The following is a 72,089-nucleotide window of genomic DNA, read 5'->3' on the forward strand; positions in this document are numbered from 1 at the left end:
GACCCTGGGACCTACCTACGGGATCAAGATAGGTAAGTATCAGTATCTGTGTAATGTATGTATTAAAGTTTTATTTTTCTTATGTGTCAGTGTGTGTTTATTTCACTATTTTTTTTACTGTGGAACTACAAGTGCCAGCGGGCCCTTTAATGCCCCGCAGGCTGGGACTTGTGGTTCTCCAGCTTGCGGGGGAGGCTTGCTGGGACTCATAGTTCCACAGTTTAAAACAATAGTTTTTACATCAATTTTTAGACACTGAATCAGCCCGGTGGCCACCGCACAGGGCCACTGGGGAAAGCACCAGGCTTCAGCCTGTTCAGGTAAGTCCTGGAAGACTCATTTTGTCCCCCGTATTTTGGGAACCAGCCCCGGACCTGGAGCCTGGGGCTGGTTGTTAAAAATCAGGGAACCCCTATTTGTCGGGTTCCCTGATTTTTAATTACCGCCCCCGTCAGCCTGGTGCTGGTTGCGGCTGTGGGGGGGACCCCACGCCGATTTATTTATTTATTTATTTAATTTTCTCTTTCTTTTACACCTTGCAGCCTGCACGGATCTGTGTGATCCGTGCAGACTGGCTCCACAAATTCTTATTAGCGGCCGTATACTGTATACGGCCGTTAATACGAATTTATACGCCATCGAAGGGTTACGTATTTGACTGCTTTGTAAATCCCCCTCCGGAACACGACTTGGCATACGACTTATGCAGTCGTAGCCATTTGTATTAAGAATACGAATGCAACTTTTTGCATTTGTATTCTTAGTAAATTTCCCCCTACATATTTATATAATAAATCCAAATAACTTGGGCAGTGCGGATGGTGTAATGGTTAGCATTACTGCCTCACAGCACTGAGGTCATGGGTTCAATTCCCACTCTCTAACTGTGTGGAGTTTGTATATTCTCCCCGTGCTTGCATGGGTTTCCTCCCACAATCCAAAAATATACTGGTAGGTTAATTGGCTCCTTACAAAATTAACCCTAGAATGTCTGTGTGTGCATGTGGTAGGGAATATAGATTGTAAGCTCCACTGGGGCAGGGACTGATGTGAATGTTCAAATATTCTCTGTAAAGCGCTGCGGAATATGTATGTGCTAATGTAAATAAATAAACAATGTGTAAAAAATTAATAAAATATCATATTTCCTATATAAGGTAACATTACCAGTCATTATGAGAAATGAAGATGTTTGCTTGTCAATTTTCACACTATTTTGACAAATTCACTCGGCACTCAAAGGGTTAACCCGCAATTGAATTCTCTTAAAGCATATAATCAGAAGTTTATTTAAACAGGAGCTTGCACCATGTCATTATAAAACGAGGCAGCGTTAAAGAAAAGTATATTTATAATAACATCACAACGTCGCATAGGGTAATGTTCTTGTAAGAGCGCGCCGAGGTGATTGGAAGACGGAGGAAGAGGATTTATTTATTTATTATTTATTTGTAGTTTCTTATATAGCCAGCAGATTCCGTTGCGCTTTACAATTGTAAACAGAGATAAAACAAACTGGGTAACAACAGACAGACTTGGAGGTAGGAGGGGAGATCACAGCTGATCTGCAGTGATCGCTAAAGAGATGCCGTGCGCCTGCTCTCTTTAGTGGGAGGAAGTCGGGGGCTGCCCTGTCACTATGGGAGCGTTGAGCATGGCCCTGAAAATGATGAAACGGGGGTTGCAGCACTAGACCACACCCCTTCAACAGAGGCCATGCCCACCGCCTCTTAGCCCCACCCCTTTTTCGGGTTGATCCAATGATCCATACCGGATGCCTGATAAAGCGACAAACATTCACCCAAACTCCTTCCCCGTACATGTACTGTAAGTTCCACCTCATCAGAATTCAGGACTCAACAGAAATTGAGGCTTTTGTAGGGCGGCAGGTACCGTACAACAATCTCAATCGATAATTTGGGGGGCACAATGGTCACATGTTTGTATTTCATTTCTTTGTAAAAATGTCTCCAACAATAGAGTATCTTACATACGGTAGAGCACGCCGGCGCTTTCCCTCCACAGCACAATGACATTTGTGTGATTCACTTTTCTGCAACCTGCGTGTATCCCCAGGGTGCGGGCTGTAAGCATATTTAATCCTGAGCCTTCTATGAGAACACATTCGTTATGCCATGCTGGTGGGGATGTCGCCAATCAGCCTGTCAATTAAGTTCTATTGACTGAACATTTCTTGGTTTTTCACTCATTGCCTCACAATTCCAAGGCAACAAATTTGCCCACGAGGGGACAAGAAAACGATACGCCATAAATTATTCAGCTCGTGCGCTCAGAAAATGGATTCAAACAAATATTCATTTAACTAGTGGGAAAATAAAGCTATTCATTTTCCTACTTAACTGTACTGCTGACAGCTCTACAAGGTGTGCAGGCTAAATACAGCGGGAGACAGGGGTATACATATACAGTGCGCCGTGTGCTGGCTGAGAGGCGCCTGATACCGCGCAGTGCGGTAGCACAGTGGTTGGCATGGCTGTCTCCTGGTACTGGGGTCAGTGGTTCAATTCTGCCCAAGGCACTATCTGTTTTGCCCCGTTGTCCCCTTGCAGGGTCTCTGAATACTTACTGGTAGGTTAGCGTTTCCGTGATACAGAACTAAGATTGGGAGCTCCAATGGTTCAGGTATAGTGGATTGACGATGTCTAGATCGACAATGAGGTGGTCAACCACTAACGGTCGAACGCGTCTAGTTAGACGCCTAAAATGGTCGGCAGGGTCTCTAGATCAACAGTAACAGAGGATCGACACAAGCAAAACGGGAACTTGGTCGACAGTGACAAGGTCAACACCAGTTTTTTTACTTTTTGGAGTCTATATTGACACAGATCAACATTAGTGAACCACGTCTCCTCGTCATGTCGACCTTTTGGCTGTGGTTCCCATTGTCAACCTAATGCTTGTGTCGACTTTCCAACTCTTTCAACCTTAGTCATGTTTACCTATTTCAGGTGTCGACGTACCCCACTAGCCTTTCGTTTTGTTCTACAAAAGGTTGTTCCGCCCAGAGTAACAATCAGATGACAGATGTTATTTGAAGCCGTCACCTAATTGGATGTGATAGGAAACACCCCCTATTCCCTGCTTATAGAACTTACAGTACTGCTCCAGTCCCCCGTCTCCAGCCGTGGACTTGGTTGTAAATGTGGACTTTATAACGGTGAATAAATCTTGCTGAGTGCATGAGCCGTAAAATCCCAAACGTTGCGTACAAAAGCTTCCTTAAATGTTATTGATGTGCCAGGGGAACCTGGTCTGTGCCCTGATTTTGGAAGGTTCTTTAGCATAACACCGGCTGTTTCAAAAAATATGTGTTCATTTCAGTCCCAGCCTGGAACATGTTTAGAATTGAAGATTGGGAAGAAGGCAATGAAAGGCGCCGATAGCAGGTGGCGTGAAGGGATGTTTTATTTATCTTATATTATTTTCCTCTGCAGTATGTCTTGGGATAAGATTGGGAGCAGACTTCCTTTTTTTTTTTGCTCATGAAAAAAACAATATCTGGGTAGGAAAGATGAGTAAAGGTCTTTATAATTTATTTCCCGTCTGCACGCAGCGTGAAATACTGTTCAGTGAATACTGGCAATAAGGTTTTTCATTATCACTTACGTTAACTACATATATCTGAGCTTGCAACAACATAAATTCCACCGAGGGTAACGCGCTTCCAAACTAACCTTCAGCTAATGGGAAGCAGGGAATCAGCTGCGTTCCCGGATCTGCCCTCTGTAAATCTAACTATATGATATTAATAATAATAATAATAGTAATCATTTTATTTATATACTCTTTCTCCAAGAGGGCTCAAGCCGCTTAACGGATAGAATGAATGTAATACAGTACAGGAACAATGAAGTACAGAAAAACTTTTCATAAAGAATACTTAAGGGAATCAAGGAAATGCGTGAGTAAACAGGAAAGTCTTGAGTCTGTTTTTGAAGGATTCTAGAGCGGGGTCCTCTCGAACTGTGCGGGGAAGTGCATTCATAAAGTGAAGAGCGGAATAGAGTACCAGACAGTCAGCTCCTAACTGGCATTCCCAGACACCACTGTGGCATGAGAGTTAGGTGTTTCCTCGTCTTATTATTCACACCCCATTCCGACTATTTAATATGAAATATAAATGATAATATCAATTAATAATTTTCTATTTAAGGGGATATTGACCAATGCTTGGTAAAAGATAAAATGGTGAGAAATAAAGTATACCAATTAATTATTAGCACCTTGTTTAAACACAAGTAACATGAAAATTAGGATTAATTGATTGGTTAGTACTTTATCACTCACAAATGTATCTCTCTCTCCGAGCTTTGATAAGTAGCCCCCTTATTAATGCCTGCAGGTCTGTGTTGTAATACTCCAGGCTTCTCCTTTATATGTCAACTGAAATCCCCAGGTCACAAGTAGATAGGTGGGCTATACTTTTAATCTATAGATTTTTACCAGAATGCAGCAATCATTTTAATAGCAATGATTTGTCATACGGTTACTGTTATTTAAAAAAAAATCATCTCATCATTAGAACATGTAATAGTGCACTTTTATAAATGACTTTTGTCGAAATATATATTATTTGCTGATAGTAATCAATCATTATAAACGTTATATAATTTTCATGATAATCCGTCCATGTGGTGGCAATAATTTATTGTACAATTTTACACATTTCTTTTCAATTCACATCCACCATTCATAATAAAATGACAAATTGTAGTTATTAACTTTGTTGGTGCCCTCTGGTGGAAAATTTAGCATTATAGAATGACAGTACGGTTATTTCTAGCTATCTACTTGTGAGATGGGGAAATCAGAGGAAATACATCAATGCACATTTACAGTGAACAGTGTGAGCTGTCATGGCCCCTCCCCTTCCTATAGCCCCTCCCCTTCTTATCGGCCCTCCCCTTTCTATTCACTACAATAGAATTTGTCAGATATCAGATACAGACCTCTAGATATATAGTTTAGATCAGACGCACCCAGGAACCCCCACTCTGGAAAAAGGTCAAAATGGAACAAGTCGACATAGACAAAAGGTTGCGACAAGTAATTAGTCGACATGGAAAGTGATGACAGGGTTGTCGTCAATTTTTTTAAATTATTGTGTGACTATGGCCGGGATGTATCAACGCTTAGCGGTGCGCTGACATCCCGTTTTCGAGTCTGCATTGTGTTCGCGTGATGTATGACCAAAGTTTTGCATTGTTGATTTAAAAAAAACTCCGCCGGTGTGAAGTATCGCGGAGTTTCCGGCGCGGCAGTCCTTCTTCTTGTTTTCTATGTAGCTGATGCGCTGTGGAATGTATTAACATTCGCAGCGCTCATCTTAGCCCTGGTATTATTCGCCAAGTATTTCAGGCGGTATACACTGCTGTGCCATTCTAGAAAATAAAACTGTAAGGTAATTGCAATGTTTTGTTCCTATTATATTAGGGTCTATTAGGGTATATTAGAGGTAAAAGTGTCTTGTGGGATGCATTTTTCCAGTATCTTGGAGGCAATTTTGGAGTTGTGTGGTTGTTGTGATGGGATGGTTATGAAAGTGGAGCGTGGTGTCAGGCACATTAGGGTGAGGTGAGAACATCAGGGCAAGGTACGTGGCTCATTCGGGCACATTGGGGTGAGGTGTGTGCCAAATTACGGATGGGTAAATGGACATGTTAGTGTGGGGTTTAATGCAAATTAGGGCGAGGTGTCAGGCTTCTTACGAACAGCAATTTCGGGCGAGGTCTGAGGCTTGGGAGGGGAAAGGAATATTAGGGCGAGGAGAAAGCAAGACACATCTGCGCATATCAGAAAACAAGAAGCCGTCATTGCGCATGCGCAAAACAAAGACAAAAAAAACGAAAACAATCCGGCGGAGGGCAGAGTTTGCACAGCCCATTAGAAAAGATAACAAAATAATACATAACGCGGACAGTTCCGCAAAACGGACGCGAAACAAGCCCGAAAAAAAAAAGGTAACTTTATAGATGCGAATATTGATACATCCCGGCCAATGTCCATGGACATTGTCCATCTGTCGACATGGACCCCAAAAAGTGTAAGGGGTACACTCGCATGGCTTACCATGCTGTATCATTCCCAATCATTGTCCAGGAGGACCATAAAGCATGGAAATGCCCAAAGAAAGAATGAAATTGTAAAAAATGTCAACTTTGTTCCCGTCGACCTATTACTGTCAATCAAGACACTGGAGTTATAGGGTCTAATTCAGGTTGGCTCATCAAGCAGCGGCCGTTTGCTGCCTAAGCCGCCCCTAGGTCAAACGTCCGAAATCCCCCCCCGCCGACCCCCCCCCCTCGCTGAATCCCCTCGGTACAATGAGAGAGGATGTGTACACGAACACATGCAGCTGAAGGGGGGAGAGAAGGGGGTTGCCGACCATCTAATCATTTCTATCGCCTTCGGTAATAAAAGTCAGTCTAAACTGTCCGCCGAAGAGGGGGCGGGCGCTGATGTCATGTGATAAAATGCTGGGCAATCCCCTGCTTCGGGGTGGTGTCTGAGACCCACCAGCCCCCCTCCCTCCCCTACCCATATGTACATGTGCAGACCCCCCACCATCGGAACGGGTCCAAATCCGCTCCGTCTGATCACTAATGAATCACCCCCATAGTCCCATTACAGCCCAGTGATGTCCCTTCAGTCACAAGAGAAATGTGCACGACTCTGAATAGCGCATAGCTGCTTTCCCTCGGTTCTGGAGCCGCAAAGTGCGAAAACACAACAGAAATGCTCTGCAAACAGGTGCACGCTCCGCACCAGCCCCTTCAGGTACTCTACTGATAGAGGTCTAGGGTACAGCGCCCTGAGATCATTCAGAGTTGCACTGAAATTAGCACCAACTGCGTTCCCACTGTGGCCAATGGCGAGGAGGTGGCTAATGAGAAATGGGAGCAAGAGATACAGGTGACAGAACCCATGTCATCCCATGATGGAAAACTGCAGGTACTGAAGATGAAAATGGGATTTCTAGAATAATTGCCTCGTTATAATACCATGATGTGAGATACTACAAAATCTGTTAGATGAAGCAGCTTCTTCTGGAGTGGCAAAGAATTCAATTAAGAAAATGTATTACTTGTACAAATGTGATGTAAGTAGGTAAATATTGGTACAGATGCAACATAAGTGGGTACTTGGGTGAACTTCCGGGTACGGCGCTCACCAAACTATCTAAAATAAACTAAATTAACTCTATGCCAACGTAGATAGTTCATACTCCTACTAACCACGTTGGCATAGAGTAGATTTTAGATAGCGTGGCGAGCCCGCAGCGTGGGCGAGCATAGCGATCCCCGCAAGGGGACTCAGACGCACGGCCGCCGTGAAACTAAACAAGTACCCATAAGTGGGAGAATAAAACACACAGGTCCATTCAGGCTCAATAGGAAGGGCAGAGGGGAGGAGGGGTGGGCTTTCGGTGGGGTGGCACTGCCCTTTTAGCTAGGCTGCGAGTATACTCATGAATCAGGCCCATAGATGGCCCCCTGACCTAGACATTGTCTGTGAGGTATACCACACCCGAATTAGGGGTAAATGTACTAAGATGTTCTATTGAAGTTGGGATGTTGCCCATAACAACCAATCCGATTGGGGCACCCCTTGACTGATTTGGGACACATGCGGACACCCCTGGTCTGATACGGGACACATGGGGCCACCCATGGAATTATACAGCACACAGAGTTCACAAAATATGGAACGGAGATTGTCAAACACAAAACGCATATACAGTATGGATGAGCCGATTGCAAACTCAGCTTCTATTGACAATTGCGCCACATGTGTTTGTAGCCACGAGACTGGCGACATTCCACGTTCCATGTGCCACGTTTTTTGCGTTTTGGGTTTTTGGGTTCTGATTACCTTCAGGTTTTGGGTTCTAATGGGTTTTGCCAAAACAGCCCCTAAACATTTTGGGTTCTGATTTTTTAAGAAAAGTATAAAAAACGCTTATATCACAGAATTTAGTTTTATTTTTTTGCTCCTACACTATTATTAACCTCAATAACATTATTCTCCACTCATTTCCAGTCTATTCTGAACACCTCAAAATAATGTTTTTAGGCCAAATGGTTGCACCGAGGTAGCTGGATGACTATGATAAGCGGTACAAACACTGGGCGGCACAAACACTGGATTGATACGGCACACTTGGCAGCACCCCATGAATTATATGGGAGACTTAGCTCAACCCTGGAATTATACTGCACACATGCGGGCACCCCTGGACTGATACGGGACACATGGGGACACCCCTGGAATTATACGGCACACATGCGGGCAACCCTGGACTGATACAAGACACATGCTGGCACCCCTGGACCGATATGGGACACACGTGGGCACTTCTTGACTGATATGAGACACAAGTGGGCACCCCTGGACTGATATGGGACATATGCGGGCACACCTGGTCTTACATAGGACACATGCGGGCACCCTTGGAATTATATGGCACAAATGCAGGCACCCCTGGACTGATACAAGACACATGTGGGCACCCCTGGACTGATATGGGACACATGTGGGCACCCATGGAATTATACGGCACACATAGAGGCACCCCTTGACTCATATGGGACACATGCGGGCACCCCTGGACTGATGTGGGACACATGCGGGCACCCCTGGTCTGATACGGGACACATGGGGCCACCCATGGAATTATACAGTACACATAGGGGCACCCATGGAATTATATGGCACACATGCGGGCACCCCTGGACTAATACGGGACACGGGGTAGCACAGCTGGACTGATATGGCACACTTAACACCCCTTGCAGGTAAAAAACCAAAACACCTTTTTTATACGGGACACTGGACAGCAAAGATGGACTAATACGGGGCACTGGGCAGCACAGCTGGACTGATACAGGGCAGTCCTGCAGTCTCCCATATGAGACCTCCCCCTCTGCAGACAGCACTGACACATGGAATGAATGAAGATGGCGCCGGAGCTGGGACTTAAATAGAGATCCGATCTTGCGAGAATCCGATGCGGGATGATGACTTGTGGTGTAGTTTTGGACTCCGAAATTTACTCCGAACTTCGAACTCCTCAGATCCGGCCTTGGATTAGGTAAATTTTGGGGGGTCAGACCTCTAGGATCCGAACCCGCTCATCTCTAATATCTAGTATATACATTCAGCTGAGCTTTGCCAGTTCTGTCACAGAGAAGCAAACCTATTACTAATCACCTATGTTATTGCATTGTCGCCCAAACCCTCCTAGGCTTATGGTTTGGTATCTCCAGGAGACTCAACAAAAGGACCTTCTCTGTATTAATCTGCAGCCAAGCTGTGTAGAGGTCACTGTGAAGGACGGTGAGAGTCACACTGACTCTCATATCATAACCAGGGCAGACAGAGCAGCAGAAGATTCAATTAAGATCTTACCGGGTTTTAATTGGCAGCTGCAATATTGTGAGATAGCATCAAGCTGCACCAATTACTGACATGTGAATCTATTTCTGACATGTGTATAGTATCTATAACTGACATGTACACCTGTTACTGACATGTGTATAGTACCTATTACTGACATGTGCACCTATTACTGACATGTGTATAGTACCTATTACTGACATGTGCATCTATTATTGGCACGTGTATAGTACCTATTTCTGACATGTGCAGTGGCGTAGCTAGAAATTTTTCACTCTCCCCCCCCCCCCCCCCCTGCAAAAACAAAAAAAAATCCTGCCCCCACCCCCAAAGAAGGGGAGAGACAATGGACTACGGGCGCTGCTGGCTGAGCTGACAGGCAACCCAGGCAGCAGTGATCGCTGAGCTGGTCCCGCTCTGTGCATATCTAATGAGCGTGGACCCAGCGCAGTGCATATGTAATGAGTGGAACCCACTCATTACATATGCACGGGGTGGGGACCCGCTCTTATTCAATATGCATTGCACTGGGTCATTAGATACGTACAGGGCGGGACCAGCTCAGCACTCACTGCTGCCTGGGTCACCTGTCAGTTCAGCCAGCGGCGCACACCACAAGCCCCGCTGGCGCTGTTCCCCCAAGCCGCCACAGGGTCTGCCACATATGTAGCTATGCCACTGGACGTGTGGCATCTATTACTGACGTGCACCTATTAATTGATTTATTATTTATTAACAGTTTCTTATATAGTGCGCACATATTCCACAGCGCTTTACAGAGAATATTTCGGTACTCTTTACTTAGAAGGGCGCCCATCTCGGCCATCTCGGGCATTGAATGCACTAAAAAATCAGGTGCGATGCGACAGACGAGATGCCCGAGATTTCCCATAGGGAACAATGTTAAATGTCTCAATTGACCCGATTTTCCTGTTCAATGCCTCAATTGACCCAATTTTTCCATAGGAAACAATGTTAAATGGGCCACAGAGGCCAAATAGGCACCCTGAAGTGAATAATGGCCACCCGAATTGTTAACGCCACCCCACGATCAACGTCAACCCGAAGCGTGGCGAGCGCAGCGAGCCCGCGAGGGGCGGCGGTACGCATCCTACGACCTTTTCATACCCCCACTATCCACGTCGGCGTGGAGTTGAGAATAGAAAGTGTGGCGAGCGCAGCGAGCCACCGAGCCCGAAGCGTGGCGAGCGCAGCGAGCCCCGCGAGGGGACGCGGATACCTTCACAGGTATCCGCGTCCCCTCGCGGGCTTCACAGCTGTCCGCGTACCCTCGCGGGGCTCGCTGCGCTCGCCACGCTTCGGGCTCGCTGCGCTCGCCACACTTTCTATTCTTAACTCCACGCCGACGTGGATAGTGGGGGTATGAAAAGGTCGTAGGACGCGTACCGCCGCCCCTCGCGGGCTCGCTGCGCTCACCACGCATCGGGTTGACGTTGATCGTGGGGTGGCGTTAACAATTCGGGTGGCCATTATACACTTCAGGGTGCCTATTTGGCCTCTGTGGCCCATTTAACATTGTTTCCTATGGAAAAATCGGGTCAATTGAGGCATTGAACAGGAAAATTGGGTCAATTGAGACATTTAACATTGTTCCCTATGGGAAATCTCGGGCATCTCGTCGGTTGATCGCACCCGATTTTTTAGTGCATTCAATGCCCGAGATGCCCGAGATTTTTTACTAACGATGCCCACGATCAAAATCGTGGGCGCCCTTCTAAGTAAAGAGTACCAATATTTCTTACATTTGCTTACAATCTATATTCCCTACCACATGTGCATGCACACACACAAACATTCTGGGTGACATTTAATAGGATGCGAGTTTTGGTAACATTTCAAAATCGCACCTTATCGCACCGTATCGTACTTTTTCAAATTGCATTTTTTTTTCTCCAAAACCGATTATTCAATAGGATGCAGTAATGTGCCCAAAAAGTGCGGTGAAGTGCGAAGAGGTGCGATGTGGTGCGAATTTATGACACAGTAATGTGCGATTTCTGGATTTTCTGACCAACAGGAATGCGAAGGTAGTAAGGAGCATGGAGAGGAGGAATGTCAGGGAGTGGAGGCATGTCTGGGAGTTCAGGTGGCAGAGGCAGCAGGGGCCAGTCACAGCCAGCACAATCAGAGGAGCCAGGGGGAGAGGCAGCAGAGGCACACTAAGATCCAGCAGTGTGAGAGGGAAAGGCAGCACTTTGCCAGCCAGCATGGCCACAACAAGGCCTGGGAGGACCCCGGAGGAGCAGGCACAGCAGGAGGTGGTGGAGGACCCTCTTTCCTCCGCATCTCATCCACTTACACAGGAGGACCTGTTCAGTACACAGACCTAGGAGGAGCTGCAGAAGGGTCACATGTCTGATGTCGACTGGCCTGAGGTGGAGGAAGATGGAGGTGAGGAGGAGGAGGGTGATGCTGCCCTGGAGGAGGGGGACATGGCTGCAGAGGAGGTTGAGGAGGAGCCATAAAGTAACTGCATCCAAAGTGGCCATAAGGTGCGTTTCTCCTATGAGGAAAACACGGCCCTTGTCCCGCATCATAGTGCCCGTATTTGACAGGCTGCTGGGGAAGCACAACAGGACCACTGCGCAGAGGAAGAGGGCCATGTGTGAATCCATCACTGGCGCAGTCCATGCCATAAGCAGCCACAAAAGAAGCGTAAGAAATGTCAAGAAGCGTTTTAATAACATCAAAAGGCTACTCAAAGCCAAGATGGCCACCAAAATTAAAGAGGCCAACTGCACTGGAGGAGGCAACACCTAACCCATGACATATACATCCTATGAGAGGCAACTCAAAAGAATAATCCCACCAGAGGTCCTTCCTGGGCTCCTCGTGGCCGACACCGATAGGCCAGCAACGCCACCCCAAGCTGGTAAGTGTTCACACATTTCATGTACATTGCAATGTTTTATAACTGTAATGCTCTCTTGTAATGTTTGCAGAACAAAAGTGCTGCTGTGGAATTACATATCCCAGCAAGGTTAATTTATGTAAATGTAATGGTCATAAATTGCCATTGTTTGTGATGCTGGGTCATGTAGTTCCACACCTGCTGGTACTGGTCAAATGCCTACCAAATTATGTTACAGGGTTAATTTGTTTAGGCCCCAAACATAGGGCCTTATTCTAGTTCACTCTTTCTGACAAAATCCTTCTTAGATGGACAAACCATGTGCACTGCAGGGGGGCAGATGTAAAATGTGCAGAGAATTAGATTTGGGTGAGTTATTTTATTTCTGTGCAGTGTAAACACTGGCTGCTTTATTTTTACACTGCAATATAGATCTCACTTTGAAGTAAAACCCCACCCAAATCTAATTCTCTCTGCTCAAGTTACATCTGCCCCACCTGCAGTGCACATGGTTTTGTCCATCTAAGAAGGATTTTGTCAGAAAGAGTGAACTAGAATAAGGCCCATAGTTTTTAAAGTTGTTTTTAACTTTTCTAAAACCACAAGATATTGGCCACAAATAATTGGTCAACATGACCCATGTGTGCCCAGGAAAAAAAATAAAAAACCTGTTATGATGCATGCTGGAATGAAATGCTGTCATCCAATATTTGTAGCGGCTGTCCACCATTTTGTTTGCAGATCGTCATTGCCGAAGTGCTCACGCACCACACACAGGCTGACGCATATGTCCTGATGCAGAGGCTGCAGGTAAGCAAAATGAATGCAAAACCATTACACATACAGTACACACACCCATATACCATGCACAATAGGCTACACTACAATCTACTCCTGCACCCTACTGTAAACCAAATATAGGTTCAATGTCAACTACATTTTTAAATAACTTTATGAAGCATGTTTAAATATTATTACATGCTCATTGAACCAATGTAATATTGGCTAATGCCAAACAAAATAGCACATTACAGTGCTGCCAGATATGCTGGCGAAGCCATTGACTCATTGAGACCCACTACATACCAACGGATATTAATTTAATGTGAAACACACATCAGACAAATTAAAAATCATAGCATTCATTTTTTTGCAGGGGTACATGTGTTACTAGGGATGCCAATCCCGGGGCATTTTTTCAATCCCGGGATTGGCATCCCTAATACAGTTCTGATCAGGGGCTGGCTAGCAACTTTCAGCCTTGGGGGCAACACAAGCAAGTGGCCCATCACCATCGCCATCATTTCACCACCCTACCCTCTTCCCTCTAGTATGCAGCAAGGATTAAACAATCCTTCCCCACCACACACATACACCAGAAATGGGGACAGTACGTGCCGGAGGCGCATTGCAAAAATGTACACTATAATGCCCACTACACATAATGCCACACACCGTAATGCCTATTACACATAATGCCAATGCCGTAATGCCCATTACACATAATGCCAACGTCCTAATGCCCATTACCCATAATGCCAACGTCCTAATGCCCATTACACATAATGCCAACATCGTAATGCCCATTACACATAATGCCAACGCCGTAATGCCCATTACACATAATGCCAACGTCGTAATGCCCATTACACATAATGCCAATGCCGCAATGCCCATTACACATAATGCCAACGCCGCAATGCCCATTACACATAATGCCAACACCGCAATGCCCATTACACAATGCCAATGCCGCAATGCCCATTACACAATGCCAATGCCGCAATGCCCATTACACAATGCCAACACCGCAATGCCCAGTACACATAATGCCAATACCATAATGCCCAGTACACATAATGCCAATACCATAATACCCATTAAGAATAATAATATCTATTACATATTATACTATCTAACTGCTCCTTACCTACATGCTCATTATCAGAGGAATGTCACTTGTTGCCAGGGGTTACATGCTTCTTGCCAGGGGTTTCATTTCTGCCATGGGGAGTGATATTTCTTGCCAGGGGGGAGCCAGGGTACATGCACGTTGCCAATGAGTTCCATTTAAATAGCTCGCCAGCGCTACCCGAATCTGCACTTCCGGGTAGCGCTGGCAGCGCTGTTCTCTAAGTTCTGACAGACACTAGAGGTATGGCAGTACCTCTAGTGTCTGTCTCCTCTACGGCGACGGCCATTTTTGTAGAGGCCGTTGCTACTCACATTTATGCGGCCGGAGTTTGCTGAACAGGGAGGCGGCCGGCGGCTGCGGTGGGGACGGCTGTGGCAGCGTGTGCAAGAAGCACACAGCCGGCCCAGCCACTAAATAGTCAGACCGACCTGGGGGGCATGTGGCACCCTGCCCCCCGGCCCAGCCTGCCTCTGGTTCTGCTCCACACATATGCAGCACAGCATACCCACCCCCACACTGGCCGACCCGCACATTTACTTACATTAGCGGGTGGCCGGCTGGGAGTGGGTTCGGAGGTGCATGGTGCCTTCAGGCTCGTGTACCTCCTTCTTAGCAGGCAGGCCGGAGAACGAAGAGGCAGGGCAGGCCGGGAAAGAAGGCGGGCGGGCAGAGGCAGGTGGGCGTGCGATGGAGACTGGAAGGGGGCGGGCACAGGAGAAGGCTGCATCAGAGTGGGCGGTGTGGCCTGCGCAGTGTGACCTCTACTGTCACGCTACGCAGGCCGCAGGGGTCAGGATTCGGGAGCCGGGCAGCGTCTGAGCGACTGTGTATGCGCAGTCTAATCCCGAAATCCCGGGATTGGATACTCCAATCCCGGGATTGACTTTTTGAGGCCAAATCCTGGGATCCCGTTGATCCCGATCCCGGGATTGGCCACCCTATGTGTTACTGACCAGTACCCATTGTTACCACAAGTCACCTTAAATGCAATATGACACATACTGCACAATTATTGTGGTATACTTACCCATTTCTCATTTTCAACAGGATCATCACAACTAGTTGTGCAACCAACAGAAACAACAGAGATGATGGAAGAAGAAACAGAAATTATTCTTCATCCAGTAGAAACCTTCTCACCTGAGGAAGAAAACACAGCGACAACTGTGACTCAAAGGCCGTCAACTATGGTGACACCACAGTAAACCACACCCACCCAAGCACCCCACACACCATCTACAGAAGATGAGGTAGCACGCTCATTACATACATTTAACACAAACAAATAGAATTCCTGGAAATGCAAAGCCATCAAATGGGCAATTTGCAAGGATACCTGAGAAATATATTTCAGCAACTTAAAAAAATGGTAAGTGTGGGCACACAAGTAAGAATGGCTACCACCCCGGACACACGTCTGGACAAAATCAGCAAGGCTCCACGGGTCCAAAACAATAATGTTGCCATCCTAAATGAGAGTGTACATGGTCAAACACAAGCAATATCAGCACAAACTAATGTCTTGGTTGCCCTGCAGACACAATTAAATAATCAATAATTAAATTTATTAGGTGCAGCTACATCCACAATTAGCAGTGTGTCAAGTACACCACTGAGTGACTCACGCACTTCACCCCCACGTAGGAGTGTGCGAACCAGGGGTCGCCTGGGGTCAGGGACAAAGGGGGGATGTGCGTGTACACAGGTTCCAAAAAAATAATTGTTACTTTTGCAAATGTGTATTTTTGTTATACTACAGTTATGTAAAGCATAATGTTTTTTTAAAAATGTATGGAGCAGTAATTGCACAAAACAAGCAATTTTTACATTAGTAAAGAAAAGATGTTCCTTTACAGTAAAATGTGTCTGTGGTTTTTGCCATCATAATGATTTGGGTACTTAAACAAAAATACTGCAATCCACTATGGTACTGTGCAGTGAGGGTGTTTAAATATTTTGGTGTTTTAGGTCATTTTCAAAATTGCCATACAGCATTGTAAAAATGTACTTACCAGCATGTCATCACCAAGGGATACCTCAGGTTAAGCAGGTTCTTTCATTGGGCTCTGACTACTCACCTAAATATTGGTGATAATGTATGGCAAATGATTTATGGAATGTAAACACACTTTTAAAGGTACATGGTAGGATAGTTAAGAAATGCAATTACCTGAGAAATAGCGCATTATGATCTCCCTACGCATCAGACCCCCCCTCCGCGTACCCCATAACTACCATAGGTTGGGTAGCTTCAGCTTCCTGCGTGACTGCTACATTGCCATCCTCCACATAACGTGGTTGGGAAAGGGTAATGTTATGTAACATGCAGCAAGCCCGGACAATCATCTCCTGCTTTTGCTGTGTCTCCTCGACAATTTTGACACCTACTTCTGAACTGATGCTGATTTTAGTTCTACCAGCTATACCCCTATTCATACTGTATTTTTCAACACACCCTGTACGTTACCTTGTAATTTGTTTTTTGTTTGCTATGTACGGCACTGCGGACACTTTGCGGCGCCTTATAAATAAACGTACTACTACTACTGGGTGGTAAAGCAGTATACCTGATGATCTGTCCAAACACCTGAAATGACTTTTCAGCACCCCGAAGGTGCGTTCCACGACATTGCTTATAGCGGTGCTGTGCAGGGCCTTGCGGGGAACGCAGAGATGTCATGAGCAACAGAAGACACCCATATCCTGAGTCACCTTAAAAGAAAAGATGAGGTCAGTACAGTACAGTATATGGTATATGGTAACATATGTGCAATTGTCTTACATGAGCAAGGGGGACAACACCAATATTCAAAGAAGTCTGGTAAAAGAGAGGGACTGATTACACCTATATATTGGACATATCAGAAGAGACTACACACTACAGTGCCACTTTAGAGTATAACAAACATGCACTATAGTACAGGGTACACTTACTGTTGGTAATTAGTGGATTTACAAACAAGCATACCCATATTTTAGATTTATTTGTGGGTATACTTTACACACTATTCACACACTACACAGGAGTGCAATAGATGTTTAGTATGTAAATGAACACATAATAGCAATATACATAGTGGGCAATAATTTACATAAATTAAAATCTACTTACCAAATAGCCAGCCCACCGGCATTTGATGGTCCTGGAATCGGGACAGAGGGCTGAGTGATGCAGAATATAGGCATCATGGCAGTTCCCTTGGTAGCCTGCACTTTTCTCTTCCTCCCACTCTACTACCTCTCCTCTTGACCCTATACCCTCGCAAATAAGTAAATCTCTGTCTCCTGTGCTCATCCTAATCTTAACTAATATCTGTAACCTCTCTTTCTCTACTGGTGTCTTTCTTTCATTGTTCAAACATGCAGTTATTACTCTGAAAAAACTGAATTCTGATCCAAGCTCTCTCTCAAACTACCGTCCCATTTCTCAACTTCCATGCACCTCCAAACTACTTGAAAGACTTGCCTACACTCGCCTTACACACTTTCTTAACTCGTACAACTTAATGGACCCGCATCAGTCTGGCTTTCGTGCCCAACACTCCACAGAGACAGCACTGACTAAAGTTGTGAATGATCTGGTCACTGCTAAGTCTAAAGGCCACTATTCACTACTAATTCTTCTAGTTCTCTCTGCTGCTTTTGACACTGTTGACCAGACACTTCTCATACAAACATTACATTCCATAGGTCTTAAAGACACAGCCCTCTCTTGGTCCTCATCCTACCTATCTAACCGCTCCTTTAGTGTTCATTTCTCTGATTCTACCTCCTCTTCACTACCTCTTTCAGTTGGAGTACCTCAGGGTTCAGTTTTAGGTCCTCTGCTTTTCTTAATCTATACCTCATCTCTTGGCAAACTAATCAGCTCCTTTGGATTTCAGTATCATCTGTATGTGGATGATACTCAGCTCTACCTATCCTCCCCAGACCTGTCCCCATCTGTATTGAGCCGTGTCTCTGAATGCCTTTCTGCTGTTTCATCCTGGATGTCATCTCGCCACCTCAAACATAATATCTCAAAGACAGAATTAATTATATTTCTGCCAATAAATAGTAGTTACCAACCTGATATCTCTATTGCTGTTGAGAAGATGACAATCACTCCTACCTCTCAAGCTCGCTGCCTAGGTGTTATCCTTGACTCAGAACTTTCCTTTGTACCCCACATTCAATCTGTCTCAAAATCATGCCACATGCACCTAAAAAACATATTTAAAATTCACCTTACACAAAACACTGCAAAAACTCTAATCCATGCTCTCATCATCTCATGCATTGATTATTGCAATAGTCTCCTTATTGGCCTTCCCCAATACAGACTCCCACCACTACAGTCCATTATGAATGCAGCTGCAAGGCTAATCTTCCTAGCCAGACGTTGATCGTCTGCAAAGCTACTCTGTCAGTCACTTCATTGGTTACCTGTATTCTACCGTATTCAATACATAATTATTTTACTTACACACAAAGCCATAAACCAAACTAAACCAACATACATATCTTCTCTTATCTCAAAATATCATCCAACGGTCTCTATGGTCCTCCCAAGATCTGCGTCTCTCATCCACACTCATTACTCGCTCCCATTCCCGACTGCAGGACTTTCTTCGGGCTGCACCCACTCTGTGGAATGCCCTCCCAAGCACAATAAGACTCTCCTCCAGTCTTCAAACCTATAAGCGTTCCCTAAAAACTCATCTCTTCAGGCAAGCTTATCAAATTCCAGAACCAGTCATAGAACCTTGCATTCTGGTGGAATCGATGCAATAAAGAATACAGTATCTATCCTTATGTATCAATGCCTATTTCCCTATAGATTGTAAGCTTGCGAGCAGGGCCCTCCTACATTTTCACTGTCTGTAAATACCCTGTTTGTTCTATAACTGTCTCCTTTGTAAAGCGCAACGGAATAGGCTGCGCTATATAAGAAACTGTCTTTAAAAAATAAATTAGCCTGCAACCACATTGAGTATTTTGAGATTGGCATCACATACCACCTGCATGTTCAGAGAGTGAGGCCCATGCCGATTGACTTAACGTGTCCCCTCACGTGCGGTGCCCAAACCCCAATGTGGCTGCAATCTATGGCTCCCAGCACATTTGGGAATGCTGAGAGCCAATAGAAAGCCACCTTAAGGTCCTTCCACTCGAATTCACAACGTGGGAATCTGATATATGTGCGCCAGTAACACTTGAGTGAAATGTTTAGAGAAAGTGGCTTGTGAGACCCCCAACGACCATGAGGTCACAGCCTTAGTGGAGCGTATGGCAAAGAAGTAGAGGACACACATTAATTTCTGAAGCCCAGACACTGCATAGTTGGCAACCCCATAAGGTTCCAAATCATCTCTCACCTGCTCATATAAGTTCAAAAGGTTATTGCAGTTCAGCTGAAAAATCCCCACAACCTGTTGATCAGAGAGGGAGTCCAGGTTCAGCCTAGCACGGTACCTACGTGAAGCATGCAGTACTCGGGGTACCTTGATCTGGCGCGCAGCAGCCTCCCTCCTCCTCCTGCGCAGCTCCTCCAAAAGACCAAAGTCACAAACAGCAAACTCCACACCACTCTGCACAATCTCCATCTCTGAAACCCTCACAGGTGTCCTTAATGATGTTTGGGCATATGTAGGGGAGTTTATGAATAAAATTGTGGACACCTGTGTGAAAATTAACCATTTCTGCATTTGACCAAAGTTTCTTTTGGGTCAATTCACCCATCAGAACCTGGTCTGCATCATTGGCGATTTTTAGACACTTTTGAAATGCGAATTCCTTTAAATAAGCAATTTGTATACTTTTCAATGCAAAAACATCTTAATGTGAAAAAACTAAAAATTTAAACCGGCAAGTGAAAAAGTGTGAGTTATCGCACAAAATGTGTGATTTATGTGACTTAGCGCACCCTATTAAGTAAGCGGTTTCGCCAAAAAGTGCGAAAAGGAATTTTTTGCCTAAATATCGCACAAGTTCAACTTTCGCATCCTATTAAATGTCACCCTCTAAGTTTAATTTTGTTGGGAGCCAATTTCAATATTTATGCAAAGACTTGTTTCTCAGTTCTTTCCAAGGTTATTGCAAAGACTGATTATTTATGATTTGTGACTGCTCATCAAAGAAGTATTTGATTCAAGTTCATGTCATTTATATATAAGTTTTTTCATTAAATCTGCTCATTTCACACTTACATCTTCTGGTCAATCATCTATTCCTGTGCACCCCACGGTACCATCTAATCCACCACCTGTGACATCCTAGTGCCTCACATACCTTGCATACGTGTATGGGGGCCTTAAGTTGCACCTACTAGAAATATTCTGCTAGGGTAATATATATCTGCATATGGTCATGCTATTGATGCATGGAATAATTTTTAAGCAGCATATATACTGTATATGTTTTTGAGTTCTTTTTTTTACTAGAAACAGATGGAGCTAGCGCCTGGGCTCGCCAGAATGCCCCCGCTGGCAAGATGGTGCCCCATCTGACTGGGGTGCGGGACGCGTACTACGCTTCAAGGAGATGGGCGGGGTTAGGAGGGGAGGTGGGATCGAGCATCGGGGAGTGGCGGGAGCTCCGTTGTAAGGTGATGCGCATGCGTCTTGTGCGTGTTCATCCTCTGCTGGCGGGAACTGGTGGTTCGTGATCTGACTGCCAGACCCCCATTACAAGAGAGTGGCTCCATCTGTATACACTAGTTTAGTCTATTCCATCCAGGACTGGGCTTGCTCAGAGTCAGCTTGACACAACGGGAAGCAGTGGAATGGGCAGCTCTGACTTTGCTGCCCTACCACAATTGGAGCTCCCAGCTAAGCTCTGATCGGCCGGCAGCATATAGAGCTGAGCTGGCAGCAGAAGCATTGGAGTGGGGAGCAGTGACTGAGACTTTTGGACAGTGAGGTAATGTGTGGCATAATGTGTAAGGGGCATTATTGTGTAGCATCATGTGCATCATGGAATTACTAATGTAAGGCATAATGTGTGAGTGACATTACTCTGTGGCATATTTGTAAAAGGGCATAACTAATGTGTGGCATAATAGGTAAGGAGCACTACTGTGTGGAATTATGTGTACAAGATGTACTATTGCATGGTATAATGTGAATAAGGGTTACTAATGTGAGATGTAACATGGATAAGGTAAAGGGCAAATACTGCAAGGTGTAAAGTCAATAAGCTACAGCACTGTGTGGTGTAATTTGAATTGTGGGTAATATTGTGTGGCCACGCTCCTTCCCAGCAAAACCACACCACTTGGCACACACTGTTTCTATTTAGAATATTGGGGGTGACAATTATGGAAGCCAATCCAGGGCCATTTTTTTCAATCCCGTTGAATGAAAAACGCTCAATCCCGGAATTCTCGGGATCTCAGGATCCCGGGATCCTGTGATTGGCTTCCCTAATTAAAAAAATGCCCCGGCCACCCTGCATATTTACTTACATGTGCGGGTGTGGCTGGGTGCCCCTAAGCAGCTGGGCAGCCCCTGGCTCCCCTCGTTGCACTATATTTATTCAGTGATCACCGGCTGTCCCCACTGCCCCCCCTCTCCCCCACCTGTAGGACACTGAGACCTGCAGGTGGGCCAGTGACCCAGTGTTTATTTAGAGGGCCAGTTGGGAGGTATGAAAATGTCTAACTGCGGCTCTTAGGATTAGGATTGCTATAGGTGAGGGTGATGGGTGTTGTGGCTGCTGCTGTGATCTGTGCTGCTGGGTGCTGTACTCGGAGAGGGGTGCTGTGTCAGAACTAGCACTAGTGCTAGTAGACACCAGCCAGAATTTTGCCTATGGCATCATATTGGTAAAAGCAGTCTCTGTTCCTGCCCATGCACAATGTCGACATTTCAACAGTTAAATGTCAACATAATGACTGCGACCCCCTATAATGCTTCTTGTACTAAAGGACATCATTATATTTCATAGAACCAGTGGATGACAATAAATTATCCACAGTTTATAGATAGCTAGGCCCGAGGACCAGCGGACAGCTTTGTGCTCCAGTAATCTCCACCGTCTGCAGTCACCGACGGACTATAGCAATAATTATATATTCGTTGGAGGAAGCTGTCTACTTGCATAGGTAATTTCTATGTAAATTAGCTCGTTAAAAAGCCTTCTACATGTGATTGTGGATGAAATCCGAGATTCGCATTCTCTTACTAAGTAGCTCTGTGATTCTAATCACAGTCCTGCTGTATGAATACTTCTTATTAACTCTTTCATGCCCAGCCCAGAGCGACCAAGGCACAATGCTATGTTAGGTAGAGGCAGTGGTGTGGAGCGAATGGGGCACACAGGGGCAGGAGATGGACATAACTAACCACATTGTTCAGTGCCCCTTAAGGCCCCCATCCACTAGTGTCATTTGGGCCCTTTATATCTGATTCCGAGGATCGCACGCTATATATCACTTGCAAAAGGACCGCAGCACAGCCTCTCTCTCCAGCTCAGCACACACTGCTTAGTGCCGAGTGCTGATCTGGGGAGAGAGACAGCTGCAGCGGCATCCTGTCCTCTATCTCCCTCTGTGTGTCCAATGATGATCCCTCACCCTGCATCCCGCACAAATTGCAGTTATTTTTTCAGGGGGTGTGGCCCTGCCCCTCCCGAAGGCCCACCTGATAAACCAGATATTTATCTGCTAAGATTGGATATGATAAATAACCCAAACCAAATTTATTTACTTTATTACCTTTAAATATAACGGCAACGCTGAAATGATTGCACACCCACACAACCTTGTTATAAAAGGTATGACAATGCTTTACTTAAAGAATAGCTTCATTACAGATATTTGCAAATGCAGACTAACACAAGAAACATAAAATTGATTAGCTAATACTTAAACAGTAATTCTAAATCAAATCAAAATGGACACCTTTCAAGGACAGTGATCAGCCATGATTAAACCTCCTTCATAATTACCTCCAGCCCCCCCGTGCTTGCTGGTTCTTCCTCAACTGCCTTTTCCTCCTTCTATCACTCTGATATTTAAACCTTTATCACATTAATTAATTAATTACTCATAAGCATTGAGTCTTATTGGAAAGCTCTGCTTTCAATCATGATGTCATAATTAACCCAACACCCAACTTCAGTGGCCTTGTGGGTCTACGCATGTGTGGCCTTGTTCCCATCTTATTCAGTTTGTGGAGTCTAGGTGTCTGTCCTTGTTCTATTATACTGCCAACATCACATTCTTAAGCTTCTAAAACCAAAAACAATTCTTATAAGAAATCACTCTTACAGCACTGTTCTGAATGATCAGCCATTTTGTAATATTTATGCAAGTCATGGTTCAACAAAATGGCTGCTGCTTCTAACATATTATAACTGTTTAGCGCAAAGGGAAGGCCTCATACGCAGTGAATAGTACAGTGTGCAACAAGCTAAAGTCATCTGCAGCAATAATAGCGGCAGTCAGGAAAACAGAATATAATAAAAGCATAGATTTATTGATTAGTTGATTTTCTGTATTATCAGTCCATCCTCAACTTTTTTCATATCTCCGAAAAAAAGTTCATATCTCTCGTACTGTGCATCATTTGTTTCTCTCTTAATACATCGGAAAACCTTCTTGAAGCATTTCACTAGTATACAGAAAAATCAATAATATTATCTTGGCAAAAACATCAAACTTCTTAAAGCATATATAACATTGACTTATGCGAACCAGTTATTGGGGTTCAACCAAATAAACCAACTGTAGGGAATCACATCACTCACACCTGTTCAATAAACTAATTTTTTCAACCCAAATAATTTAATTCAACTTTCCTTTTAATGTCACCATCAGTTTTGTACCATATTTTAATTATTTTCACAAATTCAAATACAATTTTATAAACTTGGGATAATGTAAATAAGTGTGTTTCTCTAATATACCATGTGTTACTTTCAAATCTTCATGTTGAATCACCACTGTATTAATTAGTAAAAGTAAAATTTTATTACAATAGATCTTGTTTGTAACCATTTAGAAACCTTAAGTGTGTAAATATAATATAATCCTTGTGGTAATGTCCATATCTTAAGAGACAGTATGTTTGAGAAAACATCATAAGAAACAATTCAATGAGTACTCTTTTTTATCTAGATTTTATACTAGCACACCCAACTCTGTCACAAAACTACATGTTTTGTTGTACTTCAAAATATCTCCTGTTATTACACTCTTTACCAATTTTAAACCTAGGGAGAGTCAGTAACCTTATAAGATTCACTTGTGTAAATCCTACATAGAAAATGAAGTGTTGTTTGATTTGACTGCAAATATAAGTAGCCATTAACCCAACATTACCGGAGTGATACCGTAGATGACAATATAACCAACAATCAGTTTACCTTATTGTTCTTTCTATCAGCTCATGATGAGCGTCTTAAAAAAGAAATGTCAGTTTGCATATAGATATTATGTTTGCACCATTGTTACCATCCTTATTTAGAATGCCTCTTCTTTACTGATACCTCAACTAGATGTATTCTATCAATAGTTCTAGTGTGGGCGTTCTCAGTTACTTTTATGTTATTACTCATATATTTATTTTAAACCTTCTAATTAGTTTAACATATTGGCCATCAGTATTTTATTACCATCCTCTGATGCATACCGAAACCTGGGAGCATCAGTAGTATGATGTATATGTGTGTCTGTTATGATTATTACTATACTTGTGGGATTAAAATTAAAAGCAGAAGTAGAATACACCACCATGACTCTAGTAATACCTCTTTGATAACTATACACACTGTCCTTGCCAGCAACCAATCCCTGGTAACCCTTATTCACTATAAAAATATGAAAACTTAGAAAAACAAAAATGACTTCTTCAGTTAGCGAGTGTATGGGAAACTTAGTCACTCATGGGGATCATTGTTTTACACCTTGTCCACAACCCGCAGGGACACCACTAAGGGTATCCCCCGATTCCGTGGACCTCTTCTTGCCCACAACCCGCAGGGACACCACTAAGGATGCCCCCCGATTCCGTGGATCTTGTCTTGGTCTGTGTGGGGGCCCTGGGCAGGCCCATCATCCAATAAGTTTATTAAGTTAGAGTCACAGTCACAATATTTATCTGCATCAGTTTCTATTTCTTTCAACTGATATCACCACCAGGTCGGAAACCTTCTTGCAGTGAGACGTATTAATTCAATTGGTTTGTTTCACAGGGACGGGTCTTGCCTTTGATCTATGAGACTTTTAATTGTAAGAATTTTCTCACCATTGCATAGTCTCCAGGCTGGACCTTATAACAACATCCCTTCATAAGCTTGTTTGCTTTTCTGGCAAAGTATTTAGATGATGTGAGAATTAGAGTGACAAGTCTGCTGTTGGATGTTGAATAGGGATTGATGGTCTCCCAAAAAAATGTATATATCAATTAAAATAATGATCTTATAAGGGGACAGGTTCAGTGGCTGCTGAGGAGTAGTGTGAATGTCATACAAAACCAAAGACAAAACTTCAAGTCAACTCATGGTAATTTCCACACCCACCCTAAATAATGTGTTCTCAATGTGCATTTGTTAACATGTTCAATTTTGACTAAAACCTTTTAGTGCGTGGTGAGTGCAACCAAATTTTCATACCCATATATTGACTTATTCCTTAGAATACCTTTCCTGTCAAATATGTACCTCTATGATTTTTTTTTTTTTTTTTTTTAATACCATATACCTTATGGGATAACATATCTGAACACAAATTTCTCCAAAAATTTCTTTGCTGTAAAGGATGCTGTACATGGGACAGCTGGGATGTTCCTTATAATCAAGATAACATATCAGATACCATTTAAATATAATGACAATTTTATATGCATGTAAATTCCAAAAAAATATTTTTAACCTTAGGAATGGACCTTGGTAGGGCGGATGTGAGATGGTTCTATAGGAATAATTTTCCTGAGTTCATTCTTCTGCAGATGCGTTTGGGCCTCTGCATAAGATGAAATCAACATACATGCCCTCTCTCTCCTTACATGGGTCATCCCATGGGCAGCTTCCGCATATGCCAGGAGGAGGGGTTTGGGGAGCTACTGATCTGCCCCCACCATCTTTACATAGGCCATTAGCCTTTTGACTGCATCCATTCATCATCCATTGGCACATTCCTTTTAAATACACAACTCTTGATGTTTTATGAGATTCTGCTGGTCAATTGTAAAAACATTAAATTGTATAGTGGTGTGATTCACAACAGTGGCCATCTTATTTTTGTTACCAAGTGAAACAAGATCACTTTATAACATGTGAGCTTGACACTTAACAACTACTGCCTTTGCAGGGAGTTGCACAGCCTCAATGAGCTCCTTTACTTGCTGTAAACGATGGAAAATGAGGATCTCTAAATCCAATACTACCGCATATCCCGTATATGGCCATCCTGAGTCTCCTTGTTGGTGACAACTACAATCTTTGTAGATGGCAGTGGCGTGTCAGAGATATCAGGTCTAATTGGAGAAATTTTGCTTTAAATATTCCTCACAATCATGTTCTAAATCCTGCATCTCATCCATCCTCTGGGACTCCCGGGTCCCACCAGGTAGCAGAGTAGCAGGATTTAGCGTATCACACCTGACAATAGTCAGGTCATGTGGCGCTGGGAGCAAAAGTTCCCAACGAGAGAACCATGCACTGGAAATGTGTCTTGTCCGTGAAGAGTTCAGTAAGAAAGCAACCGCATGAGGAACACATAATGTCAGTGGGTGTTGTAGTACAATGTCCTCTACTTTCTGCACTAAGGCCGCGGCAGCCGCCACGGCTCTTAAGCATGTCGGTAATGCAGCTGCCACTTGGTCAAGTGCGCAGCTGTAATACCCAATCGGTCTATGTGAACCCCCATGTATATGTGTTCAAACTCCCAAGGCCTCTGCTTGTTGTTCATTACAGTAAAGACAGGTATATAATAAATCTAATATATCCAGTGCTATGGTTTCTGTCAGTGCGTGTCTCAGAGCCTCAAATGAAGCAATGATGTCAGTATATTGTACTTTGTCAGCTCTGTGTCAGTTAGATTTAGTAGTAGTAATAGAAAAGGTGTCAGTAAGAGAATCCTGTAAAGAATTTAAACACATCATTAGATCATAAACATATTGAATCAGCATTGTGGTAGCAATCATGCAACTCATTGTGGGACATAGTGGGGCTGTCCATAAAACTTTGGCTTAATTGAGTCCACGTATATTGGACTGTGCTGTAAATAAATGTAGTAAGTACTGACTATCTGCTATGTGAAAGTAAGAGATATGCAGATCATAAACCAATGACTAGATGACTGTAATACTTCCATAACTGTAAAGTGAATTGATTTACACTAAAAAAATAATAAGAATAATCACATTGGGCAGATAACCTGCAATAACGGAGTGTTGCAACTACTATAGGTATTAGATAATATGCTTTGTTGTAAAATCGGAAAAAAACTATTTCTTGTGGTCCATAGATGTTCAGAAACTTGTGACAGGATGAGTAGTTGAAAACTCATCAAAATACTAATTGCTAATGCCCTATGAGCATCACTCGTATCCTCTAACCCCGTGAGGGTCCTCATATCGGTTAGTGCCTTCTGACAGCAGTCTCTCATGGATTCCTGTTAATAATACACAATTTCTTCCAAACCACTCTGAGAAAAAAATAATCATTAAATCATTACAAATATTTGAGAGAATATCATGATTAGTTGTGCAGCAAATACGATTACTAATGGCAGTACCCAGTAGTGCTGCACCTAATTGTGACCTCCATTCCTTATTTGTGGGCTCATATGCATGACCAATGGATCTAGTAAAGTGGCAACATGCAATCAGATAAATCAGTAAGCATAAAAATGCAACTCAATATGCATCTTATAATAATCACTACAAAATCTGTATTTTTAAATAAGGGCTCTAATAAGGATTCTGCAGAGGTACCTGCAGACTCAATATTTTTTCTAAATAATTTCTAGTGGCTCAGTAATAATAATAATAATAATAATAATAATAATATTTTTTTTTTAAACACTTGCTTTTTCTGTGCAAAATGAAATGCATCAATTTGTAAATTAATCTTTTCTCTGGAATGGTCACACCTCTATTAGCTGGTATTTAATTTAAATAAAACAAGCAAAAGCAATAGCATTATTAAGCTCAGACATCATATTAGCATTTGTCATTTGGGAGAAAAAAAAATGGCAGTTTTTAAACAGATGTTGACAAAACAACATTATCACTTGAGGGAAGCAATGGGGAGGGGGCTGGAGGTCATCCTTGGGTATGGCTGATCACTGTCCCATACAAACATTGCAATAACTTTAATCTATTCATTGTGCTTTTTCAAAAGGGTAAACAATATCTTCAATTCTAAAATCTTTCATGTCCTTGTTATGGAAAACAGTTCTGTAACACTCCTTGGATATTTCACATCATTTAGGAATAAAACTTTACTCTCTTATCAATCTCATTAACCATTTCCTGCCTTTAATCTCCTACAGAGTTATTTCTGATGTTACTCTCACCTCATCACTGAAAAAAACTTCTTCCCTTCTGCTTTTTCAAAAATAAACAAAAAAAATTCAAAATTATTCTTTTTTTTCCCCATTTTTTTTTCTTTTTCTCCCTAAGGCTCTAAAAGAAATATCACCTCTCCTCACTTCTCACTGAACAGAATTAACCCCTCAGTGGGACAGTACAATCTTTCCAAACATATGTGGGTTAGTGGGATATACTATCTCAATTCTTGAAGCTTTCACCACCTGTCACCAGACCATTGCGCGTTCACTCTCATCAAATAATCATTACCTCACAGGTGCATCATCATCGCCAATTCCAACTAACTATGACCAGCACAGTATTTTCTATTCCTTCTCACTTGCTCACACTAGTCACATACTCAGAGAACTTTCTGTGATCCCATACAAATGCTTAAAAAGGTGTTACCTCTTTCAAAGACAAAAATGTAAATAAAATAAATGAAAAATGTCCCCAAAAAACCTAACCTTGCGTTATATGTCACCCAAATGTTATCATACCTACGCTGCGTTATATGTCACCCAAATGTTATCATACCTACGCATCCCACGTGTCCCACCCCCACCCTGTCTTCTTTTGTTATGTTTCCCCATATATTCTACCTTGTACGTAGGTGGCAGATACCCCCTGTGAATCTCGCTACCGGTCAGCACTCTTCACAGGAAAAAATCAACTTGTCAAATCATAAAAAATTATATGCAATATGTCATTCTTTGTTACCATATCTGCACATTGTCTAAGCGATCATTACACGATTAGATCACTATCTCCCCTGGTTATCTAGCTAACTGTGGCCACAGTATTAACCCCTTAAGATACTCTATCAATTTAGTACCCTCCCCCTTTCAAAACAAACAAAATTAAATTAACACAGATCAAAAACAAAACAAAAATTGGCTTAAAGAAAACCCCACAGCCTTGAGTCAGTTATCACTGATTACCTTCCATTCATAAGAATAAAAATAAACCCAGGATTTATCTGCGCATTACTCAAGGTATATCTGATTCAATATATGTATCCAGATTAAGCAAATAGGCAATAGAAATTGCCAACAGAAAACACGGTCTAATATGTCAATATGAACCTTTAAGAATAGATGTTATATTGGACTTATATCTCATCGATATATATATCACTTTTCTTATTCAAAATGTATTACTCATTAAATGAAAAGAAAAAAAAAAAAACAGTGAATTCACATGATCATTTCCTGTTTCTTCACCTAACATGGACAACTCCTTATCTCGCATTACATCAACTGAATCCATCACTTTAGAGTTTCCAACTCACAGCTGCTTTGTTTAATAAACCAAAAAAAAATTAAATCAAAAACCCATAGCAGAAAAACATCAGTCCTACATTACGGACTTCATCTCCGCAAGACAAGAGATGAAAAAAACTTTACAATGAGATAAACTCGATCTTACTTTCTTTGTTATAAACAATATTCCAATTAACTTTATTTATTCTGGTGGTAAAAATGAACTGTTACTTGGCTTACAATATTAGCGTATACTCATTTAAACTCTGTATTTTAACGGACCTCTGTCTATGGATATAAAGAAATTAGCTCAAACTGTTATTGTAATCCGACTGCTTGCTAGCTCTAACAATGCAGCGTATATTTAATTATTTATTAACATTTTCTTATATAAACCATATACAGTAGACAATCCGGAGGTTTCCAAACAATACAGATTATGGATAAATCATGCATTCCATTTCTTCCACATGTTGCTGGCCAGTCAACCAGAAAGAGACGTAAATGCACAATCTCCTCTACCTATCTCTAATCACCAAATTATAAGCACGGGAAAACCTACAACAAATATATGCAACTTCTTTAAAATTTATAGATTGGACAAACAAAGAAACTCTAATTATCAAAACAACCGCTACAGATTAGTTACTTCAGCAATATCCTCAGCAGACAATATACATCAAACAATCCAACCGCGGTCAAAAAATAAAAACAAACAACAAAAAAAAAACTGTCATTTAAAGAATATTTTTTTTTTAAAAAGTAGAAAATTTATTGCCAGCATAACCTTTATACCAATATGCTTGCTATAGTCTGCATGCTTTGCAAATAAACCAAAGAAATACTCTTCCTGACCCAAGCAATGTTGTTTACAACTTCTTGCCAAGTTTCTCGCTGCTCTCCTTATCTATTCTCTGACACAGAGAAGAAATGGGCGATGCGGGGGGGTTTAGCAAGCTGACAGTCTGCAAAATGCAGCATTGTCTTTCCATGCCTTAAATTACGATCTATTTGTTTTATAATTAAAGATCGAAGTTGCTTCAAGTAATATTGGATTATCACACTTTAACAGATGTTGAGAAAGATAATGGTACACGAAATGCACCGACTTTACAATTTTTTTCTACACATTTTTTTTTTTTTATTTATTTTTTTTTAAATAGCTAATTTTTTTTTTTTTTCCAAACTTTGATTTTCTCAACTGATAAAATGTGAAAACCAACATCATTGGATCTCGCTGGGGCCTCCAACTGATAAACCAGATATTTATCTGCTAAGATTGGATATGATAAATAACCCAAACCAAATTTATTTACTTTATTACCTTTAAATATAACGGCAACGCTGAAATGATTGCACACCCACACAACCTTGTTATAAAAGGTATGACAATGCTTTACTTAAAGAATAGCTTCATTACAGATATTTGCAAATGCAGACTAACACAAGAAACATAAAATTGATTAGCTAATACTTAAACAGTAATTCTAAATCAAATCAAAATGGACACCTTTCAAGGACAGTGATCAGCCATGATTAAACCTCCTTCATAATTACCTCCAGCCCCCCCGTGCTTGCTGGTTCTTCCTCAACTGCCTTTTCCTCCTTCTATCACTCTGATATTTAAACCTTTATCACATTAATTAATTACTCATAAGCATTGAGTCTTATTGGAAAGCTCTGCTTTCAATCATGATGTCATAATTAACCCAACACCCAACTTCAGTGGCCTTGTGGGTCTACGCATGTGTGGCCTTGTTCCCATCTTATTCAGTTTGTGGAGTCTAGGTGTCTGTCCTTGTTCTATTATACTGCCAACATCACATTCTTAAGCTTCTAAAACCAAAAACAATTCTTATAAGAAATCACTCTTACAGCACTGTTCTGAATGATCAGCCATTTTGTAATATTTATGCAAGTCATGGTTCAACAAAATGGCTGCTGCTTCTAACATATTATAACTGTTTAGCGCAAAGGGAAGGCCTCATACGCAGTGAATAGTACAGTGTGCAACAAGCTAAAGTCATCTGCAGCAATAATAGCGGCAGTCAGGAAAACAGAATATAATAAAAGCATAGATTTATTGATTAGTTGATTTTCTGTATTATCACACCCCATCCCCAGCCTAACGCTAACCTGGCCCTCATATTTACAATCGAGGTGCCAGCAGTTGAGATTCTGGTGTTCTATCCTCTTCTTCAGTGTTGGCATTCTGGAGCCGGTGTTCTGCCGCTAGTTGGGAAGCTGGTGCCGTTGTTCTGACTGCTGGCATCCTGACTACCAATATGATGACTGCATCCTGTTGTTAATATGGGCAAATAAATTGTGTAACATGAAAGTTAGTTCATCCTCACTGATCCAAAATAACTTTTTATTGGCCCCCGTCCATCACGTGTGTGATTGTGGCAATGGACAGTTGGTGTGTGGTTATATCAGCGAGGAGCGATGAGGTCAGTGGCTGGTGACGCAATAGCTACTATTGGAAGCAGATATGCACACACATATATGATTTCGTAGTGTGTTTCGACTTAAAAAAGGGTTAGAATAACACAAAAAGCCCCCTGAGAATGGCGGTAAGTGGATTCGCAGGGACAGAGTGTGCGGATTGTCATAAATAAGCCCGTTATGTACTGAACGCCCACGTGTTCTTTTGAGAATATGTTATTTCACTGTTCCGTCTGACCTGCAAATATTTTGCCGCGCAAATACACATTAACGGGGAGCGGCGCATCCAGTGCGAGATCTTAAGGACACAGAAGCGAAATGCTGTTCGGCAGAGTCCTTGCAAATGCCAGGAACATGTCAGCGTTGATGATACATTCTGAGAAGAGACACATCAATCGCTTGTTTAATGTCACACGCCGCTGCGACTGATCTACTCCGAGTCTCCCGGAACCCAGAGAAATGTGACCGGTATTACAAATAGATATAAGTCTCAGTCTTCTTCCTAAGCTCTAAATAAAAAGACAAAACGTAAAACATGAATGCAGAAGTCCAATAAGTCACCTGTGCGGATATGAAATCGCTCAGCGATGGGCTGCAGGATGCAAGTTTACTGCACTTAGACATGAAATGGTAAATCTGTCCCCGTCATTCATTCCTGTGTTTATTAATATCCAATAAATGTCTTCGACATTAAATAACTTCACTCAGCTGCTATGAAACCATTCAAAGTGAAAATAAGGACAGTTCATATCACATCCCATCAGGGACGCCATCAGGGGTGGATTGCCATGGTTTATGGCCGATGTTGAATACTTTTGCCCTTGCTATGGGAGAAGCAGATGATTTTCCTACATGGCACAGGAAAGGCGGTTTCTTTTTGTTTTTCACAAGGTGCTGGGACATGAGGTATAGCTCCGCCCCAACAACCATGAAGCCCCGCCCCATTTTCTGATTGGCCCATGGGCCAATCAATCAAAGATAATGAATGACCATTGATAGCATAAACTATCGATTTGTATCCATCACATCGTTTATGACTATCGATAGCTGGTTGCAGTATCACCATTGATGACGACTGCACCGATGGCTATCCCTAGGGATAGCCAGAACGTTGATCCTTGGCCTAGACAGATAGGGATCCTGGGGCGCCTCTTCAACTGCAGACAAGTATATATCTGTATATAAAAGTTCTTAACAAAATGTCTGCCAATAGGGAGGAGACAAAACAGCCAACAATATGGACTAATGAATTTAGGAACACAAGCATCACGTTTTATACTACTGATCTGGACTATTGGCTATTCGATTTCTGCTGAACAGGAGTGTGCATCGGAATCGAATTGGGATCGAAAGGTTAAAATCATGTTTAATCTCCACTCGATGTCTATGTGATCCCAATTCGATTTTGACTATATAGTCAAAATCGAATGGCAAATTGTACCGTATGTACACACCATGCGGTGTACAGTATATACTGTATATCGGTGAAAGCCACCCACTGAGGCCAATTTTTTGCACAATTTTTTTGTTGGTACTTGTGTAGTTTCACGGCGCCAGATAAAATATCGCATGCGATGTGATGTGATTGCACCCGATTTTCATGGAAAATGGGACCTTTTCATACCCCCCCTATCCAACTTTGCATGAAGTTAATTCTCTATAGTGTGGCGAGCGTAGTGAGCCCCGCGAGGGGCAGCGGATTAGTTTACATGTATTGCGCGTCCCTTGCGGCGCACAATACATGTAACGTCATCCGCGGCCCCCCTGCGGGGCTTGCTACGCTCGCCAGGCTTCGGGCTCAGTGGCTCGCTGCGCTTGCCACACTATATAAAATCACCTCCATGCGTAGTTGGATAGTGGGGGTATGAAAATGTTCCATGAAAATCGTGTGCGATCCCATCGCATCGCATGCGACATTTTATCTGGTGCCGTAAAACTACCTTTTTGTACCTTTTTGTTTTACTGGTTTATATTTTATGCAGCAATATATGCTCCACCCCATTCTGTAGCTCCTCCCACAGTATCCACAGCTCTGGCCCCCCCCATCGGTGCTGTCAGCCCCAGGTCCCATGGATTTTGATGGCAACTTTGCATCCCAGGGCAACTTAGGGCCATGTACGAAAGTGGGAAGTGTTGTAAATTAGGTAAATCCTATAGAAAGTTCATGATAACTGGTGGGGGGGGGGGGGGGGGCATGGGAGCCAATAATAGCAGCCCTTTATTTAAAATCTAAAAAAGCTTGCCCCCCAATTAGTCCAAGAAGGACACCCACCATCCACCCAATCACCGCCACATTATTATTCTAAAGCCACGCTTCTCCCCCAGTGTGTAAATTACGGCAGCTAGGAGGTGAGAGTCTGTCAAGACCCCACGTAGGCCTCTCCGCACCGCGGCTGGAAATAAATAGCCCTATATCGTGGTGTATTTATGTCCTCGTGCATTAGTGACTTACTGTAAAGGGTTTCCAAAATCCTCTCCTCCAAGGGTGTGCAAACATAATATTGCTCTTGTCACCCACTATTGGGGCACATGAGCGTCTGATCCATCAATCACCGGCATGTAATATTCAACCCTATAGTCAACACATTCTGTTGTATATATACGGCACAGAAATATCACAAAGACACTGTATTGTTGGTTTCCTACCAAAGCTAAATTGAGTCCCTTTCCTGCCTCGGTTGTGTCTTGATGGGATATGTGTCATCTTATCTTTGTGTAGAGGCGTCTCTGATGGCTCCTGTCATTACCAATGTGCTTGATGCATTAGCGCTTTGGAGATGCTATGACACTCGCTTCTCAGTGTAACATGGAACTGTCACGCATTGAGTTTTTCTCCTCTATTCTCCGCTGGAGAATGTGTGATCAGGGGCGACAGTAGCGGTCGGCACAAATAAAGCGCATTACCTCCGTCGGCACCAAAGAAGGCTCATGACAGAGGCCATTATAAGATGATACGCAAGAGAAAACATATACAGTACAACCATTTCTTCCGAATGTTCCGCTCAGTCAATATTAGGAGTCTGTTTATTTACAGAGATATAAACGATCAATTATTCCGTGATGATTCTCCATTGTTTTCTCGCCGGAGTAATATTATCAACTCTCATCGCACCAGAGACCGCACCAACATTGCGTGACGAGAGGTATTACTGCACATCTGCAGGGAAGGAACGGGAATATTGGCAAGAAGAAGAAATAATATGTATTGCAAGGAGAGACAGAGGGCGACACACATTAATTGTTCTAAATAACGATTTGTTCAGAAAGTAACTGCATTAATGCCTGCATACCAAACAGGAGATGTAAGATGCATGATATAAACAGGGGTGGATTGACCGGGTATGGGTCATTGTGTCAACTGCATGAAGGTCGACTAGAGTTTCACGGTTATTTGTCCCAGATGTCAACATAGTCCACATGGTGGCCATACACACGCAGATTTATCTTCAGATCTGTCTGGTTGGAACAAAAACATGGTTATGGATGAGAGCAAATTGTTTTTGTTCCAACCAGACAGATCTGAAGATAAATCTTACTAGTGTATGGGCACCTTAAGTCTGGGGTAGCCAGCCCTAGTCCACGAGAGCTACCAACAGTGCATGTTTTGCAGGTCTCCAAACAGAATCACAAGTGAGCTAATTAGCTCCATCTGTGTATCTTTTAAAATGTGTCAGTCAGTAATGAGTGCACCTGTGCAGCAGCTAGGTTGTCTGGAAAATGTGAACTGTTGGTAGCTCTCGAGGGTTAGGGTTGGCTACCACTGGTCTAAGTGTACCGCGTGCACTCGCTGCGCTCATCACACTATTTTATTCTCCCACCACGCCGTAGTGGATGGTAGGGTATGAAATACCGCCTGTTGGCACATGTCGGCAAAATAAAACGTGAAAAAACTCAACGTCAACCTTTTGACTGTCGACCTTCCCTTTGTCGATCTTACAGTATGCTTGTGTCTGTCTTCAGTCTTAGCTGGGTGGGTGGAGGGAGGGCGGGTGGGGGTTTGGGGTATTATTTACCATTTGGAGGTCTGTGGTTTGTCACAGCAGTTTAAAGATTTGGGGACCACTTGACTTATTGAAACCATTGTTAGTGATATGTTAATCCCACCTGGCTTGGTGTTGGTTCCGTTGACATGTTAGAATGTTAACAAATAGTCCCAGCAATCACCTACCTGTTTCTGAGAGCTGAAACGTCTCCAGCCCTGCGGTCATGTGACCATCACTTCCACGCAAGACATCCAATCCTCAGGTGTTGCAGTAAGTATTCTTACGGCAGGGTTGCCTACTTTATAGCTCTCAAGGAGAGGGCAGCCAGTTCAGTGTGGCAGTGGGGGAAGGGGCCGAGAAAGGGGCGTGGTGGGGCAGGGCCACAGAATAAACTTTATATTTAGGGGCATGTCCAGCACGATTGTGTCCTCGTGGCCACGCCCCCATGTCCATTGCGGAATTTATGTATTGGACAGCAGTGGGTGAGGCTACAAGGACGTGATTTGCGTCTTTGGTCCCAAGGACCCCCTCGCTGAGGGGGGATCGCAGCAGACTGCATGCAATCCAGGAGGCTTGCCCCCCATTCTGGGGGGCTGGGAGGGGGACTTGGTTTCTGGGACCCACCCTGCCATTCTAGGAGAGTAGGCAGCTCTGTATTACGGTAGCCCTCCCTCTGGTACCCGCTTTCCCCTAACCCTAACGTATGGGAATGTAGTCTTAGGGGGTCTATGTACTTAGCCTTGGAGAGGAATAAAGTGGACAGGCCTGGGCATGGACTGTGCGAGATGTGGAAGGGATGAGCACAGGCCTCCACCCCTCCGCCGCCACGCAGTATATATATATATAAAGGTGCCGAGCTGGGTATCTTCCTCCTTTACATCTGCATCATCTTCAGCCTCAGCACCGACCCCTCCTCTTCCCGGTCACTGCACTCCATTTTATTTTTCCTCTCAGGTGTCCTGTGACAACATCAGCGGTGCTGCGGAAATTGCCAGAAAAATGGCCACCGTACACAGAGGTGAGGAGCAGCGTTAGCCTTTATAATATATATATGTAGATGTTTCTACACTAGTGTTGTAACAAGAAACATATAATATGCAGTGAGTAATTATCCCACAAGTGTTATATACATGCTAAGTAATTACTGCTCCTTGTCCTGGCAGATTGGAGAACACCACAGAGACAGGAATAGTACGCCCTCCGCTGGTACGTTTCGGCTTTTCTATCATTGATGTTGCATTACGCTGGCGTTTGCACAGTTACAGGTTTGTATTAATGGGCTCTTTATAGGACTCTGAGGACACCGACTGTGGAGCACAACAAAACAAGCTGCAGGCAGCCAGATGCTCGGCCACTGGAACACATTAATTGCCTCAAGGAGATTTTATTAGTCTTCTGACAGATACGACTCTCCATCGGCCATTTTCTGTCTTACGGTGTGAATTTGATTTTAAACACCAATTACCCCTCTCCGCGGCTGCGATGTTTATTAGTACTACTACGGAAATCAGGGCTAATTTCTCCCTCCATCCCTCGGTATCCCCCCCCGCCAGATATAAATTGGGATCCTGATATGTACCCTACGGCAATGTTATCCCTGTGCCAGTAGGAATGTAGGAATTATTTTTTGTTGTCTCTTTATATCCGACGTACAAATGCTGATATATCGGTACCATCATTGCAGATTACGGGTGCCGACACGCAGGCTAAGCTGCTCTCCTGGGATGCAATGGGCTCTTCAGTAGCAAGTAAAACCGCAATGGTAATCTATGCATGCCCACAAAACACCATCTGAACGGCCATGACACATCTGCATGTATCCGACCACTCCCTGCTCCCACTAGGAAATATACTGGGACAGGATCACATACACTGGATAAGAAATAAACCATCTTCTTTTTTCCTGAAGGTAGACAGCATACAGGTGAATACAGCTTGGCTATACAGATCACAGCTTAGTCATAGCTCCCAACAGTTGCCGCTTGGGAGGAGGGACTGTGCGCGCAACATAGATGCACGCTGATATTTTGGGGGTGGGGCCTAGCAGGAAGGGGCATGGCCTGTACTCTCAGTGCTGCCACAAGGCCACACCACCCGTTTTTGCCGCTGTGGGGGCATGCCCAGCAGCCCCGTGAGCCGATGGCTTTGCCTTCAGCTCCTCTGGGTGCAGGAATAAATTATGTGCGCACAGCATCTATTCATGGGTGACAGGGGGACTCCAAACTGACACCCCCCCCCCTCCCCGCCGCGGGACACTACCGGCCCCTGGCGAGAATGTCTGAACAAGCCAGGACATTACCACAATAAGCGGGACAGCTGGGAGGTATGGCTTAGCAGGGGTTACAGCAGGCAATATATAAGCTTCACAAGGGGGTACAACAATCCAGGGGTCTCAATGTAGTGTCCATACCCTTCAACCTTCTGATCTTGGGAGTCAGGTCCTGCTGCGTGTGTTCCCAAATGGGCAAGGCCTCGGGTAAATCACAAAGCCACGCCCTCTTTTGTCATTGTACAACACTGTACCCCTATAGCACCGCCCCACACCCCCCCCCCCCCCCCACCATGGCTTGGGTCACTGTGGCATTGTTACACCACTGTACTGTAATCATCATATATACGCCAGTGATAACTACTTATGTCATCTGCTACAAAGGTCGAGTAAACATGTGACAACAAAAAGTGAAAAGAGAGGTAACGGAGGGGTATGGGTAAAATCCGGAATCGGATAAGACACCGGAATGCCGGACTGGACATCAAACTCTGCATTCCGGAGCTTGTAGTATCCGGTCCGGGGGTGTCCTGTCCGGGGGTGCTCCATCTGATGAGGCTGCTCTCGCACCTGTCACCTGGGAGAGGAGAGGGGGGAGAATACAACCTCACCGCATGGTCCGGGGGTGTAATAAAAACTGGAACGGTCCAGACCACACGGGGAGGCTGTAATCTCCCCTTCCCCATGTCCCTGGTGTGAGCAATCACAGGCATCCCCCCGGACAAGACACCACCCGCATGGGACACCCCTCGGACCAGACACTATAAGCTCCGGAATGCAGAGTTTGATGTCTGGTCCGGCGTTCCGGTGTCTTATCCGGGTCCGGTTTTTACTTAGTCCCGTAACGGAGGTCCTGCGTGTACCGTACCACAAGACTGGGCTGATCCCAAACATTTCCTTCTCTGGTTCTGTGCAACACACCAAGAAATCCGCCTTCTAAATAAACCCACAAAAGCTTCAAAACTCTTCATTCTATTCTGTCTAATAAAATTCCTTTGAAGATAAAGTTGTAAATATTTGGTGTTTTCCTGCTCTATCTCCAGGTCAGGAGCGGAATTTAATAACCGGTTTCTCTCCCCGGCGGCAGCGGCAATAAAGAGGTTACGAGTGGAACAACTGGAGATTTTTATATAGAGGTGAATTCGTGTCTGATCTCTCTTGGAGCGGTCACCGGCACTCTCAGCTGCCGCAGTGACAGTCGCTTCTCAATTAGGCTGCAGAAATGGATTATGAGTGCCATAAATGATCCAATATGCTTGATAAATATGTCAGGAGCTGGCGGTGACAATTAGTAAATGCAGAGAGAAAATATCTTCTCTCTGGTGGAACAGTAACAATATATTTACTGGCAGCAGAGCGCATTAAATCTTAGTAACATTCAACTGAACCTTATGAATGGGGCCATAGAATCCCTTCGGCGGAATATCGCGCTTGGGATATCTACACCGGCTCTGGACTGAGCTATAAAGATTTTATTTAAAGATTTAATGAGCCACCGGTGGCTCATTAAAGCGAGATCGGAGCGTTTCCAAGGGCAAGTGCTTCGTGACATGTGCAGGTGTGAGATCTGCTTTACGGAACCTACGATACCTGAACGCGTCTCCTGTTTCCTCATTGTCCAGATAAACACGTTCCAGAAATGACAATCGGCCATTAAGATTACCGACATGGGCAACAAAAAATACTTTATAGCGCTCCAGACTCTGTGCGATGTGCCAGGATTTATTTATTACCAGTTGTTTATATAGCGCATACATATTCCGCAGCGCTTTATAGAGAACGCCGTAAAGGGGATATAACCTGATTTATATTTCTTTTTAAATACCATAGTTTTTCTCTAACATGATGTAAACGCTGTGTCAGTAGCAACATTCTAGGTTTAATTTACTCTTCGCTACCTCTTAGGCAGAGGCGGAATTTAGAGCCATGGAAAATGATAGAAATAATACACAGACACATTGAACCCAACAGGGAATACAAAAAATTGATACTCAAGGTGGAAAAAAAACAATATAACCCACAGGGGAGGGGGGAACACACACATTGGCTCCCATGGGGAAAAGCACAAACCTAGATTCAATGATTGCTCCCAAAGGGAAAAAGCAACACATGGGGGCAAATGTAATAGGATGAGAGATTAAGAAAGTGAGACATTTGGTAAGTAATCATTTACACTGAAAAACCAGTTTGATTTTGCCGTGTAAATGATTGGCACTTTTTTTAAAAAAAACAGGAGATTTCTAACCAAATCTCTCACTTTCTGAATCTCTCATCCTATTAAATTCCATTCATTGATTCATTGCCCCCACAGCCAGAACAAAAAACAAACATTGATTTCATTAGCCCCCTACAGATTGAAAGAGAGAAGAGACCAGCCTGCTGTCACTCCAGAAAGGGGGTGATTCAGGTTGGTTTGCAAAAGCATTTCTTTAATGGGCAAAACCATGTGCACTGCAGGTGGGGCAGATGTAACGTGCAGAAAGTTACATGTGGGTGGGGTATGTTCAAATTGAAATCTAAAATTGCAGTGTAAGCACTGTATAAAGCAGCCAGTATTTACCCTGCCCACAAACAAAATAACTCACCCAAATGTAACTCTCTGCACATGTTACATCTGCCCCACCTTCAGTGCAGCAAGGCTGTGTCCATTAAAGGAGTTTGCTTTTGCAAACTAACCTGACTCACCCCCAAAGTCCAGACCAGTGAGGAGGGCTGTCGACAGGGGGGTGCCAGGGGTACAGCTGTCCCGGGCCCCGGCCTCTGGAGGGGCCCGGGCAGCTGCCCACAGTGGCACGGCACCAGCACCACGCACCCGGCGCAGCCTGCAGAGCGCCGAGCCTAGGATACAGAGGGGCTGCACTGTGCAGTGAGTGCTCCGAGTCCTGGAGGGAGAAGATGCTGCGCCGCCGCCACCGCTGGTAAGTCATAGTAATTGGGTGGAGGAGGCGGGGTGCCGGCACGCGGGGGGGTCAGTCCCGGGCCCCAACATTACTAGTGGCGGCCCTGCCAGTGAGTGCCTTCCTCTAGAGAGTCCCATGCCCTACATCCACTGGGCCCTCAGCACCTCATCACTGCCTTTAGCCCATGCTGCAAAGCGGCATCTGACTTCACAGCACCAGGTGTTACAGAAGGATAAGCCCCGAAGACTGCCAGCCCTGCAAAAGCCGATCCCCGGGTGGTGAATATGATGGAGCATTGGGCTAATGTTTCCAAAAAATACCCCTGACTACATTGCACGGATGTATCAATTATCGCATTGTGATAATTGATACATCCACGCAATGTAGTCAGTTATCACATTGTGAGTTGGGCCGATATTATCACAGCACATCCGCATACCGAGTTGCGGATGGTGATAAATCAGCCTCTTGTTGAGTGATACGAGTCATATCGGCACATCCACGTCTTGCAGTGCTGCAGTGAGACAGATTGATGCGAGATACAGAACCAGTAACGTTTGCTCTGCACTGGAATCTCCTGTCAGAGAACCGCCGCATTATCCCATCAGGAGACCTGGCATTTAATGTGTAATAGGAAGATGCTGTTCCCTGCCCCGAATCTATGGGGATCTGATATTCAGGAGCACAGATGTGATATGCTGGAATCAGGGGGACAGGTTCTGTATAAGAAATGGATTAACATGAAGCTAAAGAAATCAAAGCTTTGTTTCATAATTGGATCTGGATGATTGGTCGACCTTGTCTAGGTGAATAGGTCAACACGACATTGACTGGGTCAACATAGACAAAATTTGACTCAAGCAAAATTCAAACACATGAAAAGGTTGACGAGTTTTTTCCATTTTTTAAAACATTTCTAACGTTTTATACTTTAACATCAACGTGGACTCTGCTTGGGACCAGTACAGTATGGTGATCGCTATGATAACAGAGGCACCGGGCCCGAAGTGAGGGGATGCAGTGCACTAATCGGGGATGAACATGCTGAAAGCTACAAGTTGACACCAAAAAAAATGATAAAACCCATGTCGACCTTTTAATGTGTTGACCTTTTTTCCCCTTTGTCATTTTGTCCTTTTGGGGTCGATCTACACACTGTCGACAATATGACCCACACCCATTTTATTATAGAGTCCCACCACTCTAAAACCACTTGAATCCCTGTTTATTTTGACCCAGACCTTACAGAGTAGGTATCTGGAGTTGCACCAAAAACATGACCATCCCGGGCCCCAAGATTTCTAGCGGTGGTACTGCGCATGCGCAAAAGCCTGGCTTCTATGGGCTGTGTTGGCTGCAGCCCATATAAGCTGGCTAGGGCTGCATGGTGAGGCTGGGAGTGGCTTCTTACAGAAAGCCAGCTCTCTGCCTATCGCAGGCCGGACTGGCAGTTCCATAGAGAGGGAACACCTTCCAATGGGACTGCCTGTCATATGGTTGACTTGGTTGATATGGTTGACATATGGTTGACTTCCAGTAGGATGTCACTTCCAGTCACAGTGAAGCCACTGACTTTACTAACACTGAGGAGGTGACAGATTTTCCTGGGGGTGGGGAAGGTGGTGGGGGGTAACTGCTGTCCCGCAATCCACAGTAAAAAAAAAACGCCACTGCATTTAAACTCTCTGTAGTTCAGAAGAGCTTCATATGTGACAATACACAGCGCAAATACATGCATATACAATATGACTGCCGGCAAGGTGATCCGTTCTGCACAATGCACATCATCATACACAGGCTCTCGGTGATGTGCCGAATGCTTCATACCTTCCACACTGCGCCTGGACTGACATAAAGCAAATGATCCATCTCAGGGTGATTTATCTGCCCACAGCCCCGGTACAAATAGCTGGCTTCTTTTCATCTAATTAAAATTCCCAGGCTTGAATGACTGTTATTGTGTATAGACAGAGATAGATGGTTCATCAGATGAGAAGATGCATGTCCGATATTCCCAGAACGCACCACACAAGGGAGATTTGGGGGGGTTTGATATTTAGTTATCAGATATTTAGTTAATCCAGAATTAAAGGGGAATATTTGGAATACTGAGGACTTTGTCTGGGGTCGCAGAACTTGACCAAGGACTCTATCAAAGGGTTTTGAGGGGGTCATACTGTATGTTATATAATCATAGGAAGGTCATCCCATCAATTCCAAATTTTATTTCACTTAATTCAGAAACCTAAAATCTATAAGGAAACACAAGGATCTATCATCAGTTACACAGTGACTTTTTATCCACTGATGCTTCTGGCCTGCATTGCTAACCACCGACTTCAGGGGGAGCCAGTCAGAACATAAAATCATACGCTTATCTCATAGTATCTTCCAACCCAACCTCTACGCTCCTCCCAAGATCTGCATCTCTCATCCACACTCATTACTTGCTCCCATTCCTGATTGCAAGACTTTCTTCGGGCTGCACCCACTCTGTGGAATGCCCTCCCAAGCACAATAAGACTCTCCCCCAGTCTCCAAACCTATAAACGTTCCCTGAAAACTCATCTCTTCAGGAAAGCTTATCAAATTCCAGAACCAGTCACAGAACCTTGCATTCTGGTGGAATCGATGAAATAAAGAATACAGTATCTAACCTTATGTATCAATGCCTATTTCCCGATAGATTGTAAGCTTGCGAGCAGGACCCTACTACATTTTGACTGTCTGTAAATACCCTGTTTGTTGTACCACTGTCTCCTTTTGTAAAGCGCAACGGAATATGCTGCGCTATATAAGAAACTGTTAATAAATAATAAATAAATAATGTAAAGGTATCCTGTGTGTAATATATGTGTTGACTGCCTTACACGGGGTTCGGCACAGGCGCACAGTGCTCAGTGCTCAGTAGGCGCTGGCTGGCAAATTTTAGCCTGGGGGGCAAGTACAGAGCACTGGCCCATAAGTAATAGCACATTTTGAAGGAGGCGGAGCTGCTCGCCTATGGCAGTAAGAGTGGCCGTTGCTGCCACACTGGCAGGCAGTGTAATATATGATGCAGGGGGGCTAGTGACACTGCCCCCGGCCTAGCATGCCATTGTTGCTGTAACTGAGCATGTGCAGAAGCTCCAATTGTGGCAGCTGAGGTTCTGTATATATCAGCCCGGCTTGATAGGAGAACGGCGACTGAGAGGGTTGCGGGACACGGCACACTGGAAATTTGCCCAGCATCCCAATCCGCCCCTGCCACAGGCTGCTCCCCTGCATAAAATAAAATAACAGGACACCACAGGCTGCTCTCCTGCATAAATAAAGAACATGACACTACAGGCTGCCCGCATGCATAAAAAAAAAAAACAGGACACCACAGGCTGCACTCCTGCATAAATAAAGAACAGGACACTACAGGCTGCCCCCTGCATAAAAAAAGAACAGGACACCACAAGGGAGCAGCCCCTTGAGTAAAGAAAAGGACACAACAGGCTGCTCCCCCTGCACATTAACAGGAGGACACCACAGGAAACAGCAGATATATTTTTTTCTTTTGTGAGTTAGAGCCTCATCTGATTGATGTTTCTCCCTACATGTGCTTGCTGCTTCCTTGCGCCGCTGCCACAGTCCCCGTCCTCAGCCCGCCATCCTGCATCCTCCGCCTGCCATCCTACGCCTGCCATCCTCCATCCTCCACAGACGCATGGGCAGGCGGCATCATCGTCATGATGTACCACTCCCCACGCAGCGCCTGTCACCGTTGGGCATTGGGAGAAACAGGCGGCCGGGCTCTCCTCCACATAGCCCTGGAGGCCGGCGGCCATGTTCCTGTAGCCACGGCCATGTTTTGAAAGCCCGCGCAGCGGGCTACATGAACATGGCCGCTGGCGGTGGAAGAGGAGGAGGTAAAGCAGCCTGCAACACTCCCAGTAGAGCGGCCTGGGGGGCACATGGCACCCAGCCCCCCGTCCCAGCCCACCCCTGGTGCTCAGTCTGTCTATCTTCTATAAGCCTGCCCACAGACTCCTGTGAAACTAGCCAATGGGAGTCCGAGGGTGGGCTTATTGAAGATAGACAATGTAAAATATCGTATTATAATTTCCAATGCACTTCATAAAAATTGTAAATAAAGAAACCTTATTTGGACTTCTGCAAGGTTAAGTCGCATTCCTTGGAAAAGGTTATTGGGTTATAACTCCAAGTTCCTGGGATCAGGTTTTGGGGTTCTGGGGTCCAGGTTGTATGACTTTGGATTCCAGTACGGTACTTCAATCAAGTTCCTGGTCTAAGTGACCTTCCCTGTTACCATTGGCCCTGGTCTGTTCCAGCAGCTTCATAAAAGCATCCAGCTTCAATCCAGCTTCAACTAGACCAAGGGTCCTGAAATGGATCAACAAAAACATCATCTAGACCATGGCCCTTATTCAGATCTGATCGCATTACAAATTTCTTCTCAAAATGGGTGAAACCATGCTGCACTGCAGGTGGGGCAGATGTGGGTGGGGTGTGTTGAAACTGAAATCTAAATTGCGGTGTAAAAATAATGCAGCCAATATTTACCCTGCGCAGAAACAAAATAACTCCCACATATCTAACTCTCTATACATGTTACATCTGCCCCATCAGCAGTGCACATTGTTTTGCCTATTTTAAGAACAAATTTGTACTGGGAACAGATCTGAATAAGGGCCCATGTCCCGAAATGGATCAACAAAAACAGCCATCCATGAATGTTACATACAGAGATGCAGATAATAATTCCTGATTACTGGCAACATTTACAAAAATAAAGTGTTCCCTACAGTCAGAGTTGTGATGTCATCAATACATCAGTCAAGGAGAGACCTGGTTGTATGAGCAGATGTTTCTCCTGGTCTGTTTTGTATGTCTACCAATAATGGGAAAGCCAGGGTTATACCAAACCAAGTACAAACTAACGAGTCTATTTTCTAAGACGGTTGGAGATAAAGTGGACAGATACACTACCAACCAGCTCCCAATTGTCATTTTCAAACCCAGTCTGTAATGTGGCAGTTAGAAGCTGCCTGGCTGGTACTTTATCTCCATCCAAGGCTTAGTAAATAGCCCCCTTAACCACTACTCTCCAGAACCGTTACCATTGCTTAACAAGATGTCACCTCGTACTCGATGAACCTGTCTTACATCTCGTCACTAACTTGCCCCGCGTGGACCTTTGGGCCTACGTCATGTGCAATAAAGTCTATGTGAGATGGGAAAGTGAATATAAGGGATCGCTGGTTGCATTCAGACACCATGAAATTGTTTAGGGGAGGTTTACCGTAGCAGTAATCCCAGCAAGCTGTGGGGAAACCCAAGGGAGGGCAGCTTGGAAACACAGTACATCCATCATAGTAAAACGTCCATATTTGTGTAGCTGAAATTTCCCCACACAGCTCAGATGAGAATATCTCTTTCTATTGCTGGAATAAAGAAGATATACAAATTGTCACCGAAGTGTGAACAATTGTCGTGGAAGGAAAATACTCTCTGGGACTTGTAGCAATCAGAAGCGGCTGGGAAATGTTTACAAGCAGATGGCACGTCACCGTAATCTGATAACTGCCAATAGAATCCGCCGCAGTTACAGATAACTTTATTAACCCCTGCACTGCTAAAGCAGACGTTATACCTGTAGCTATGATCTGGGAGATGTGACTTAGGAAATGCATTCTGTGGAATTTCCATGGATGGAGGGGATGGGGGGGCACTATTATAGAGAAAGGGTACAGTGGCATAGCAATAGTCCCCCTCAGACCCTCTGGTGGTTTGGAGGTGCTATTGCCTTGCAGGAGACAATTATTAAGAATGCTAGAGGAGGCGACTGGCATTTTTTGAGGTTAGCTGCAGACGTATGGGAGACCCCCTGACAATGGGCAGAATCCCTGTGACAATGACCAGAATCCCAGTGACAAGGACCAGAATCCCTGTGACAATAAGCATTGAGCAGACATGTGGCTCATCTGACAATGAGCGGATACCATGGGGAGGGTTCCTGAAACTTTTCTGGTGGGGGACAATGCCGGATTTATAGTTACGCCACTGGAAGGGTTGTAGATAGCTGAGATAGATACATAGGTGAAGGGGTGTGACCTTGCTACAGGGGTTGTGGTCTCAACAAATGTGTCATCCTTGCAAGCCACACCTATAGTAGTAGTGTCCTGTACACATTATGCCAAACAGTAGTAACGCACCTTGCACGGTATGCAGGGCCGCCGACAGGGGGGTGCCGTGGGTACAGCTGTCCCGGGCCCCGGCCTCTGGAGGGGCCTGGGCAGCTGCCCACAGTGGCACGGCGCCACCCTCCAGCACCCGCACAACACCTCCCCCACCTGGCGACCCCCCAGCCAGGCACGTGCAATACACAGTGCAGCCTGCAGAATGCCAAGCCTAGGATATAGAGCGGCCCTGGCGGTATGCCACACAGTAGTCGGGCCACTTACATATTATGCCAACACTGTAGTACAAGTAGTTCCCTTTAACATTGTGCCACAGAGTAGTAGTAATGCCCACAGTAGTCGGAGTAGTAGTCCCTTACATATAATGCCCGTGCAGTAATAACGCCCCTTTATATAGCACACACATATTCCGCAGCGCACATATTCCACAGCACTGTACAGAGAATATTATTACCAATTATTTATATAGCGCACACATATTCCGCAGCGCTGTACAGAGAATATTATTACCAATTATTTATATAGCGCACACATATTCCGCAGCGCTGTACAGAGAATATTATTACCAGTTATTATATAGCGCACACATATTCCGCAGCCTCCATAAGGATCCAAGAGCCGCTTTAAATCGCTGTAGTTACACGACTATCACCTGTGCCCTATACTCACAATGGCAATATCACAGGCCAAGGGGGGCATTCTAATCAGCTCGGTAAACTCGCAGTTTACCAAGCACTTGTGTCTCCGCCCCGCCCAATCCCTGCCCCCGTAATGAAGACACATCCCCTCGCTGTAGGAGATGGTTGGTCTCATGCCTTTGCAAATATTAGTCAGTCTCAACTGACTTATATTTGCAGCCGCCGGGACGAAGACAGGGCGGGGAACTGATGTCATGCGACGTCACCCGCCCACCCCGGCAGGCATCGATCTGCCCGCGTACCCATGGGTGGGGACATTCATAAAATGCTGGGTGTTCCCATGGCCCAGCGCCACCGCCACTCCTGTCCGCCCCTCCCTCCCCTCTACGATCTGCCCATCGAGTGAGAAACTCGCTGCAGCCATTTGCAGTTGGGGTTTGCACATGCACAGAAATGCGCATGCGCAAACCCTGACCATTGGGGCAGTGGCCGAATTTGGATCACTACGTGCGATCCTGAATCGGTCCCCAAATGTAATACGGTGTGAGAATTAGAAGAGATTTCGGTACTTGTTTCCTAGCACGGCCACACCGATTTACATCGGGGTGGTCGTGTCGGAAAAATCGGGTCGATCGCATCGCATGCGATTTGGTCGCATGCGATGCGATCGACGTGACCGACCGATTTTCGACCTGATTTTTTGATTGAATGAAATGTAAATCGGGTCCCTGGGACCCGATTTTACATTGGATTCAATGTAAAATATTCCCAACCCCCCCAAATTTAACGGCGTAAACCCCACCCCACGATAGACGCCAACCCGAATCGTGGCGAGCGCAGCGAGCCCGCGAGGGGCGGCGGTGCGCGTCCTCCGACCTTTTCATTCCCCTATCCGACCTTTTCATTCCTTTTCATTCCCCTCGCGGGGCTCGCTGCGCTCGCCACACTTCGGGCTCGGTGGCTCGCTGCGCTCGCCACACTATTCTATTCTCAACTCCACGCCGACGTGGATAGTAGGGGAATGAAAAGGTCGGAGGACGCGCACCGCCGCCCCTCGCGGGCTCGCTGCGCTCGCCACGCTTCGGGTTGGCGTCTATCGTGGGGTGACGACGGGGACATCTATAATGTGAAATGGGTCATATTGGCCCATTTCACATTTTTCACATTTTCTCACGATTTCAATGTTAAAAAATATTTTAACATTGAAGCCTATGGAAAAATCGGGGGCATCGCGTCGGGACCAATGTTAATGGTCCCGACCGACGCGATGCCCCCGATATTGTGTCCTAGCCGGCAAAATGGACCTGATTTCAAAGGAAATCGGGTCCATCGTGTGGATCGTGTACCTTAACTTAAAGGTACACGATCCATAAGATTGTGGCCGTGCTAGGAAACAAGTACCGAGATTTCTCTTTTTTTTTTAAAGCGGCAATCATTTACACTGAAAAACCAGGATGATTTTTGCCATGTAAATGATTGCCGCTTTAAAAAAAAAAAAGAGAAATCTCTTCTAATTCTCACACCGTATTACATTTGGCCCCTAATATTGCCATTGTGAGTAAAGGACACTAGTGATAATCATGTAACTACAGCAAATAAAAGTGGCTTATGGATCCTGAAATATTCGTGCCCTAATTATATACACAGCAGGTTCCCGAGTACAAAGAGATAAAAGCATCGTTGCTCATTACCAATAGGACGGAGAAAATTGGCTGCACTGCTATCAGAATGTCATCACGGTGTTATTTAACATCCGACACACTGAGTCACAGAGACCATTTGTCCCTGATAAACCTCATTGCACTGATACACTCTGTGCTGCAGGGGATGTCCTGCCCGGACAATAGTGCCTGATCCATTTCACATCACATAATGGCACTGAGAAGAATGGACAACCAGAGAGCTGATAAGATCGTATCAGTGGGATTTGTACAGTAACATTGTCTGATCACTGTACAATGACACTATTAATAATCCCTTCTGCAGCCGCTACCGCTGGCAAGTCACCGTCCTACTTTGATGGAATCCAGCAGCTCCCTCCCCCAGTTAAAATCTGCCACTTTGTGAATCCAGATACAGTCTGTGAGACTGCACTGGCTTCACTGTGACTGGCAGTAACTTCCTATTGGAAGTCCGACCTGCCAATCACCCAAGTCAGTCCCATTGGGAGGTGTTCCCTCCATGCGGGATGCCTTTATGGACTGCTGTGGCTGCAGCTCATAAAAATGGGTTCTGAGAATGTGCTGTATCATTTTCGATACTGTGCATGTGCCGGTCCCAGATCCTTGAAAATATTACTATATGAACTGATACCGAAGCAGCCTATAGAGACTTGGGACAAGTGCATGCTCAGTACCAAAAAAGGACTGGCAGTGGGGACCAGCAGGCACCTGCGGTGGCGGGACCAGCGGGCACTGGCGGTGGGGACCAGCAGCACGGCAGGGTGGGGGGGGGGGTCGCAGCCCCCCTCCTCCACAGAGGTAAGAGCGGCCACTGTTATTGCCTATCAACTAGGAGAACACTAAGTGTGCCAACGCCTGTTAGGGTAGCAAATGTGACGTCAGCTATACCCAGGATATGCCATTTTTCATCACACCGCCGAGTAAGTCTTGGGCTCCATGGTGCCAGCGATGACCTGTGGCCAGGGTAACAATAATGAGCAGCTTGCGATGTAATGAATCCATACACATCCATTCGCAAATTAATTTGTAAGACTGCATTAAACGTTAGTGGGACGGCACCTTAGTTAAACGCTGGCCACTGCACATTTGCAATCAGGCCTGAATAAGGCTCTAGTTCCTAGTTTTGTGACAGATCCTTCTTGCCAAGCTGTTTCTGACTCTAATTCCCAGTTTTGCTTTTATTTATTCTCTACACCCACCTCTCCTCCCCCCACCTCTTCCCGTTTTTCTCTTGTCTCCACCCACTTTCCCCAAACTCACCTTATCCCTCCACCATGCTGCCAACTGTTCTTACAAGCTGATGACATCATCTTTATCAGCAGTCGATTTTATTATATAGAGAATCTGTGTCATTAAAGGCACATCTCTCCGGCTCCCTGTTATGAGTTGTTATTATTGGGATCACAGAATTACAGACAGAACGTGATCAGATAAGACATCTGCAGTTAGTGTCGAGGGGACTAATTTGAACGTGTTTGTTTCACGCAGACAATTATTTCAGCTGCTTAATGTAAATGTAATCTAATTTCATCGCTCCTGCAGTATGCTAGGCTGCAGACACTAGCACACACTGGCACATACCCACGCGCGGACGCACTCTCCTGCCAGGTTGCAGAAACAGAGCGGGTACAGAAGTAAGTGCTGACTGACAGAAGCACCGTGACTATGCCCAGCCATCCTGCAGATGGGGCAGTGACTGAACATTTCTGGAAATCAATATAACTTTTGGTACTTGTTTCCTAGCACGGCGCCCATCTTATGCCATCGCATATCACTAATTAAGGTATGCGACGGTATGCGATGGGACCCGATTTTCGGGTCCTAAGAGCCGCACTGTACAATTTTAATTTTAATGTGATGCGATCGATGCGATCAAAACGATGGCAAAAGATTAAAATTGTGGGCGCCGTGCTAGGAAACAAGTACCTAACTTTTGCCTTAGTGTAGACTAGTCCACACAATATATAACAAAATAGAGTTATAATGACTTTTCCTTCTATTGCCAAAGTAGTTAGTAACCATGTTTTAGTTAGTAGGTGGTTTAGGGCAGGGCTGGGCAATTGCGGCCCTCCAGATGTTGAGGAACTACACATCCCAGGATGCTTTACATTAGTTTTGCTATGTGGCCATGCTGAAACTGATGCAAGGCATGCTGGGATGTGTAGTTCCTCAACATCTGGAGGGCCGCAATTGCCCAGCCCTGGTTTAGGGGGTCTATATTTGAAGACGAGGTAGTCAAACCCCCAGAAGATGCGGGAGAATGGCTGGAATGTAATAGGAGACGATTTCAGCGGCTGGGAAAAAGTCGCTCGGAGGTGGATGTTACAATGTCCTACTGTTACCAGGATGCAGCCAATGTTATGGCATGTGTCTTTAACGCTCCAAAGGTAAATCAGATCCAACTTCTCACACTATTTTTAAAGCAGATAGCGTCCAATATTTTGACACCAACCGGAATGCATCGTTTCGTACACAATGATATGCGGCTTGCCTATACTCTGTGTGTAGTTGTGATTGTAACACCACATTATGTAACACTGCTTTGCTGGTAAACACTGTAGCAGAAAATTATTATGCAGATACAGTTGTATTTACAGAAAATGCCATGATCGTGGGGTCCGGAGCTATCCTATCTGTTGGCGTGTTATGTTGTACGTCTGGCTCCAGCGGAGCTATCCTATCTATTGGCTTGTAATGTTGTATGTCTGGCACGAGCTGGGTCATGAGCCTGTTGGTGTGTAAAGTTGTAAGTCTGGTGCCCGTGGGGTCAGGAGCTATTCTACCTGTTGGCGTGTAATGTTGAACGTCTGGCACCAGCAAGGTCAGGAGCTATCCTATCTATTGGCATGGGGACTATGTAAAAACCGGACCGGACTACACTCCGGACCGCTGGACAAGACATCAAAATCTGCAGTCCGGAGCTTGTAGGGTCCGGTCCGGGGGGTGTCCTGTCCGGGGGGTGTCTTGTCCGGGGGGGTCCCTGTGATAGCTATCACCAGGGACATGGGGGAGGGGAGATTACAGCCTCCCTGTGTGGTCCGGACCGTCCGGCTTTTGCTACATGCCCGGACCATACAGGGAGGCTTTATTCTCCCCCTCCTCCACTACCTGGTGACAGGTGTGACAGGCAGTCCCCAGGACAGGACACCCCCGGACAGGACAAAACCCCCGGACCGCCGGATCAGACATCAAACTCTGCATTTTGGAGCTTGTATCGTCTGGTCCGGGGGGTGTCCTGTCCGGGGGTGTCCTGTCTGGGGGTTCTGCCTGTGACACCTGTTACCAGGTAGAGGAGGAGGGGTAGAATAAAGCCTCCCTGTATGGTCCGGGCATGTAGCAAAAACCGGACGGTCCGGACCACACGGGGAGGCTGTAATCTCCTCTCCCCCATGTCCCTGGTGATAGCTATCACAGGCATCCCCCCGGACAAGACACCCCCGAACAGGACACCCCCCGGACCGGACCCTACAAGCTCCGGACTGTAGATTTTGATGTCCTGTCCGGCGGTCCGGAGTCTAGTCCGGTCCGGTTTTTACATAGTCCCTATTCTATCTGTTGGCGTGTGATGTTGAACATCAGACACCCATGGGACCACCATTCGGCAAGTAACTGAAGGTTACAGATCCTGTTTATTTATATATTGCGTCCACATTATATTACAAACAGCCTTACAATTGGGATTGCATTCTTTTTCATCTAAATTTAATAATAAGCTTTACACAGTCATTTATTAAATGAAGAAAAGAAGTATTTCCCATGGTGTCTCCGCATCCCCAGTAGTCATCGACTACATTTTATTATGAACACATAGCGGACTGGACTGAATAACACCGTCCTCGCTTGGGAGAGTCAGGCACACATGAACAATAGTTACAGGGAATAAACAAATAAGGATATGCAGAAATAGCCATTTCCAAATAATAAGGAGATAATGTGTGACGCAACTGAAGCTTGTCTAGTCTGATCTACAGAACTTGCCATCCACAGTGTTCCAGCAACTGGCAGAGGGAATCAGACCTTTACCAACAGCGCCATCTTGTGGCAAGGGGCCACATTTATCAAAGAATATTTGTGGCTAAATCCCCCAAAACACCCGTTTTCAGGGGTTAGTTAGCCACAGATATTAAGTATCCCCCAAATGTACCAAAGGGGGATCACAGATCTCCTTTCTGAGCCCTGTCCTGGCGCCTGGCAGGTAATACATTCCACCGCTGGTATCGCATTTTACAATCCTAGGAGGTAGTATTCTGCCCAGGTCGCGTTGTAAATGCGATAAATGGGCCCCATAATATGCTGCCTTGTGCGGTGACCTTCTATATTCCTGCATGTAATACCCCTTTCACACCAGAAGCAAATTACAGAGTTAAAGATTTTCAACCCAGGAATTTGCTGAGAAAGCCGGGTTTTTCTTTGGTGTGAAAGGGTCAACACGGGTCTTAAATCCCAGAACTCCGACCCTGCTCTTGACCAGGGTCGGAGTGCCGAGATTTAAGACCCGTGTTGACCCATTAACACTACAGAGAAACCTGGGTTTTTCACCAAATTCCTGGGATGAAAAGCTTAAGGGCTGCATTTATCAAACAATATTTGTGGCTAAATCCCCGAAAACACCCGTTTAAGTATCACCTCGATGTACCTGGGTAATTGCTGGGTGGCTGGTGTGAAAGGGGTATTAATTATTTACCTGCTACGTGTGCATTTCCAGCCTAATTAGTGAACTCACATTCAGCTTTAGATTAACATAATTTCAGTTCTTTGTTGCTAACATACAGTAGTAATCTCCGCTTTATACCTGTTACTGTGATTCAATTCATTTGTGTCTTCAGTCTGCTTAGCCTGCACTGTATTTTGTGTGTGTCAAATATATTGTGGTGGAATCACATAATTCTGCTTATCACAGACAGGGAAATTCCTGGTGAAAAGAGACACAGCTGGTACGCATGATGGTATGCATGAGCAATAGGTGAGGGTGTGGTATAGCAGTATATACGGTACTGCCATCTTCTAACCAACAGTACCATCTCCTCACCGTCAGTGCAGTCTCCTTGCCCATCGTGCCATCCCCTTGCCAACAACGCCTTCTCCTAACCCTCAGTACTGTCTTTTGACCTACAGTGTCGTCACCTTGTCCTCAGTGCCATATTCTTACTCTCAGTGCCGTCTCCTCGCCTACAGTGCCATATTCTCACTCTCAGTGCCGTCTCCTCGCCTACAGTGACATATTCTCATTCTCAGTGCCGTCTCCTCGCCTACAGTGCCATATTCTCAGTCTCAGTGCCGTCTCCTTGCCTACAGTGCCATATTCTCACTCTCAGTGCCGTCTCCTCGCCTACAGTGCCATATTCTCATTCTCAGTGCCGTCTCCTCGCCTACAGTGCTATATACTCATTCTCAGTGCCGTATCCTCGCCTACAGTGCCATATTCTCACTCTCAGTGCCGTCTCCTTGCCTACAGTGCCATATTCTCACTCTAAGTGCCGTCTCCTTGCATACAGTGCCATATTCTCACTCTAAGTGCCGTCTCCTCGCCTACAGTGACATATTCTTATCCTCAGTGCCGTCTCCTCATCTACAATGTCATATTCTCACTCTCAGTGCCATCACCTCGCCTACAGTGCCATATTCTCACTCTCAATGCCGTCTCCTCGCCTACAGTGTCATATTCTCATTGTCAGTGCCATCACCTCGCCTACAGTGCCATATTCTCACTCTCAGTGCCGTCTCCTCGCCTACAGTGTCATATTCTCACTCTCAATGTCATCACCTCGCCTACAGTGCCATATTCTCACTCTCAGTGCCGTCTCCTCGCCTACAGTGCCATATTCTCACTCTCAGTGCCGTCTCCTTGCCTACAGTGCCATATTCTCACTCTCAGTGCCATCACCTAACCTACAGTGCCATATTCTCATTCTCAGTGCCGTCTCCTCGCCTACAGTGCCATATTCTCAGTCTCAGTGCCGTCTCCTTGCCTACAGTGCCATATTCTCACTCTCAGTGCCGTCTCCTCGCCTACAGTGCCATATTATCATTCTCAGTGCCGTCTCCTTGCCTACAGTGCCATGTTCTCACTCTCAGTGCCATCACCTAACCTACAGTGCCATATTCTCACTCTCAGTGCCGTCTCCTCGCCTACAGTGCCCTATTCTCACTCTCAGTGCCGTCTCCTCGCCTACAGTGTCATATTCTCACTCTCAGTGCCGTCTCCTCGCCTACAGTGCCATATTCTCACTCTCAGTGCCGTCTCCTCGCCTACAGTGCCATATTCTCACTCTCAGTGCCGTCTCCTTGCCTACAGTGCCATATTCTCACTCTCAGTGCCATCACCTAACCTACAGTGCCATATTCTCACTCTCAGTGCCGTCTCCTCGCCTACAGTGCCCTATTCTCACTCTCAGTGCCATCACCTCACCTATAGTGCCAAATTCTCACTCTCGGTGCCGTCTCCTTGCCTACAGTGCCATATTCTAGCTTTCCGTGCCGTCTCCTTGCCTACAGTGCCATATTCTCACTCTCATTGCTGTCTCCTCGCCTACAGTGCCATATTCTCACTCTCAGTGCCATCACCTCACCTATAGTGCCATATTCTCACTCTCAGTGCCGTCTCCCCGCCTACAGTGCCATATTCTCACTCTCAGTGCCGTCTCCTCGCCTACAGTGCCATATTCTCACTCTCAGTGCCATCTCCTCGCCTACAGTGCCATATTCTCACTCTCAGTGCCATCACCTCACCTACAGTGCCATATTCTCACTCTCAGTGCCATCACCTCACCTATAGTGCCATATTCTCATTCTCAGTGCCGTCTCCTCGCCAACAGTGCCATATTCTCACTCTCAGTGCCATCACCTCACCTATAGTGCCATATTCTCACTCTCAGTGCCGTCTCCCCGCCTACAGTGCCATATTCTCACTCTCAGTGCCGTCTCCTCGCCTACAGTGCCATATTCTCACTCTCAGTGCCATCTCCTCGCCTACAGTGCCATATTCTCACTCTCAGTGCCATCACCTCACCTACAGTGCCATATTCTCACTCTCAGTGCCATCACCTCACCTATAGTGCCATATTCTCATTCTCAGTGCCGTCTCCTCGCCTACAGTGCCATATTCTCACTCTCAGTGCCATCACCTCACCTACAGTGCCATATTCTCACTCTCAGTGCCGTCTCCTCGCCTACAGTGCCATATTCTCACTCTCAGTGCCGTCTCCTCGTCTACAGTGCCATATTCTCACTCTCAATGCCGTCTCCTCGCCTACAGTGCCATATTCTCACTCTCAATGCCGTCTCCTCGCCTACAGTGCCATATTCTCACTCTCAGTGCCGTCTCTTCGCCTACAGTGCCATATTCTCACTCTCAGTGCCGTCTCCTCGCCTACAGTGCCATATTCTCACTCTCAGTGCCGTCTCCTCGCCTACAGTGCCATATTCTCATTCTCAGTGCCGTCTCCTCACCTACAGTGCCATATTTTTACTCTAAGTGCCATCTCCTCGCCTACAGTGCCATATTCTCACTCTCAGTGCCATCACCTCACCTACAGTGCCATATTCTCACTCTCAGTGCCGTCTCCTCGCCTACAGTGCCATATTCTCACTCTCAGTGCCGTCTCCTCACCTACAGTGCCATATTGTCATTCTCAGTGCTGTCTGATGTCGATCTAATGCTAGTGTTGACCTAATGACCTGTCGACCATGTCCCATGTCCACCTAGATCCATGTCGACCTTGCAGTATGTCGATCTAATTACCGTCGACCATCTTTAGGTCGACCAACCGACCATATCCCCCTTGTTCTATGAGACAGATAATGTGATAATCCCTGATCTAAGCAGCACAACACCACAACATGAGGGGCTGACCAGCAACATTGCAGTCTCCAGCACGGAAAGTGCTTTTCTGATCAATAAACAGATACAGGCACTGAGAAGCACGTTCTGCAGTAATATCCTATAATACGTTCCTGACTGGAGTCCCTAGACATGTCGCCTGTCCATTATACTTTACTAATAACATCAGATCCCCGAGATCCTACCGCAGCTATTGTTATTTATTTATTTACAGTGTCTTATATACTGTAGCGCAGCATATTCCAACGCTTTACAATAGGAAACAGGGATAAAACAAACTGGGTAGTAACAAACCGACATAAAGGTAGGAGGGCCCTGCTCGCAAGCTTATAATCTATTGTTCAACCATGTGTATTATATCTTTATAATTCATTATGATATTATGCTTATTTGTCAGTGCTTATACTATATTTTTATCTTTTATACTGTTACCATTTCAATATTTATACTGTATGAATTTATGGTGTATCTGTTGTAGTTTTCATCTACGTCCACCCACAACACCTTATTGTCATATTTATTTATTCCAGCCATACTGACCTAATGGGGTGTGGCCACAATGATGCAATCACACTGGTTACGCCCCCAACACAGTATATTTGTCCTAAGCCTTGCCCCTGTCCCGCACCCTTTCACGTCACATTGTTGGCCCCGCCCCCTTTTTCCAGTTACTGAGAAGTAGGTAAGTATAATTACAAGGTTATGCTCATCATTATCTGTTCCTATACCATTTTTATGCAATTCTATATATGTGTAAATAATTATAACTTATACTCCAAACTACTGCTCCTATCCACCTTCATGGCCCACAGGGACTGGCTTGCCCCCTGGTAACTGCACTTATTGCGGTCTACAGTACGTATAAAACCTTGGAGAGAGACAAAGCGGAGGAAGAAAAACTACCACCACAGCTCCTAACTGTCATTTTAAAAACACAGCCTGTAACATGGCAAATCGGAGCTGATTGGCTGGTACTTTATCTCTCTCTCTCTTTCCACTTTTGAGGTTTGTTTGCTAAGCCTTGGGGAGAGAGAAAGTGTACCTTCCATGTTACAGGCTGTGTTTGAATGATTACAGTTAGGGGCTGGTTGGTTGGTACTTTGGGCACGATTCAGAGTTGGTTGCTGTTTTGTGAAGTCGCAGTCCTATTGATTTAATGAAAGACTGCACATGCATAATGACAGCGAAGAAAATAGCGTATGGATCTAGTAGCAACAACCTCGCAATTTGATTGACAGGAAGCTGGCATTTCTGGGTGGTAACTGGCTGTTTTCTGGGAGTTTTAGGTAAGGAGGGCTCACATATGAATTTGGCATTGATATGCCCTTTTTTTACATGCGATAAATAGCATGTGGTTTATTGCATGTAAAGACTCCCGGCCCCCGGGGTGTTGCCGCAGCGGCCAGAGGAATTTATAAAAACCTGTCAAAAGCCTAGCCAGCCGCTGATTGACTATGAGAGCACTCTCAGCCAATCAGCGTCCAGTGGCACACAGGATCTATTGGATACAATAAATCTGATGTGCAGAAGGTTCAGGGGCCCATTTATCATGATCGCATTTACAATGCGATCTGGGCGGAACATTACCGCATTTACAATGCGATCATATCGGGCGAATGTATCAATTTTAAGGGCGCAGGGACAGGGCTCCGATAGGAGCCCGTCCTCTGCGAAGCCCTAACCCGGAAGCCGGGGAGTCAGCGCATGCGTGGTTATGCGCTGACCACCGCCGACCCCTCTTACCGCACTGCCTTGCTCAGGCAGTGCGATGTGTAGCCATAGGCTACAATGGGCTATCGCCATATCAGAATGGCGATAGCCCAGGGGTGCGATGCCGTTGATACATCGGGCAGCTTCGCATCCCCCATAGAAACCTATGGGGGATGCTGCCGGCGGTGCTGCAGGGAGGATCGCAGCAGGGATCGGAGATTCCTATGATACACTTAGGTGATACTTAATATTTGCGGCTAAACCCTAAAAACGTGTGTTTTCGGGGAGTTAGCCGCAAATATGGTTTGATAAATGGGCTTCTCAATCTCTTGGGTCCAACCCAATGCGTATGGGACCACGTATCAGGTCCGATGGGGTGTCAACCACCTGTGATTTGGTCCCATTTATTGACCAGATCTGTCGGAATGAGGTCAAATCAGACCAAATCGCAGTAGTGTATGGGGATCTTAACTCACATTCAAACAGACTGGGAAATGAATTTGCTGGTGAGCGAGTGGTGTATAGATGTGCAGGTGAACAGTGAAAAGCCATCCATTCACAGCTTACTCATAGATGTGCACAGGGTGGTATACTTTCTACCGATAAACACCATTGAACTTGCCAGCTCACCTGAATCAGGCAGCAAATCTCCAGGCATAAGAAGCTGCATCAGCCAGGTAACTCTAACTGCGGCTGTGGATACCGTCCCCAGCAGTAATTACCTCCCACTCCAAATCTGGTACAAACTTTTCCTCTATTTAGTTTTAATTTGAGGTCTTCAAAAATAAAATTGTTGCTGAGAGAATGAAAAGTATTTTGAGGTAAAAGCCGGATCCCGCGACCAAAGCTCATTCTTTTTCTATTTGTCTCACAATAGGAACAATTCTTCATGAATGCTGCAATTTATCCCATTCAGGAGTGAGGCATGTTCCCGGGAAGAGAAGCACGGCGCATTCTGTGTCCTGGCGGCGAGGAGCTGCTCCGTCTGACATTCACACAGCAGAGAATCACACACCACTCAATGGGCCCTATTCAGACCTGCTCACTGGGCTGCGTGTGTTCGGAGCACAGGGAACAGGTTAATGCCGCCGAACGCATTTTGTTTTAAATAAACATTCATTCACAGCCTGTGGGGTAACACCCACATCATTCGATGGTTGCCGACCATCGAATGATGTGGAACGTGCACGCATCTAAGGTTTCTCAGAGCAACCTTTGATCTGCGTGCACATTCGTAGGGAAGTGGGTAGGAGGCTGAGAACGCTTACCCACTTACCATGAGAATTCTGGGTATTTCCGTATGGTAATGGACAAACCCGCCACCCCACGCTCCTTTCGCAAGGATGGGTGCATGCACCCAGCGAAGTTTGTTGAAGAACCCAGCACATGTGCAGAAATGCGCAAAGCGAAAGTATTGGCTCTGTACGAATGCGGCCTTGCAAATACACCAGAATAAGGTCCATGATCCAGAAGCCTCAGCAGCTTTTATCCTGTGCTCTGAGGACATCTTGTGGTCATATTGCAGAAGTTCATTTACTCCTAAAATACAAAGTAACATAATAATGGGCTTTTGCCCACTGGGCATCAGGTACAGCCCGCATGGGCAGCATGAGCAGCGACACTAAATCTTCTGCTTCAGGGAGGGAGGCAGGAACATTAGGTCTATTTCAGGGAGTCTCCTGCAGAATGCAGGAGGGGAGGTAACTATGGTGTAACAGGCAATCAGCTTGTAACTGCCATGTAACTGGCCGTGGGCCAGATGCACTAAGCTTTAAAAGTTATAAAATGGAGAGCGATAAACAGCCAACCAATCAGCTCCTACCTGCCATGTCACAGACTGGGTTTGAAAAATGTCAGACAGGAGCTGATTGGCTGGCTGTTTATCACTCTCCATTTTATCACTTTTGAAGCTTAGTGCATATGGCCCTGTGTTTGAAAAACAACAGGTAGGAGCTGGTGGTTAATCACTCTCCAGGTTATCACTTTTCAAGACTTAGTTAGTGCATCTAGCCCAGAGTACTTTCCCTGTGTGTATGTATGGTTGTGGAGTGTAAGATTGTAGAATGTGAGGCCTGGAACTTCTAGACAGTAGTACAGGAGAGAGAGGAACCCTATACCACACCCAGTTGTACCCATGAGGATATAGCGGTCTGTGATTCCTGACGGGATCAGTACCGAAATCCCAACATCAATGAGGATGCTAGCATTGGAATCCCAACTGCAGGGATGCTGAATGTAACTACGCGGGTGTGTTTGAGTCAGACCAGTGTGTGTGTGTGTGTGTGCTAATTTAAAAAATTGGAAGGGACCCCGATTTGCAGGACCCTTCTCTCTTTAATCTTCATTTTATATGGTCTGGTCATCTAGATTTCTGATTGTACCAGAATCTTCTCCATCTTTTAGTACCAGATTTCTGATTGAACCAGAATCCCCCCATCTTTTCCAAGATTTTTGGTTAAACTTACCAAGATAATATAGCAAACCCCTGATGAAGTCATTGGGCAGTATTCAATGAGAAAATTTTTTGCTTTTTTCGCCTTGGACGGAGCATTTTGCTCTCCAAAAGTGAACCACCCTATTCAATGTGAAATATTCGCCATCTTTCTAAGTGATTTTCGCCGTCTCTCTCCGTGTAGAAATTCTCCATCTTTTGATGGAGAGCTGGAATGTGAACTTTTAAACTAAAGGGTTTTTTTTTTTTTTTGTGTCAAAAAATCAGGTTTTTTTTTCTGTGAAGGGGCATGTTATTTTTATTCATGTGCTTATAGCACATGAATATATATTTAATTTTAAAAAAAATATTATTTTTTTTTTTTTTTTTTTTTTTACACAGTGCAGCCAGCAGTGGGCCGGAGCGCTCGAGCCGCTCATTAGATATTCATATATTCACTGCACCCGATCGTTAATATGCACGATCGGGTGCAGGGAATACTGGGTCCCCCGCTGGCTATAGGGGGGGGGGGGCAGCCTGTGCTGCCTGGGTCCCGGGGAGCCCTCCTCCCCTCCACATTCCTCTGGAGCAGCCAGGGAGACTTTAATCTCTCTGGCTGCTTCCGTCCCCCGGCTCCCTGAAAGCTCCCTGCCACGGACGCTCGTCCACTGCAGGGGTTAAGACTCGCCGCAAGTGGCGGCGAGTCTTAAATACATTGAATAGTGGGAGCAGGAGGCTCCGGAACAGGGAGAGTGCATGGCGAGAGAAAAAATCTCTCGCCATGCACAGAGAATTTTTTTCATTGAATACTGCCCTTTGTGTAGGTGAAACACGTTGGGTGATGCGATTCTTGTATCTTCGTGAAAAAATATTTGACCTATTGAAAAGAGACTTTTTAATAAACAACTTTTATGGACTTCAATTGTGGACTTTATTAAAGACATCCAACAGAGTTTAATTAAGGATAATTTGTTAATCAAACAAATGTGTATATATTCCGGGCTAAATGAAGGTGTCCGTATAGTTCCTCTCCTGAACAAAACAGAGGTTTGCCAGTCACACAGAAATGGCATAGATAGTATATATTGATTTCAAGAGTAATGGTATAAGTCCCGGTGATGGAGGTGTGCTATCACAAGACAATAATTTATGTAGAAAAAAATGAAATCACCGCACACAGCCTCAGAGCCCGGAGTGTCACCTATTGGCACTCGCGCAGCTAGGTGAGGCCTTGACCTCGCACGGAGATGCGAGTTCCACAGATGCCCTGGATTGAGGAAGGAAGGGAGACAGGCAGAGACAAACACACACACACGACACTCACCGTCGTCAAACTTGTACCTTCTCCAACACGTCCCTTACAGGTCTATGTAAGGAAGCAACAACACAAAAACAACACCGTGCAGGGCCTAATGCTTACTAGTGCGACACGTAACTGGGTAACTACATCACATAGCCCTCAAACTAACTATGTGTGTGTGGTGCGACACAAACTAGCTGTACTAACAATTCTACACAGAGATGCCCTGCACAGAAAACAGCATACAATACGGTACAAGAATTTACCAACAAACAGTCCCTTCAATCTCTGCCTAACCTTTGGTGTTACACTCCCTTCCTACCTAGAGCTGGCCAGCATATGCACACTCTAAACTGTACCTACTTGGGGACCCACGTTAGCTACTTGGGGACCCACGAGGGGACTGCCGCGGAGCACGTCCATCTGTTAACCCCAACCACCCACACTCTACTATACTGGGCCTACTACCCTCCCTGGATCACCTGCAGGTCTAGTGGCCTCAATATACTACTAATAGGCCTAACGCCTGCCTATCCACACTAGAGTGACTTTGGCCTAATGCCAAACTGCAGCGCAGGCCTAGTGCCTGTCAGTGGCCACAGGCCTAGTGCCTGACTGGGGAACAGGCCTGGGGTGAGAGCCCAGGCCTGACTAAATAAGCCCACGGGCCTAGCGCCCGACCTACAGGGGCCTTGGGAAGGGCCTGACTTTACCCATGGGCCTAGTGCCCGAACACCCGGTGATCAAGGGTAGGGGGTAGGTGGCCTGGGGCCACCTACCTGGGGTTGGGAGAGGCTGCGGGGGGAGCTTCCTCAGCTCTTATGCTTCCCACCCCCTGCTGGCTTCTCCGTGGATGGCCGCCATCTTCTTTCTTCTGCCGCTGGCCTGTCCTGGCCAGCGGCGGCGCCGCTTCTCCTCTTCCTGCAGAAGGCGCCGGAGATCTTCTTTCTTTCTGTCTCCTCCCGGAGTCTTCTCTCTTCAGCCGGGGCGCTCCTCCGGCGTGGGCTCCGCTTCCTTCTTCGCCTCCCGGCGGCGTCTGATGTCAAATGCCGGGGGAGGGCTTGAGGACGGCGCTGATTGGCTTGACGCGGCCGTCTGCCATTGGCTCCCGATTCGGGAGCCCTAATTGGCTCCCGAATGGCGGGAGATTCAAACCGCCGCTAGCGGCGCTTTGGATTGGCGGCCGCAGCAGCGCCAAATCCAAAGCCCCGCTCTGTCCATCGCTGCTTCGCCGTTCTCCGCCGCACTGGCAGCGCTGGGATCGGTGCTTTGATCCCAGCGCTGTCCCTCTCCTCCACCTGCCACTGTTGCTGCTCCGGTGCTGGGAGCAGGGGAGCTGTCCCAGGACCGGGGCACATTATTACATACTGCACGCCACTGCGCTGTAGTTAGCCGAGAGAAGCTGAGAGACTACGTGATGAGTGCACACCGTGTCTCAGACCCGGTCTCTACCGCCGCTGCTGTTATTACAATAACATAGCAGCATGACACATTGTTTCAGACTGCCTGTGGTAACTTTCTAACCACATACTGTACCATCCAGTTCACAGAGCGATGGATGCTTAATGAGAATTATACTCCTTATAAATTAATAGTGCACCATTTATCCGTGGGAATTAAGGATAACTGATACCCACGGTTTACTCTGTGAAAAACCGTGACTTCTACATACAGTACATGCATTATATGTATTTAATAATTGTAAGAAGCGATACTTGAGTGCATCATTATAATCCATTGGGGAAAAGATAACACTGTGGCCCCACTCTGTGAGCATTTAATATCCTTTTTATAATCTGTTTTTTTCTATTCACGTCTTTGGTTTTATATTTCACCGTCTTTTAAACATACTTAATAAAAGTTACATTTTATGAGACTTATTTCTTCAGGTGCATTAGACGTTTTTTCTAGTCTCTTTCCTGCACTAAGTTGCCGACATCCTACCCCCTAAATGGTACAGTAGAACATTGTTGTTGAGGTAACACTCTTTTGAATTTTCATATAGTCTGTGGGTGGTTTTCAGTAATGTGCTGGTCTATGTTTCCAGCTGATTTTTTCATGGCTTTTTATTTTGTATTTCTCATATGTATATGTTTATGTTACTATTTGTGCACAATAATCATAATTCTTATCTTTATAATTTTTTATTTGAATATTTGCATTTAATTTTGTATTTTATTTCAATGTTTTTTTTACTTGAATTTGCTTTATGTATGTATACTTATAATTGCCGATATGAGAAGTGTCTTCTTTATCGCAAGTGAATGTTCAATTAATTATTCAATTACATATGCAAATTGTTGCCTGAGGTTATTTAAATCTGAGCCAGCATACCAGTAGACACGTCTGCTGATGAAGTAATTGGATGACGAAATGCTTTGAGGTGTTTCCATTGCTAATGTTGACACTGACGTTGTGGCCGGTACTGATCTGTTCCCGGTCAAGCCGCCTGCACGCTGCTGCATCTTGCCATCTAGCTTTTTACCTTTGGCCACCCGGGTGACTGCTATATTTATAATTGCTGTTATGCTGACACTTGCATCTTTATACCCACATGTATGTGAGCTTTCTTACATTCAATAAAGTATTGTCTATGTTACGCTCATTGTGTGCTTCTCCTATTTTTTCCTGCATGTACTCAATCTCTGGGCATAGGTGAGCCCTAATTTGGAGATCTAGCTGCACTACACGTGGATATACTACTTTGGACAGATCTACGATTTTACAGTGGACTTTTGTGCAATTATTGGACATTTTGTATAATATATATATATGCCCCCAGTGACAGAGATGCCTTGACGTACGGCCTGGGGGCTTAGCCCTATATCTGCAGATAAAAAACAATGTTGCTCTACTAGAGAGCAAAGAGTGGGCGCTTAATGTATGAGGTGACTTTGCCAAGTAGCTGCTGGGGTACAGGGGTAGTCAATCCCTGTCAATTGGGTAGGTAGGCAAAATATACAGAAAAAGCAGCGCTGGAGTTACAATGAACACAATTATGATTGATTTTAAATACCTTTATATATATCAATTAAAATGACATTTTTTTATACAATTACACAACATGAATATACAATGAAAAAAAATACAATAAAAATAAGTAAAATAAGTAAAATTGGTCTCACTCTGTGGTTGGATCGAGAGAAGCACCTGGGCTAATGCCCAATTTTTGTCCGTCCAGTGGGTAAGTGAACTTATCAATGAGTGGTCTGCCAAGTGGGACAAGATGGAAATTGGTGGGGTACCGGTTCACTGGTCCTCACTATGTCGCGGGGATCTGCTTATTGCCGCTGGAGGGGTCAGTGAAGGGGGTTCCGGATTGGTCCCTTTATCCTGGGCCTTTCAAGGGTATTTGAGGAGAATTTGAGGCACTCTGCACTCATGCAATGATAGTCCCCTGTGTGTGGCTTGTTTGGGTGGAAGTCACTGCTGTAGTGGCACACACAAGTGGGAAGGAAGGGTGTTAGTTCTCCAAATGTGACATTTATATGGGGATCCTGGACCTCGGACAGGTGGCTGTGATGTTGATGGCTCACCTAGAGGTATGGATGGCTGTTCACCCCGGTCACTTTAGTGGAAGGAGAGGATTGGGACCTAATTGTTGGTCCTATTGGGGAAGAGACACAGTCTCCACAGGTGGCTAGGAATGGCAGGGCTCACCTGGAGTTCTGTATCATGAAAGGTCCCAGAGGGAAAGAAGGTGATGTTCCCAAACGGCAGATGATGGTAATCAAGGCGATCCAATATCACAGAGGTGAGGGGCTGCACCTGACGCGTTTCGCCACTAGCTTGTGGCTTTTTCAAAGGTGCCTTCTGGTGTGGTAGGTGGTGGTATAAATACCCCCAGTAGTTGTTGGCCAATTGGCATTCAATTAGTGTAATTAACTTTAAAATTCACAATTTTATTATTTACGTTGAACAGGAGACAGGTAAATATGTATACACACTATATAGTATTCTTATTTCATTAATATATACATGACAAATGCAGAAATTTAAAAGAAAAAACAATAAAACATATTTTAATGTTTCCGGGTCAGATGTCATATGTCCGATCTTAAATCCATTATGGGGACATTTTTAATCATTTATCTAACTCTATTTGACTTTACCTGGGTGATATGGTTAGTATGTTGATGAGGTTATACGGAGAAGGAAGAAACGAGTGTAGAGAATCCATATAAACTTAAATAAATAAACAATAAATTGCGCAGGTGGAACGCATATGCGTTCCACCTGCCGGTAGTCACTTCCTGGTCGCTTCCTGAATTTGCCGGAAGTATTGTTTCTCTATTGGCCATGATGTGGATGACCGGGTGGCGTTGCGTGACCGTGTCACGTCACCCTCTTTGTGTTTATACACTCTATATCGCTTCCGGGAATATCAGGTTCATCTCCATGGTTACGGAGATGTTTATAAGAACCAGGAAGTATGCTCCAGTCTATAATTGCAGACATATCAATCAACTTTATTTGTTCTTACATAGTTAACATATAGAAGTCTGGATTTATATCTAGAACAATATATGTTAATACCTCAAGAGGGCGCAATTGCGCTAGACTTCTATATGTTAACTATGTAAGAATGCCATGTCTATGCGATCCCGATTCAATTTTGACTATATAGTCAAAATCAAAGGGTAAATTGCACCATGTGAAGGGAAGAAAGGTTACGGTTAGGCTGGGGGGGGGGGGGGGGTTGTGCTGCAAAGAGGGAGGGTAAGAGGGGGCAGGGGGAAGGTAACTATGCTCACCTTTCGTGTGCATCCCATACCTGACACAACCTGACTGCTTCCTATTTCCTCTGATAATACAATCTTCCCATCTTGGTGGGAGCAGATTTTCTATAACATTGTAGAAAGCAGTAAGTGAAAGCAAATTGTCTTCAAAATGATGGTAATTTATCTCCGTATTGAAGGGACATAGTATTTCAGTAGCTGAATTACCTCAATTTTAAGAACAATTTCCTCTATTTTAAGCTTCCTCTAATTTTCAATTCTCTTCCAGTTGTGCGAAGTGGCCCCATGGGATCTGCGAGGACAGGACTATCGCTGAGACAATACGTTCCCATGGCTGAATGGATCCACACACAATTGCACTTGTTGCTCTGATGCTTTGTATTGTTTTGTCTGTGGGAAGTTACATTGTTATCTGCCATGAGATTACTGACAGTCAGGGGCGGATTGGGGACCAAAAGTGGCCCTGGAAAATTTCTGGAAGCGGCCTCATGTGGGCGGCACCAAATCAAAATCGGCGGGGCCAGAATAACAGTAGGTGGGTTTACTACATCAAAGATGAAAGATGCACAGGTTTCCACCTAGTCACTGGTGTTGCGCTGCCCAATTCAGCCGCGGACACTGCAGGAAACAGGGCTGATTACTTTGGATACATACACTTAAAAAATATGTATATGAAGTTTTTAGCCCATGTATAATTCTGAACAATGGGAGGAGGGAGAGCACCTCTCAGGGAGGGGGAACATGTTCATGAGCTCACCTCCTAAAGCCTCAAGGGGCGATTTCAGACCCTTTTCTAAGCGATCTGACTAGATCACCTTCACTTGCCACAACTTTACTAAAGGTAATAGACACAGGAGGGTAGTGGTGTGGACCCAGGGTAGTGTCATACTACGCCTAGATTCCTACGTAAGTTCTGTAGCATAAGCTGTGGCCGCAAAGATGAGGACGAATATATATATATACACACTTATAGAAGAGGAGATATGGCCACCACTCAGTTTTGGACAGAAATTATACCCCGACTTTCCCAGGCTGTTTGTTTGTTGAAAACAGTCAATATGGAGCAGGAAGCAGGACGGCACTCACCCGCTTTTTCAGTAAATAATCAGACCAAACTGTGGTAGATTCCAATGTTTTAAATCTTTATCAGATTTTTCGTCGGGGATAACAAAGTGTAAAACAAGCTGCCTTAAATAGGGCTTACAAACAGTGAAGATCACACTCACCTGGTGCAGCGTCGCGCCGATGTCCAGCCTGATGACATCACTTCCGTCTCTACGGCTCACATCACTGGAAGGATGCATTTCACAGGTGGTTCCATAGAGAGCGCTATACCCGGAAGAATGCGCTTCACTCAAGTTCCAAACCTCTGTGTCATCATCCCTCCGTTATGTGTGGTTCTCAGAGTCCGGAGTGGGAGTTTTTGTCAATCAGGTTGATCGTTAGCTGCATATATTTGTTATATAAGCAATATGACAAGGAGATGCTTTGAAATAATTCAATAAAGTGCCGTCAGCGAAAACAACACCTTGACAAAGAATGTTGGAGTATATGTGACATACTCTATTAAAACAAAGATTTTCACAAGCCCCTGAGTGCCGATGCTTTATCTATATAAAATTCCTTTGCCCCTAAAGGTGGGAAAATAACCCACTATATATACTTATTTATTTTAAGTACAGTTGGAGCCGTTTTCATTCAGCCCAACAATGCACCGTGTCTGTCTGTCTCGGCGCACCATTAGTTGAGAATGGGACACGCATGCATGACACTTGCGCATCACATTCAAGGCAATGGGACACGCAAGCGTGTGAGACGCTAGCGCGTCCCCATCTTGGCGCATTGTTGTACTGAGTGAAAACGGCACCATCTGTAGATACAAATGCTGCCTCATACACACACTTGCACTTACTTTAAATATTGGGAATCAGAGCCTGAAAAAGCAACACAGCAGTATTTGTGGTTGCTCAGTGTTGTGACTAGACGTCTTACATAATTAGTCCCCTCCATTGCGTTTTACCGCAATTCACGGGCCTGTGGGGAGGAGGAGCCATATTAAATTACAATTACATTATGTCGGCTTTGCTATCACCCCACAGGCCATCGAATTGTGTTAAAATGCTGCGTGGAGGGGGAGGAGGGGGGCAGCACGGCGCTACGATTGTGTCATGAAATGCATTAGAAAAAACATTTGTGGTCAGGGCCGGTGCTAGGGTGTTCAGCGCCCTCCTGCAAACTTTACATTTGCGCCCTCCCTGTGGTCTCACAAGGAAGGGGCATAACCACACAATAGTACTCTCATATCAAATTACACCACACAGTACACCATCTTATTCACATTATACAGCACCAGTGCCATAACGAGACATTTTGGTGCTCTGTGCCAGAAAGTGAATTGGTGACTGCCCCACCACCACAGTGAGAACCAGGAGAATGCGCACCATAGGCACGCGCAAAAAGTTAGTAACAGTACCCATGTCAATTATACATTATGGCACACAGTAATGCCAATTACACATTATGCCACACAGTACTGCCTATTTCACATTATGCCACACATTGTGATGCGCTTACACATTATGCCACACAACATAATGCTCATTGCACATTATGCCACATACCGTAATACCCCTTACACCAGGGCTCGACAAACCCTGGTGACCAGATTTTGCTTCCTGGTGACCAGGTTTGGCAGGAAGCAGATCTCCCCGGGCAGGGTGGTGGCTTGCGTTAATGAAGCCGGCAGAGTGATGGACAACTCATCCGGCTGCCGCTGTAGGAGAGCAGGAGCACGGACGGTCGGTGCGGGTATTTCAAAACTCATGGGGGACAGTGGCCGCTTTTTGCAGGTGACCCTGCGGCACAGGGATCACCAGGCATCACTCCAGCGGGTGCCCTGATAAAGTGCTCCTCTACCATGACAGCGCCGGCCGCACCATTCCCCCTCCTGTACATGGTCCTGCACATGGAGCGGCGGCACACAAACACACAGAGTGGATACGCAAGGTGACAACTCACCCCCGCTGGCTGCCTCTATATCTGATGGATCAGGTCCGCTGTGTGGGTATTTCAATCTCAAGGCTTCAGTCGGAGCTCTCTCCCGGCACCTGATTGGCTGCCTAGCCGCGAGCCAATCGAAGAGCTAACGGTTTGGCAGCTAATTAGGTGCCGACAGTGAGCGCCAATTGAAGCCTTGAGATTTGAAATAGCTGCACTGCGGACCTGATCTGAATCGGCAGCCAGCAAGGGTGAGTTGTCATCTTGCGCTCTGTGTGCCGGTGCTCCACATGCAGTACTGTGTACAGGAGGGGGGAATGGTGCGGCCAGCACTGTCACGGTGGAGGTGGAGGAGCAGTTCATCGGGGCACCCACTGGAGTGATGCCTGGTGATCCCTGTGCCCCTGGGTCATCCGCACAAAGCGGCCACTGTCCCTCCTCAAGAGAGTCATATTCTGAGGTATTCAGTGTGTTTGTACAACAGTCTATATACGTTCTGTATATGGGAGTTCTGGGATGGTGGTGCAGTGTTCTGTGTGCATCAGGGTGCTGGGGGGGGACTCCGTGGTGCACTGTTTTGTGTGTGTATCAGTGTGCTGGGCCAACTCAGTGATGCAGTGCTGTGTGTGTATCAGTGTAAATTTTTGGCAAGCACAGTCCATGGTTTGTCTGGGATCTGGCTCCTACACTTTCATCCCGGCTCCTAGATTTAAAAAAAAAATTGTCGAGCCCTGCCTTACACAATATGCTGCACACTTTAATGCCCATATGACATTATGTTATGCGTAATGCCCCAAGTACTACCAGTAGTTGTGCCGCTTACACATAATGCCCACGGACGACATAAAAACTAGCCGATTTTGGTTCGATTTCGGCCAGATCCGACCCAAATCTGACCAAAATCGGCTAGTGTATGGGGGCCTTTAGGGATGATTATACGCAATGCCACACCAGTTGCTGACACTAGTAGCACTGCCTATTCATA

General features: G+C 45.1%; 1 long non-coding RNA gene across 1 annotated transcript; it reads right to left on the reverse strand.

Annotated features, from left to right (window-relative positions):
* Positions 1 to 22,946: 22,946 nt before the first annotated feature.
* Positions 22,947 to 29,856, reverse strand: LOC146045347 (uncharacterized). Its single transcript, XR_014465421.1, has 2 exons — positions 24,552 to 29,856; positions 22,947 to 24,416 (listed from the first exon to the last, which is right to left on the reverse strand). It is a non-coding gene; the product is annotated as an uncharacterized LOC146045347 (long non-coding RNA).
* Between the last annotated feature and the right edge of the window lie 42,233 nt (positions 29,857 to 72,089).

The sequence above is a fragment of the Crinia signifera genome, chromosome 11, assembly GCF_055691185.1.
Source record: "Crinia signifera chromosome 11, ASM5569118v1, whole genome shotgun sequence".
NCBI classification, from domain to species: Eukaryota; Metazoa; Chordata; class Amphibia; order Anura; family Myobatrachidae; genus Crinia; species Crinia signifera.